The 72,089-nt window shown below is 40.5% G+C and overlaps 1 protein-coding gene across 1 annotated transcript; it reads left to right on the forward strand.

The window, feature by feature from the left end:
• Positions 1-37,735: 37,735 nt before the first annotated feature.
• Positions 37,736-39,130, forward strand: LOC134214754 (uncharacterized). The gene has a single exon (XM_062694082.1). It carries the CDS (start codon positions 37,856-37,858, stop codon positions 38,729-38,731), a length of 876 nt encoding a protein of 291 aa, XP_062550066.1. The 5' UTR covers positions 37,736-37,855; the 3' UTR covers positions 38,732-39,130.
• The last annotated feature ends 32,959 nt before the right edge of the window (positions 39,131-72,089 follow it).

Genomic DNA, 72,089 nt, shown 5'->3' on the forward strand with positions numbered 1-72,089 from the left:
CAGATCCAATTTCCAATCTGTCGCGATCGGAGCATCCTCGCTCCGATTAGCAGAGAGCGGTGTACCCGTTACTCGCCATCGGAGCTGATGCTTTCTCCATCGAACGATAATTCAAGTAAAGAGCACTGCTCTCTACTTGAGTTGTCGTTGATAATCTGCTTCCTCCAGTGACATTTCAACCAGCAGAGGGCGGTGCCACCCGCTTACTCACTGTCTACTACTGTCACTGGGAACTCCTCTTGGGCCTACTCCTGTAGGCCCTGGCTGCGGAAGAAGACGTTGTCCCAGTCGATGCGTTTCTACACATCCGTTGTATAACTGAATCATTCACAGTGTATTCACCCATAACTATGCCTATCATGAACATGTGATGCATGGCTGACGAATCAATCATTCGTACACAATCCAATCCAATTTTGCTTTGCTAAGGCTCGTATGATTTTTTCACGACATTTCTTTTTTATAGGCTGAGTGTCGTGGACCATAATTTATAATGTTCAAGTCGTGAATGGATGTGTTGTATGTAAATAGGTCAATGTTTGTTTGGTCGGCCAACTTGCGAACAATATATACTAGTTGTTTTGAGCATTGAGCGAAAACGATAACTTAATTGTTTTGAGTGAAAAAGTAGAAATAATTTAAAAAAAAAGTTAGACCCCCCTAGAATTTTCCATTAGTTACGCCAATGTTTATCACTTTGCGTTCTCCCACACTAGCTGGCGTGGTCAGCATCAACACGATCGATTGCACACTGGTTTAACAAATTTCTGCTACGCGATCATTCCGCATTCATATTGTGCAAATAGTAAACAAATATCACAAAATTTTAATCATGGAAACACTGAAGACGTTTTATGGAAGAAAACTACTTACGTATTTGTCGACTAAGAATAGGGTGAGTAAGCGTTAATAGAAAAAATTGTATAACCTAAAGTTTTGAAAACAACTTAACCATTTTGTTCAGCGGCGCAGCCAAAATTTTTTTATGATATAAAGTATGGATTAGTTTAAATTCGTTTCGAAATTCCGCGGAATTCCGTTAAATTTCGTTAGAAGCTAGTTTTTTCTAGCGAATTTTTTATAATTTTACGAAACGAAACGAAATCAAGAAATCAGATTTCGCCATGCTCAAATTCCGCGAAATTCCGCGGAATTTCGTTTCGAACCACCTGAAACGAAATTTTTCGAAATACCGCATATGCTTATGTAATGTAGCACAGCTGCAATATTTGTTCTCTTATTTACGGCGTGGGGTGTGTTAGTAATATGGCACAATTCTATAAATGATGATGATGATGATAGTCCCGTCATATATTCCTACAAAGGTGTGAGCTAGACAATTTATTTTTCAGATAATTTATTGAATTTGATATAATAACAATTTAATCAAATTTGCAAAAAAAAAACTATCTGATTACCATCACAGATATGAACTTTCATAACACATAACACATTCATAGACATAACTTTCCATTACTATCCAGTAAAAAAGGTAAATTAAGAAAAAACAAGTGTTATTTTCATATACAGATTCTCATTAGCATCGGTAGTGATACTTCGAGTTTATACTAAAATGAAAAACTTGTGATACCTTTCACACAGATTTTAAAAGTTCCACCAAGAATCCATCCTCCATGTTTATACAAGACCACTTAACGTTTATCACTCGTAAGCACCAATAAAATTAGTCATCTAAGTCGTCAACAAAACTAAAACTTACGTTACCGCTCCGTTGATATTAAAGTTTCGGTATCAACCACGGGAACAAAACTTTACCAGATAGCCCCTTACTTACTTACTTACTGACGAAGAATCATTCAAACGGTTAAAAATGCGCAAGTCTGTACATAAATTTAAAAAATCAGTCATATCTGCTTTGCGTTCGCGAGACTCAGACTTTTGTAGACTACACAAAAAAAGCTCAAATTACAATTACAATTACGTCAATATATATAAAATCCATCATCATCATCGAGGCGAACAAAATAGTTTGGTAGTGTTGATGGCTTATATCCATGGTCAATAATTTGTGTGCGTTTTAAAGTATTTTAGCGTTTCCTGAAGAAGACACTAATTCCGTGTCGATACGTCGCACGAATAAAAAAATCGTTTTAATCGTAAGATATTTTCAATTAAAGCAATTAAAATTGTAATATCATATAAATATTAGGTTGTATACATGACACAATAGTGAATTTCAACCTAAAATTATCATAATCTGTTCTCAGCATTACACATTTTTCATCACCACTGACGATCATCACAGATGTTACTTGGACCGCTACCTCCGCAGACATCGTCTGCGGTTTTGCTTTAAATCATCGTGCGGTTGACGGCATAGGCAGCGTTCAATAGAATTTGTCAAAACATTTTATAATCAGAGCAGGTTTGTCGGCAGCGAGGAAAAATGAGAGAGGAAATTGAACTTGCACAATTCTGCTGTCACTGACGACAGCCACTCAATGATTTACCGCTGATTTGCTACAGGCGTCATCTTTGTGAATAATTTTCTGCAGCAACTATCCGTCGACGGCCGCCACTAGCTAAGATTCCTCTCAATGTCCCTTTCCAGGGTGAAAGCTGTTGAGTATTCCATTTAGCTATGTAGGTTTTCTTTTAACCTGCGCTTAATGGGCGAACGTCATTAACAGTATAATGAAAAAAATAAATTTCCCCATACTAATTTGCATGCAAACTTGAAACGGCTTGTGCTAAATCAGTTTTAATCCAAATGAGCTCAAATTTTCAGAGGACACTCAGAACATGGTAAAGAATCAGATGAGTACTGTGGAGCAAAATCGATTTTTTGAACCACCCTACTAATTATTCATTTTACTGAATTACCTCCGACTTATTATGCTGAACTTCACTTTCATCAATCGACTAAATGTCCTTTCAACTAAATAATGCTGAATGAACTAAAAGATGATTTAAAAAATGGTGCAAATCGATAAGGTTGAAAATTTAAATTTTTCAGTATTAGGAAGCTATGCGAAGATAATAATATCTTCATTTTTCTCATATGAATAAATTGTCTGCGTCACATCTTATTTGCAATCATATATGTGAAAATCTAATCCGCTAGACCCATTGTCATCTACGATGAAACCTACCTTGAAAAGTCTGAAGGAGCTTCACTCATCAAAAATGCTAAGAATCGCTGCTCTACTTAAAAACACCGACAAAAATATTCATCGAAAATTCACTAGTTTAACCACCGTTGCAAAACCAAATATTTCCTGCAAAGCAACTATGGTATAAGCGTTCGGATTGAGTGGAAGTTAAATAGCATTACTGTGGCCGCTAAAAGTGCTTTAGCTTTCCGCCAAAACATGCATGGACAGAACTCGCTATATTATTGGATAGGTGGATTGCAGCAATCATCCATAGTACGCATTTCCGTTAGTTATTGCTCGAAATGTAGTGCTTCCAAAATCAGTTAATTGCCAGAATCCTAGTCGATGTCTTCCAGGGATAGCACCGGAGAAGATCCCTTGATGTATGCGAGAATATTATTCATTACGTAAACAGTCATTTGAAGGCGATAAGCGCGACCAGAAAGGACAAATCACACTCCGGAATCGGACCGGAGAGTAATTTGCACTTGACAAATTATGGCTATATTTTAAGACATTAGTAGGCATGCAAGCGCCCCGGTCCGGTGGTTGTGGTTCCGTGAAAGGGAAGGTACCGGCCGATTAGACGAGTAGTGGGGGCACTTTCAATCGTCGACGACAAACTAATTCGATTATCATTATCGCTTACGTAAGGGTCGACGACTGAATGCGTTCCTGGAAACCATGGATGTTTGTTTGCCTTGGACCATCGGAGGCCCTCGGTTGGTCAGCGCTTCTTCCGGTTTGCTTGCAGTGTGCAAGAAGCTGTAATGGACCATATTTGCACAACAGTTTCCAATAATCATTATCAAACAATATTAATGACATGTGATTAGGTCGGCGAGGAAGTTTATTCCGGTTCGGAGATTGTTTCGCCACAGCCGATTTGCCACATTTGGCTCGAGGCTGTTTGCTGATTCTAATGCATTGCGTGCTGGATGCCGTAGAATGGCCTCGAGGCATCTGTTGGATGACAGTGTTGCATATCTGAAGAGCGTTGCATAACTGACCGGCGGTAGATAAGATGGATTTTGTGGAATAAATGGAACTATGCATTTGAGCGGCTTGCAGTGCTTGTCTTTGCATATGAACGTTCAAGCGTCTACGCAGTTTACAACCTGATTTATGGAATTTGCATGCAGTAATGAGTTGAAATAATTTCCAAATTAAATAATCGAATTTATGTTTACAATTCTTATTTAATAAAGATTGATTCTTATTAACAAAATTAACAAAACAAATGTTTAGCAAAATCAAATACATCAATACTTTTAATCAACAGCCATGACCAAAGGAAATTAATTATAGTTCGCTCCAAGACCCATTTCGTCAACCTTTATCGTACTCAATTAGGGCTTGATTCAAAGACTTACTTTCTTTGAACAAAACGAAATCTTCTTAAAAACCTCAGCTTCTTGAAAAATGCACCCTTCTCACAGCCGAGCGACTATTTGTAATCATCAACACTCTTCACAAAACCAAACGACCGATTGATCCCGTCTTTTGAAGTGACACCGTGACGAAACCGCACCACCATACCATGGCTAGACTGGGGACGGCAGGAACCACTGTTCAAGCATCTTAAATCGGGACGGAGGCCACATCACAGGCGGGAATCTGAATAAATGGAATCTATGTGCCTCTTCCCACCGAGCGGGAAGGATGCCGTTCCGTTGGTTGTTAACAAGTCAACTGTAAATTTTCAATTCCGGAACCGTGCGTCCGTCTCCGACAACATTTGCACCGGGAGCGTCGTTCGCTGTCACTTGGTTCTCAACCTCGGTAGGCTCGGTCAATTATGTCATTCAAAGCGAGATTATTCTTCCACGGACGGGTGAGGCATCACCTTCCCCGGTTGATGTAATACATCATAATAAATTTAAGGCACAATTGACGGATCCGAGGAAAAAATAAATAAATTAATCCCCCTAGTGGAAATGGTGTCTTGCTTGTGAATCAACTATAAACTATCGTGGTGAGTATTCTGCAAATTATGTGGCGAAATATTTGGCGCATGATTTATGTAGATATTGTGTTATAAGAACCCGAGTAGACGGAAATAGCTCAATAATATCAAATGTTGATGTGATAGCAAAATGAGATATGGATATGATTGATATAAGAAATAAAAGATCAGACGACAATATCAATGTTTTCTACTAAAATAACACGAGGAGATCAAGCTATGCTATTTGTAATAAGTGATCAATATCAAGCACCATTAGTTTGTTCTTATGATATTTTACTGATATTTCGGTGCAAGTTTTTGATATGTTGCCTGTTCTTTTATCTCTTATATCAATCAAGTCCATATCATGTTTTGTTATTCTGTTCATGGCTTCTGCCTGAGAACGTCCTCATCCAAATTTATTGAACATATAGCCTTTCGGTCAATCTTCAAGGTTTAAAAAAGGGAAAAATCACCGACAGGAAGATTGACAAATATAATGTTAAAAACTCAACAGTGACAACCAGCGCCGGAACGAATCGCGTCACCCATGCAAAAGAGGCGCCATTCGTTACGCGTGTCACGTACCCGAAAAGTGACACTTTGTGGGAAAGGATTCTTCGATTGCATTATTCGGAGGGTACAATCGCTTCAGCGAGATTCCAAGGATTTGATTAATATGTTTAATTACAAACGCCCCGTTGATTACTCTCACTCGCAGTTTTAGACAAAAGCGCACTGGAACCACCATCTCGTCATCAGCCACCGGATCCCTTCAAGGATCTGAACAATCATTAACCATTTCACTGACACGGGCCGGGTTCCGTAAGTAGTGTAAGCGCCCCTTTGTCGGATTGCGCGGCCACGTACCACAACTCGCAGTATAAGTCAAATTACTGCGAAACACGAGAAGTAATGAGATTTTTATAAATACGCTTCGGTGGCGTTCGGTAGCATATCCTAAATTCATTAATCTCTGCGATGAAACAGTGCCGGCGTTGTGGTGGTCCGAATGACAATAAGTGGAAGGTCGGTCTGACAGTAACAAATATCTGAATGAGGGCGGAAATGGAAACAAAAGCAATTTTTGGCGCGAAAATGCCACGCGTCGGTTAGAGCATAACATGGATATAGGCAAATGTTTGGGATGCTTATTATTCTATTATTTATTTAGATTGTCATTTATTTTTAATGTTTAGAATGAACTTGAACCTGTAATGTAGATTTCTGGATCAAATGACTGAGTATAATATCACGTGTACGCAAAGTAATCAAATAAACAGAGGCAAACAGTGAAGAAAGGATAAGAAAGTGTCTTGTTTAGATGCTATGTTAGGAATAGGTATAGCAAGTACAAGATTTCAATACGATGTTTATCCGAAGAACTTCAAGGGAGGCACACGATTCCTGTCTGACGTTATCGGGACGCTTTGTTCTTCCCCAACGGACGACAATTGACGATGGATGCAAGCCATCGAGTAGCAGTAAAATGATTAACCATGACCATCGAGCAGCTAGGACGTTCAACGTTGAACGTTGTGAGTACAATGAGCTTCCATTAGCACCCGGGTCCTCTTTTCCGGGTGGTAAGTCTCTTCGGTTGCTTTCGGGGTGTCAGAGGGATAGCAACCCGGGTGATAAGTCCTACTACTACCTGCATTTCTCCAAACTTAGTTCAACTCCATTTGTTGACCATGTCTATGATTCAAAAGATCACACAAGCTTGACCATCCATGCTAGCTTCCGACCTTTATTACAGCAATATTTTCCCAATTTAAATCACAGCTGACGACTTTCACCTCAGAAGATGTTTCTATGATGCCACTCACTGGGAGTCCGCTGGCAATAACATCCGAGGTGGATCCGTCACGTCATTCCTATCACGAAAAAACAGCGTTTCCTCCCAGAATGCTTCCGAATACCGGCCTATCTCACTGATGTCTTGCATATCCAAGGTAATCGACAGTCTAGTCAACCGCCGGAATGCTTTCTTAAAGGGTTAAAGACTAGTATCCCTAGATATCTCGAAGGCGATCAATCATGTCGTGGAAGCCGTTATGATGTAGCGGTTAAGCGCAAGGAGTTTTTCCGCACATGTTTCGTGCTTTGTCCGGAGTTTCCTCATGGGACACTCGTTGCAACTTCAATGTGTCGCAAGGGTACGTCCTGGTAATCATACTTTTCTTGGTTGCCATGGACGGAGTGCTCTGATTCCTTGCGCTTCATCTTTATATCCCCCGACTAGAGTTCCTAGTATCGACCCCTTTTGGTGGTACCGGTACTACGGTACTGAGAAAGTCTAGAACTGGTAGTACCGGGAAAATACCTGTACTAGAGTATTTTTTTCATTGATATTGAATTTAATCAGAATTCTACACCATGTTTCTTACGACAACTTGATTTCCATCCTTATCATTGTTTTTATTCTAGATAATTAACAAGTAAATAGATGAAATCGTAAAACTTGGTGCCAACAGCAGCTGTTCTCATAAACCATAAACAACTACTCTTAGTCAACCCTCGAGGGTTGCTTTCCTTACCCCATAGAAGGAAGGTGTCAATCTAAACATCAGGCATAATCGGTCTGACTAATGTAGGCAGACAACCAAAAGAACGCGAAAGCCTTTGTTTCTGGGTTTCCCGAGGCGGAAAATTGTTCTTTTCTAGTTATCCGGATCAGGTACATCTGCCAAGATTTCGAAATTGGGTCGATCACCACACAGTCATACGCTCACAAACCATGGTCGTTTATCACATGATTTAAATATTTACCATCCTTTAAATGAGCAGCGTATAGAACTTTATTTTGTTGACAAAAAAGAACGAGCAGGACAGGAATAACTTCGAGCTGCCCATTGGACAGCACTAATATGTTGATGTATCTTCAGGGGTCGTTTAAAAAGAACCTCACATTTCATGATAAAAGGTTTAGTCGAACGTGACGATGTATTTACACTAAAAGTCAAAAAAATTATCCAAAAATATTGAGATGAGCCTGAATAGGGAGGAAATGTCTACAATGAAAATTATATAAAATACCCTGATTAATCCACCTAGCAGTGATGGTGCCTTTCTCGTGGATTATAAAAATAGTATTTTGGCCATTACTCTTGAGCCCATAGTCCGATCTGGCCAATTTTCAATAGGAAACAATGGGAGAGTATTCTACGTCGAATGCAACTGTGAGTAAATCGGTTAAGGATAAGTGCCTGAAAAATAAGTGACTTTTTTTTTACTCAACTTTTCTTTAAAAAAGTGGTACTTGGCCATAACTTCCGAGTCCATAGTCTGATCTAGTAAATTTTCAATAGGAAACAATGGTAGAGTATTCTGCGTTGAATGCAACTTGTTGCGAGTGAATCGGTTAAGGATAAGTACTCGAAAATGAGTGTTTTTTGGGAGGGTGCGCACAGACACACACACACACACACACACACGCACAGACATCACCTCAATTCGTCAAGCTGAGTCGATCGGTATATAACACTATGGGTCTCCGGATCTTCTATAAAAAGTTTGTTTTTGGAGCGATCATATAGCATTTACGTATACTTAGTATACGAGAAAGGCAAAAATCATTTAGAAAGTGTGACGAAGCAAGAATAGTTGCTGAACTTTCTTAAATTAATTGAACTTTCTATGATTTTTTTAAAGATAAAAGGGAATGATTCTTACGGAACAATGAACAACAATAAAAATCGACTCAGACACATCAACATCGTAGCGAGAACGAGGTTGTGGTCATTGAGAACACATGATTTCAGTAACTCGCTGCCGGGTTGCACATACATATGAGGCTTGAACCAGAAACAACTAAGTCATAGTTTTCTAGAATTTTTATTGATTTCAAGCGTTCAGAAAGAATATACTATTTGGACCGTACTGAACAACCATTAGGAAGCGCCTGAATATTTGCTGAAAGCTTTCATTCTGATCCATAAAACATCGTCTTCGCCCCAAAATAGTAGGACGTGCCAATCACTCACACGACCAGTTTGATTATCGTAGATAATTCGATTGGTTGGGCGCTATATTTCGTCACCCTAAACGTAACTTTATCTCTCAAATTGTCGCAAAATAAAAAAAAAAGATTGTAGAGGTGTCGGGATTATTATGTAAAACTGTTCCTTACCTAGCAAATCTGATTTAATAATGACGATAAATTATTGCTAATTTATATAAATATGCCGTTCAATTAGCAAGTATTCTGTTTCAATTTTCGCCACCTCCGTGATCTAGTTTTCGCCCCCTCTTTCGTGTCCTCTTGAAATGGTGGTTTGAACGGATATTGAATCCATTAACGCCCGGAGCTTAGGCAACACGTATTGCACGCTCACAAAATCTGTTTTAAATAAACGAATCCAAAAAGAAATAAGAGAAATAAGAAGAAGACACCGATGCTCTTGATGGTGGCGAAAATTAACTCAGGTTTAAAATTCAGAACAATGAATGAAATTTCGCCAGTGGCAACAACAGGTCTACTTCACACACACTATTTTTCATAGTTAGGATGATTAATTGTTTTGTATTAAATTAGATTTTTGAAATACCCTAAATAATTACTTCCGACATTTTGTCATATATTTGTGCTTTAAAATTAGTTGAAATATATTTTGACCTTACAAAAAAACCTTACAAATACATTAGGATAGCTCACATCTCTTTATTCTTAATAATATCTCGTCAAAGTTGCCAGTACTGACTCCCTGGAATAGATGTCCGACGAACCAGGCAAGAACAGAGATAGAGAGAGATACCCGACGAAAGAGAGAAGAGAGAGTAAAGCGGAAAATCTGGACTGGTATGGAAGGGAGAAAATATGGAGGAGAACGTGGTAAACAGCCGAATGAAGTGGACGTGATGATCGGGAAAGGAAGACCGGAGTGATCAAGTGTACCGGGATGATCGTCAAATAATTCCCCGGTGATTCGCGGTGGCCTGCAGAAAATATTTTAAGCTGGTAGTTATTCTGTGATTCTAGATGTGCAGTGCCGTTCCTGTAGAGGGATCCCGAACACGATCCACAGTACCGGCGAGTCCCGTGCTGGTGACTTACGAGCGTGTAGTAATTGCCTAGTCACACGCTGCGGGAGAGTCATAGTCACAGCTATGGCGATGAGGATCTTGCAAGGTCCGCGTGGTTCATCCCCGCTTGCAAGATTCCAATATCCTATGTACTATGGCCCCGTATGCGAGCGCGTGGAACGTCGGGAAATTGACCGAATTATGTCCATTTGGATCGAGGAAAAAGGTATGCCGGTGATTCAAGGTACGAAGCTTCTGGATTCTCTCTCTCTCCTGACTATGCTGCATGAGCTCCATCAGTTCCCGAACGGCCGCAACGAACCCCCCTTTACAACCCCCCCCCCCTTTAAATGTATCTTATCTCTTTAAATATACGTATGCCTAAGTAAATCTCTTTCTCATATTCCATTTTATGTTGAGAGATACCCTTAGTAACTACTAAAGGTCCGCCTAAGTTTCCCTAGTTAAAGAGAGATCGTGACTCCTCCGAAGCAAGGTGCGCCGACCCTGACCCTTGAGCTAGTCGCCTCTTAGAAATTGAAATCACCAAATTTGATGTGCTATATTCCGCCACCTCCTTCTTCTTCTTATTGGCATTACATCCCCACACTGGTCTGTCCTAGCTGGCCGCCTCACAGCTTAGTGTTCATTAAGCACTTCCACAGTTATTAACTGCGAGGTTACTAAGCAAGGTTATCATTTTTGCATTCGTATATCATGAGGTATCACGATGATACTTTTATGCCCAGGGAAGTCGAGACAATTTCCAATCCTAAAATTGCCTAGACCTGCACCGGGAATCAAACCCAGCCACCCTCAGCATGGTCTTGCTTTGTCTTACCACACGGCTAAGGAGGCCCCTTTTATTTAACTAAATTAAGACAAAAACATCAACTCTTTTATATAAATTCGTTAGTTATCGCATTTCTGAATAGTTCTTATGATTGTGTACGTATTTTAGTCATATTTTCAATCAGTTTTCAATCAGTTCAATCAGTTTTTCCGGCATTTGTTTATTTTGGCCTGTTCTTCAAACGAACAAAAATTGCCATGGTATCGAGACAGCGTTAAAAAAAACTACTTGTTTTACCAAGGTGGCGAAATTTAGTACTTACATCTACCCTACGACCTGAAACTATATTAGACCCCGGGAGTCCTGCTACGTCCCAGAACGGGACGTGCCTAACCCTCAAGCTGCTGGTTTAGAGCCAACGGCAGCTTCCGGGGTGGGCACACAAGACCTCTTTTCTCGCGGGCCCCAGGGCGTTGCTTGGAAGGGAGAGTTTTCAGTGGAGTGGTCCTAAATAAACAATATTGCGTTACCTTTTAGGTTGTTTATTCGCTGACTACGGGAATGGAAACTTCACTGCTATTGGGCGGCGGTCAGTCTATGGGTCGGCGACAGGGCAACTCCGCGGACCTGTAGACTTGGTGGCATCTGAATGGCGGCTTGACGACGGCCGGATGATGTCTTTACCTGTCATGGATACGGTGATTGAAAATATCGAAGGCCGTAGCGCAAATCGGCAGTGGCGCACCAGAACGGGTTGAACGACGGCCGAATGACGGTCAATTGGTGGCCGATCGAAGAATAAAGACGGCGTGAAGTAGCGTGGGTTGGCAGGACTGAGCTTGATAGCCGCTGAATGGCGACATGTTGACGGTTGACTGGTGGCTTGTCGAAGAATGGCTACCACGATTCCACTTTGTCTCCAGTGTTTGGTAACCACGTCGCCGCAGCCAAACGAACGATTTTTATATTGACCGTTAATAGCTAATAACAATAATTTTTCCCTACGACCCCACATAATTTGCAAAACAGTTACCGTTCGGTAACAGACCTCACGAAGCACATTGAAATACGCTCCATCATCGACGATGGGGAAGAATTGGTCGACGTACTTCCTCCGTTGGGTGAATACCGATTTCTCGCCGGTTCAACTCATACCAGCGCGCTACATGCTCAACGTAGACCAGCATCGAACTTTCAAGCGCGTCTACAGGGAACCGCGAAACAACTCACTTCATGGTTCCTTTCACTCAAATCCGCCCTCGCGTGGAAGAAGCCAAAAGCAAGTAAAATGCGAAATAATCCGGTGAGTACTTTGCCTTCACTCCCGTGCAGTCTTCCCAAACGAACATCAAACACGCTGAGTACAGCTGTTCGTATACTCCATCTGTACCCTTGCTTCGTGTTTGTACGCATACGCACGAAAAGTATACTTGTACCCGAACTTGCGTTCGAGTTTCATTTTGTACATATGTACTGTACATCTGTACAGCACACTTCGGCACCAACATTTTAAAAGGGCGTAACTGATTTTGTAGACAAAAGCTTCTCACGTCGCTGGTGGGTTAATTTGAGCCCACCCACGCAATCTAATACCACTGATGGAAGCACTGAACCCTCTTCTTTCATTTAATGGTGTTGGATTGCGTGGATGAGCACAAATTAGCCCACCAGAGACGTGAAAAGCTCTTGTTTACAAAATCAGTTTCGCCCTTTTGAAATGTTGGTGCCGACTTGTATAATCTGGCTGTGAAATTGGCTGTTGAATAGAATTCCGGAAGCTTCTCGAACAAAACAAATGTAGGCAGTGAACAAAATCATAGATGTGCGGGTACAAGAAAATTTGGGTTCTCAATATTTTCATGAGGATTGCTACTGTAGAACGCTCAGTGAAGTGTTCATGCAAAAATTTAGTTTATATCTATCAAGTGTTATGCCCTCTTCACTTTGGGTAAATTCATGCCTTGAAAATGTCCCCACTCCCTAAATACGGTATTTGTTGCGAACTTATCAAACTGCGATTATTTATATATGTCAAAAGCAAAACAGGCTATTTTTATATCAACATTTTGACCACCAATAAATTCATGACCGAAAACACCGTCAAAAATCGGTCATCATGTTGTCCTATTTTGTTGCACTTTCTACATTTCTTGGTTATGGCATGTTCAGATTACGAATATAGTCATCTTTCTTCTTCTATATTTAAAATGAGTTTGCATTTTGTTTGAGGCAATCTAACTCACGAACGAATGGACCGATTGGCAAAATTTCCTCACTAATAGATTCGTTTTGGGATCATCTGTGTTTGTATATAATAAGAGTTAATTAATTAGAGGGGGAAGATGGAAAATTGACAAAATGCAACGGTTTCATGAGTTCCGAAGAAAACCATCAAACTTGAACTGAAACCGATCTAGAGTGCGGTGCTACAATCAATTAAATGATTGACAGTTATGTAAATAAAAACATCCCGAGCAAGATCGGGCAAGTTCGACTAGTTTCATATAATTTTAAAAGGAAATGAGGTGTGTGATCTTTGATATCAACCTATACTCTTTATTGAGTAATGGAGCTGGTAGTCTGTGCAGGCTATTACGTAATATGTTATGTATGGTAGTTTCTATCACGATGCCGGTATTTGACAATACAATGCGGTGCATCCATGAGGGGTGTTCATGAATTACGTGACGCTCTACAGGGAGGAAGGGCTTAGCGTCAAGCGTTATGACTCAGACAAAAGATTTAAATTATCCATACACAATGTGCTACAAAGGAGGGCCTGCATACGCTCGATTTTTTGTTACGTAATTTGTGAGCGGCACCATAGCGCAACGAGAAATGCTCTCTTCCGATAGACAATACACAATTTAGTTTTATTACGAAAACTTTAACGGAGAATCGAGAAATTGTTCCGCTTATCTATGAGTATACATAGTATTTATAATTATGCGCTTTCTATTCCTTCTCTGTGGAATGTACACGCTCAACAAAAGTTGTATAGTGGGATGTGAATCGAGGTCAAATTTATCAACATCTTCTGTTCTCTTAATTATTCTTACGTAATGTTGAAAACCAATGTCAGTTGGTCATTAACGCCGTGAAAAAGTTTTGCTCCATTAGAAAAATATTCGAATAAAAAACCTTTCAGATCCACCCACCACTGCGCATCTTCATATCAGCGTGTACAGTTTCCGAATTCCATTTTGTCCTTTCTCTTCGTCTCTTACTCGATCGACTCTCGAACCGCTCGGACCTGAAAGCAGTTTGTACATGTGTTTTGTACTTAAGTACAAGTTTGCTTAGGCAGGTACTGGGTATCGCGTTGTACTCGAGTACGGCAATAATTCACGTTCAGTGTTCAACACGAGTTGATGAAAATGTACTTGAGCTGAACTTCACACATGTTCGTGGAAAGACTGCTCCCGTGTTGAATTTTCACCCACTATGAAGTTTCACCAACTCAAATTTATGTTATTTTCACTCACTCGATACTATGGTGAAAACAGCTTCTTCCACGGAACAGCACTCGTTGGGTCAATGCAGCTCTCTTTGTTTATAATATCATTCATGAAAACTACCAACTTTTAAGTTAGAAATTTGAACTTCGTACTCAAAGTTGAGTTCTTTAAAAATTGTTTAGGTTCTTTATTTTTATTGTGTACGTCCGCCATCTCCTCTTTGGTGGAATGACGAGTGTACTTAAGTAGGGGAACGATTCGGCACTTGATTTCATAGCATCCATTTCCATCCCATCAAAAACGAAGCATTGAACAGGAATTTGATTTGTTTTTTAGTTTTGTGATTTTTTCAGCAGTGAGCACGCATGTTAGCAAAAAGAAGCGACAAGATTGATGCTGTATTTCTCTGCTTTGCAATGAGATGAATATATGTTTCATATATGAGATGTAAAATGAAACAGTTCCCCTTTATCGCAAAAAAACCGACGCGTTCAAGGATTATCGGAAGCAAGGATCGCTGGATAATTAAAATCGGTAGATTAGAGTGGGGCAAGAGTACGCACTTAGTTTTCAATCGATCATGTGGCCCTTATGAAGCAAGCTTCTGCATATCAAATCAATGTCGATGATTCATATACTTTTCCTATATGTTACCCAGCGGAAAAAATATTGAGATTCGTTTTAGTAGAACCCTTATTGCAAGACAAGTGAAAAACGCACTCTTACCCCACCGGTGGGGTAAGAGTGCGCATCAGGTGGGGTAAGAGTACGCATTTATCCAATCATCTTTAAGTATATATTAACACAAATATAAGTGAATAACATTTAATTGTTGTTTAATGAGCATATATTAGGGAATGTTTAATGATTACGTAACTGTTAAAGGGGGAGGGGTCCTAGAAATGTGCATTTTCATACGAAAAACCATATATTTTATATACAAAAAAACTAAAAAAGGAGGTTAAAATATATCAGGTTTCGCGTGGCGTAAATAAAGGAACTTTCCTTGAAGAAAGTTCACTAATCACGTAACGTAAACCCTAGCAGTACAATTGTCATAAAAGAATTACTGTGACCTAACTACGTACCAAATTTAGTCATATGTATATAAGTTGCTGCAACCAAATCGATCGAAATTGTGCTACTCGGGAAATTTGGCTATTTCATCGGCCCTCCCCCCTATCTTACACTTTTTTTGTGCATCCCATTAAAATTATATGGATCATCATACATCTCGCAACCCCTCCTAGCTAAGCGTTGCGTGATTTATGCATGTTTCTTTTGATTAAATGAAATTATCATTAAGATGAAATTGTGTTTCGTACTATGTTTAGGTGTACAACAAGTCCTAACACAATTTCATGATTTCGCTTCAATGCTTTGTTCGCTAAGTCCTTTCTAACACCAAATTACTTCAACTTATCCTTAATACTTGTGATAATTTTCGATTTCTGTCCCTTGTAGATCTTTACGCTTTGGAAGTAGTCTTATTTCGGCCGGAGATACGGGTTTGACATCACAACTTGAAAATTCACATGCGTACGCTTGCCCCACGCCTTCCTGCGTACTTTTACCCCACTGCCCCAAATTTTTTTTTTTTTTCAATTAATGACCTCTTGTAAAAACAACCGGTTTATTGAACTGCACCATAAAGTACTCCATACAATAGGTTATCGAAATGGTATAATGTTCATCTGATTGAACGTATATATGGTAATGAAATACTAGTTGCGAAAACACAATTATTTTTAACAAAATGCCCAAAAAATTATCTAACTCCATATCTTCCTTGCACTGAGATCCGAAACTATCCAAAATCAAGTGTGAAACTACTCAAATTTGAGAAACCTGCCAACACTCCCATTTTGGATATATTTTTATTTTGGTTGTTGGGTGATTTATACTTAATGTCGAAGTTTACCCCCAACACTTTCCACTGAGTTATTTTGTTTATATGGAAGTATCCAAATTAAGTTTTGGCACTTAACACGGTTTTGGCTGAAAATTTACTTACAACAATTTTAACCGACGCTCAATTCGTTTCATGAAGTTACGAACTTAAATTTCAACTTAAATTGATAATTGTGTTAAAATTTACATAAAATGGAACGAAATGCAAGGTTCCGAGGAAGGTACTTCACTACGGGTGAGTTACAATTAGTTTCTTATCAATATATGAAATACTAATTTATTCTGCGTACAGTTTTAGGAAGGAATAATGATTTTACCGGCAATCACCAAGAAATCACCTCGAAAACCGCCTCTTTGATTTTATCACATATGCAAGGTAAGTACGACGTTTTTATTTATCATCAGACTAAGGCCGGAGTGGCCTGTGCTGCACATAAAAGAGGCAAAACATACTTTTGCATATAAACGATAAAGACGGATCCATAAAAAACTGGAAAACGATCCATAAATAACACCTGAATGTTCCTTAAAATGCTACCATAAATCCATAAAATAATTAATAAGATTCCATAAAGAATGATTTTTCGATCCATAACTAAGCTAAAATTTAGCAATTAATTGGGAAATATGTTCCATTAACATGGTCAAGAAAAACAATACAATTCTTGCTATTTTCCCATGAAAATATGACAAATGATCCATAAATCTTTGGAAAATGATCCATAAAAACTATATTTTGATCCATAAAACTTCAAATTTGCTCATTTTTTGAAATTTGAAATTTTTTTTGAAATTTTTTGAAATGATCCATAAAAACTATAAATTGATCCATAAAATTTCAAATTTGCGCAATTTATATCCTGATGATGATCCATAATTTCAGTAATATGATCCATAATTTTAGTCATATGATCCATAACCATTTGGTCCATAACTTTGTTCAAATGATCCATAGTTTTGGTGATATGATCCATAAATTTTGATAAATGATCCATAGATTTTATAAAATGTGTGGATCAATTAATATAGTTTCATTGGCCTTCTTTCCAAGCATTATGGATCACATTATCAAAATAATGGATCATATGACCAAAATTATGGATCATATGGCTGAAATTATGGATCATCATCAGGATATAAATTGCGCAAATTTGAAATTTTATGGATCAATTTATAGTTTTTATGGATCATTTTTCAAAGTTTTATGGATCATAAAAATATTCTTTATGGAATCTCTCGAACTATTTTACGGATTTATGGTAGCGTTTTATGGAACATTCAGATGTTATTTATGGATCGTTTTTCATTCTTTTATGGATCGCTTTTCCACATTGAACGGTGCAAAGTAAGGGCTGCCCATAAAAGACTTCTCCATTCAGCTCGGTTCATGGCTGCACTTCGCCAACCACGCAGTCTGCGGAGGGTCTGCAAGTCGTCCTCCACCTGATCGATCCACCTTGCCCGCTGTGCACCTCGCCTTATTGTTCCCGTTGGATCGTTGTCGAGAACCATTTTCACCGGATTACTGTCCGACATTCTGGCTACGTGCCCGGCCCACCGCAGTCTTCCGATTTTCGCGGTGTGAACGATGGATGGTTCTCCCTACAGCTGATGCAACTCATGGTTCATTCGCCTCCTCCACGTACCGTCCGCCATCTGCACCCCACCATAGATGGTACGCAACACTTTCCTTTCGAAAACTCCCAGTGCGCGTTGGTCCTCCACGAGCATCGTCCAGGTCTCATGTCCGTAGAGAACTACCGGTCTTATAAGCGTTTTGTAGATAGTCAGTTTGGTACGGCGGCGAACTCTATTCGATCGGAGCGTCTTGCGGAGTCCAAAGTACGTACGATTTCTAGCCACTATGCGTCTCCGAATTTCTCTGCTGGTAACGTTATCGGCGGTCACCAGTGAGCCCAAGTACACGAATTCTTCAACCACCTCGATTTCGTCACCACCGATAGAAACTCGTGGTGGGTGGCTCACATTGACCTCTCTTGAGCCTCTTCCTATCATGTACTTCGTCTTCGACGTGTTGATGACTAGTCCAATCCGTTTAGCTTCGCTTTTCAGTCTGATGTAGGCTTCCTCCATCCTCTCAAAGTTACGTGCCATGATATCAATGTCGTCGGCGAAACCAAATAACTGGACGGACTTCGTGAAAATCGTACCACTCGTGTCAATCCCTGCCCTTCGTATTACTCCCTCCAAAGCGATGTTGAATAGCAGACACGAAAGACCATCACCTTGCCGTAACCCTCTACGGGTTTCGAAGGGACTCGAGAATGCCCCTGAAACTCGAACTACGCACATCACCCGATCCATCGTCGCCTTGATCAACCGTATCAGTTTATCCGGAAATCCGTTTTCGTGCATTAGCTGCCATAGCTGGTCCCGATCGATTGTATCATATGCGGCTTTGAAGTCGATAAATAGATGATGTGTGGGCATTTATAGTTAAGTGTACGATATACACCAGCGTGATGAAAACACATACTTCGGCAGGCGCGCTGGACTTGAACAACTTTGAATTTCGTCTGTATCTGTACATTTTGTCGTTTGTGTATTGGAGGATCAGAAATGTAAGTAAATATTTCCTCTTGTTAATGTTTTCTATCATGTTGTTTTCCTTTAAAATCATAATTTATAGTTTACAGAACGACAGCTCATCGATAACTATACTATTCAGCATTTATCACCAACAGATGAAAATATCAACGATGGGACGACTCTCAAGTCTCATAATATTTTCTGGTGCGATTTGTTACTACCAGTGACGCCCATGCGTCTGTAGCATGGATGTCCGCACGTCCCGAACCAGCTCACCTCTATTGATCTCAGGGCCGGCACAATACCGCACTAAGGAACACTTACCTCTTTCTATAATTAGCTCTCAACCTGTAAAAGAATTGTGCATGCAAAGAAAGTACGCGAACTCAAATCAAATTAGGATGTTTAGGAACGACTTTTATTCACGGAATTCTATCTTAAATCACTCGACTCACGATTTTGATGATTGGAGGCCCGGCGGACTGCCGGAAGGACTGGTGACTTGCCACGATGCGGATCCAGCACGTGCTTGCCGGATGGGGAGTTTTCCTGCTGATAGGCCAGCATCTTGGAGCGACTTCGGGCTCCGTAACAAAACAATACTGGGGTTTCTGTTGGGTATGCACACCACAACTTTCTTAGGTTCAACCACTTATAATACTCAGGGCAAAAGACCATTCATAGTAGGCGATCACAGAGCACTAGAACCGTATGGTGATGGACGGTTCGTTTCGGCCTTCTGGAAGGCAAGTAACGCGTTTCGAACTCTTCTTCACAACCAGATGGTTCACAAACGCGATTGAAGGATACTAGAGGTTAGCGAGCAACGGCTCCTTAACGATTAGCCCTTTACACTCTAGTCCACGTGTGCGAGATATCACTCCTATACTTTTAACACTTTTTTGAAATTATACTTGATTGCCGAACTATATAAGTTGCCTTCACAGGATCAAAGAGAGCGCACCCCCTTAGTGCAGAAGCTTTTATAGCTCAGCGGGCGCGCCTTCGGTGACTCCACACGATCGGACCATCCACCCAATGTGCACTTCATCTCGTTCGGGTTTTACGCGCTACGTTCGAAGAGACGTTGGTAGCAAACATCTCTCAGGGCAGGGCTGGTTGAGTCGTTTGAATGGTAGCTATCGTTTCAAAGTTTGTCGGAATTCAGGGGCAGATCAAATTTAAACTAATCGTTTTTTTATATAATTGAAACTTTTCTTGGCATGATATTTACATTTAACGACAATGTTCGAATAATTCAGCAAAACTATTCCACCAATCGAAAATATGATTGGAAACTCTGTAAGAGGTTACAGATCCTCCCGAATAAAAAATACAGTAGAATAACAATACAATTTATTGTAACACTACTATTAATAACATTAAATTGGCAATAGATTATATTGTAAATGAAACTACAGAAATACATTAGAATGCATTGTTATGAACCATTTACTCAAATGTAAATGAAGTTTTCGCAATAGAATGTACGGGTTGTTAAGTATCGTAACTATACAAAATCTGAGATTTTTCCATACATTTTTTTCGTCACACAATAGAGTGTATGGTTAATATATTGTTGAAATATCCGAACAAAACTGTTCAAAATACAATAGATTGTATTGTATTTGTATAGTAAAACAATACGATTTTTAATTTCTCAGTTGTGACAGCTTTACTGTTCAACAATGCAATTTAAAGTGAAAAATGCATATTTGTGCTATGAGGCAAATATTGTTATATAGTTTATATGCAATGTAAAGAAACGTTTCAAAAGTTATCAATGTATGAAACTTATGTACGAAAACGTTTAAAAAACAATTGCAAGTATAGTTACATTAGAGAAATATGTTGATGTATTGTATCCTCAGTGTTGATACAATCTGTGCAACCATCAAGAAACAATGTATCCTATTGTATACCGTACATTTTATGGTAATTCAATTGTTCACACTATTGAACCAATAGTACATTTTTATCCGGGCTACCATCTCGACGGAAGATAAATTATGCGAATCCGGGATATGAAATATTAAACAGAGAAAAATTCAAATATATTTAATATGTAGCGAAAAATAAAATAATATGTTGTATAAAATTTTGTGATTATTTTTGTATTTTCTTTTCTTTTGATCTTGTGAGAGACAACAACATATATGAAAATCGTGTTGAAAATATGATGATTCTCATATTCAAGAATTATTGATTTTTATAAGATTCCCTTATGAATTCCTCTATGGGCTCCTGAAAAAAGTTTCATAAGACAAACTTATGAATATCATTCTCAGTCTAAAAGCACACAGTTCATAAGAAAATCGGATGAAGTTTATAAGTAATTCTTATAGCTTGAGCTTGAGCTTGAGCTTGATTGACTGCTCGTAGTTGCTACTCCATTATGACCAGATCAGCTGTTCTTGCACAGGGAACCAACAGATGTTTGCTTGGGACGAGCTCACATCTTAAATGTACAAGTACCGGTGATCTCATTTGTTAGGTCATACTGGCGCCTGCCACGTCAGAATGCAAGTCAATGTAGGGAAGGGGGAGGAAATGATGATGCAATCACTCGCCCACTGCAAGCCGAATATACCTCTGCACTTGCCACGAGTTCATGCGGAATTTGTTGGAATTTCTGGGTTAGGTTGGAGAGGCAGAGGTCCATCTTGGTTAACGAGCTGCCAATGTGATAGATAGGAGAAGGTAACTGATGGAATTTCTAATTGGATGTAGGAAACGAGCTCTATAGTTCATTTCCAATTCTAGCAGATTACTGTTAGAATACTCAAATTGAAAGGAATAGTAATGGAAACGGTATGGAAGTCCATTTCCAGTTCTAGCGATTGCTAGAACATGAGAAATAAAGAGAAAGACACAAAGTAGGAGAATGGAACGGACCTGGGATTGAATTCACGACCTCCTGCGTATGAGGCAGAAGCAGTAGCCATATGACTACCAAGCCCGCTTTGAAACAAGAGAGACCACGCACTGAACTGATTAATTTTATTACCGGCCGCGCAATGCAGAACACAATATTTCGTCCGACCACGCGATCGTTCTGCTGTCCGAAACAAGAGAGATCATGCACTGACTTGATTATTTTTATTACCGGCCGCGCAATGCAGAACAAAATAATTCGGCCGACCGCGCGATCGTTCTGCTGTCCGAAACATGAGAGATCACGCACTGAACTCAAAGTTTATAAGTAATTCTTATAGCAAAAAAACATAAGATATTCGCATGATTATCACTAGTTTTCTTAGTTGAGTGTACTCTACATCTCTCTTGAACCAAGAAACGAGAATACTGGCGCCATTTCGTGGATGGCCTATCGCGAGGAACGTCGATGACAACTTTCTGGACCGTCGGGAGCAGAATTGGAAACAAGAGTTTTTCCGTGACGTAACCCCCGGTCGAAGCGAAATAGATAGTGGGTTTTTGATGGTCGAGTTCTTGCTTACCCTATTTTCTTGTAACAATTTTGCCCCAGAAATGGTATCAAGTTCAACCTGCTTAAAAACTCTCAGATGTCAAGAAGAGGCGCTTGTTGAATTATACAATCAATTCCTCAAAAGCAACATCGTTCCAGATAAATGGAGACAGGTAAGAGTGATCGCCATTAAAAAAAAAAACGGAGAAACCTGTGTCGGATCACAATTCTTACCGGCCAATCGCAATATTGTCGAAAGCTGTTTGAGGAGATGATTCATAATCGACGTGAGAAATGGGTTGGATCGAACGGCTTTCTATCTATCAGATACTTAATTTGCATTCCGCTGAGGCAAGGGAACCAATGACTGTCTTTTGCTGCTTATTACAGAAATTCAACTGGCAACTCAAAAAGAACAAATGGGTTCGGTTCTGTTGGACATTAACGGGGCTTTTGACTCAGTTTGCATTGACGCCCTTTCAGAAAAACTCCCCGAGGGTGGGCTTTCACCAATATTAAACAACTAGGTATTTGTACAACTTTTGAACACGTATGGAAAAGGATCGCAGTAAGCGATGTGTTCGGTCGCATTTTTTCCCGGTTGACGGTTGTTTGAATCATTAGTTTTCACATGGTTTTCCGCTGGTGCTACGCCACTCAAGCGAGTAATGTTTCGAATTAGTTGAAAAGAAATCAAAGGTCGCCGCGTGTGATCGTCTGAATTAAAATTTGGAATATAGTGCAGAATTGGAGTTTGTTAGATGTAGCTGCTAACAAGTTTTCGGAGTTTCCCGATTTTCCCCTAATTTTCAAACTTTGGAGTCTTGAGTGAACGCAAAAATGTTAGTCCAGTGTTTTAAATGCCAAATTTTTGAGAAAATAGTTTAATTAATAAGCTACCCATCTCAAGAGTATCTGAGCTAAAACGGAATATACAAGAGCTCTGACTTGGATCAAAAATGAAAATGTGCAAATATGCAGCTGATATCGTTGTACTGAAGTGGGTGAAGCGTGCTACCGTGCAATTTTAGCAAAACTGAAGACCCTACTCCAACGGACTTCTCTCCAGCTACCTCTTGAGAGTCAAGGAATGGAATCTGGTACTAAACAGAATTCATAAGATAAGTAACAAATTTCATTAATCTATTATCGTACGTCACACACAATTTGCTCTTTTTAAACTCAGCCTTAGTGTGGTAAATTCGGTGAGATTTATGTTTATTGTTGTTCATATTAAAACGTTACCAGCGCTCATACTATTCGTCACACTATATACAATTTTCAATGCATTTCTTTTCATGTAAATTGTTTTTGACTCCGGCTTCTCGTTAGTTTTAACATGTTTTATTTTCACAATTTGCAAAATTTCATTTGATATTTGCATTATTATAAGTCTAAGTAAGAATTGATATGTGGTAAAATTGAATGAATATTTTTTTTTCTATATTTATGTAATTCACCCTATCAATTCTTAATTAAACTTGTTTTCCAAATGGTAACAATGTAAGAGTAATTCATAATAATTGACAATCATTTAGAGCATGCTGGGTTGTGAGAACAGAATTTGACATCTTCGGATCAACGCCGTTTCTTATGAGCGAATACAATAAATAAATATAATATATTATATCTATTACAGCAATTATGTTTATAAGGATATTTATGTTGTTATACTTATTAAATGCATTCTAATAATATCAATCTTATTTACCGATACCGCTGCTGGACCCGATTAGATGATGACATACTGATTCTATTCATTCATTATCTTAGAACTGACCATTGTATAGAAATGATATTCATCATATTAATTGTTTTCATTATATCATATATTATTGTTATCAAGGATGATTTTCATACAAAATAGCCAACTTTGGCATGCTGTAACCTTGTTCTCTAATGACTGATTGAGCTGAAATTTTAGCAGTGAACTACAAGTATGTTGAAATTGACATACACGAAATATCAAATTTATTGAAAAGCTTGTTTGAAAATTACATGCCAGGTCAAATTATTCGAAATAATAGTAGTGCTTAATTTCGATATATTAGGCAATTTAAATATTCCACAGTTCATATTATTAATATAATCTTGCAGGATCCTTTATCACCTGCAATCAAGTTATTAATTATCCATTCAATTGTTTCCCACATATTGACAAAACAAAAACTGTTGTTTTGCTGCTATTATTCCGAACACCACTGTATATAATATTTTCCTTATATTGCCTACATTTGATTAGAGCATCACACTCATTTTTGTATTCGTTACATACATTTATTTTATTCATTATACCTAAGTAACTTATAATATTGATCACAAATCATCCAGGTCCGGAACAAAAACCTCGTCAGGGCTATCATTGTTTATATGTACTCATCAATTGATTCTAATTATGTTTATAATAATCAAACTCATTACGATAGATTCTCCATAGGTCAAGGTTTCGTGTCTCCATATCGACTCACACAGCAAATTATGTTTTTTGTCGCCTTTTTTCATAAGTCGACGGTCCTTTGAAGTTTGACCTCATTTTGATCTAAAGAAAATTGGTGCTCTTAATTTAGGTGAACTATATATCCTGGACTGGACACGGAATAAAATCATCATCATCATCACCTGATTAAAGATACCAAGCTTATGTCCACATGGCTTTTGGAGACATTGTAATAGTTGTTTTCATTCATTGATCCAGAATTGGAGCAGGCCATGAAATGCAGCAGACGTATTATTGGTTCAGTTGTCAACTTTTGTCCCTAATTTACATTCGGCCATTTCTATCAAGTTTTCAAAACCTAACAATTCAGTTTTCAAGAATGGATCGGAGACAGGTCTGGAACAAGTCAGGCACATACGGAGGTTTTGATGAAGTGAGTTCAAAGTGCTGTTAAAACCAATAGTGATGTATGTATGTATGATGTATGATGAGCCCTTTCTGGACATCGTGCGGACCGTGCCCGGGAAAGCCTTCGAAATCACATTGGTGTGCGGACTTTTCCCAAAACATCTGTAACAAGTTCCAATTCCCTGGCCCTTGCTGTTTGTCCTTGGAGATCATTAAGTATAATTTCATTTCCTTTACTTTTTATATATATTCTTATTATCGATGTATTTCTTTGTTGTCGTCTATGTATCTATAATCATATTACTGATTTCTATCTAGCCTTTTTTGTGTAGTTCCATAATGTTTTGCCTGTGATTGTGTAAAAAACATTTCACAAAATGACATATCTCTCATTTTTCACTATCACTATATGTTATTGACACTATCTCGCTTTTATAATTGTTTGATTTGTGTTCCAATCGATTCATGTTCATGTTCATAATTCGTTGATGAGATTGAGTGCATATACTTGATAGTGACTATGCGGATACGTGTTCCGACCTCAACAGTGGAACCGTCTTCATTGTGCCGTACTTGATTCGTTTAAATTCAAGTCAGATATAAGGCACTAAGAACAGCATGTTTGTGTTAAGGTCGAGATACGTCATCGGAGAATAGAATTTGGTGGAGCAGTGTTATAACTCTTCTAACGATAGGAGAAAAATACAGCGTATTCTCGGAGTTAGTTTCGATTTATGCTGCCTTCCAGAGATATATTTCCTGAAAAATTTATCTGTAGCAATCGTCGGGCTCTGTAAATACATTTTTAAACATTTTTCAAACGGGAATCAAATGAGGTCAATTCAAAAAGCAGGTGGCCAGAAATTACAACAAAGATTTGACTACTGTCTTTTTGATGCTACATATTTTTACGATACAGGAAAGCATCACTTATCAAAAATTCTTGTTTTTTATACATACCGGTAGTGAATTCCATAGGCAATTCTATAAATCCATTCATTAACTGATATACAAGAAAAAAACAGAGCAGTTGTTCCCTAGATAGAAATGCTAGTTTTCTTCAATAATATTCTTTAAAAAATTTCACTTTTAAACCAATATATCAAATCGTTTTTTGAAAAACAGAGTAGAACATGAAATGACAGATATACGGTAGGATAATAGTTCTGAACATACTGGCGTTTTACTACTTTTCTATGCTGCATAAAAATCGAGTGTACGTTTTCATACCGTGATTTATATGTTGAAAATATTGCAGACCAGTCTTTCTTTTCAGTGATTATATTTAAACATATTGAACTATCAATATAATAGTAGGAATTTCTGGTGCGCACATTGATCCCAAGATCACCTAAATGTTTTGTTCTACGTTGTGCGAATCAATAATTTAATTAACAAATACAGAACGATCATGAGATCTTCGAATAATTTTGTTGTGTTTTGTGTGGGTGAATAAATTAATTAGCAAATGATACATTAGTGCGCGTCCGATCGGGTTTCCTCTAATAAGCAGAACGATCGCGCGATCATTGATATATTTGGCTCTACGTTGTGCGGGTTATAAAATTATTTAACAAATAAATAATAGTTCGTGTTCTATCGTGTTTCTAATAGAACGCAGAGTGATTGCGCGATCATCGAAATATTTTGTTCTGCTAAGTGCGGTCAATAAATCTATTAACTAGTGCTCGTTCGATTGTGTTCATCAAACTACACGTTACACACGGACAACCGTTTACCAAAACGAACCCTGCTACACTTCCTACCCCATATATCCAACATCCCAGTGATTTCTCGTGGAAGTGCAGATGACTCGTCGGCTTCCATTAAAGCGAGTATCACGTCATCATTTTCCTACCTATTCCCCAATTGACCTGCATTCGGACACGGCCGGCGCTGGTATTGCTTGATTTTGGGTCACCAGATTTTACGCATTGAGGAAGATGTTAGTCCCAAACATCATCTGTTGGTTCTCTGTGTAATTTCAGCTGACCTGGCAATAACGGAGTAGCAACCGTGGGCGGTCAATCATGCTCATGCTCATGCTCAACTTTTGAACACGTATGAACTTTTCACACGGAAACTTAGCAACTTCAAGAATTAGTTACATGGATCTTCCCCAGGGCTCATGCCCCCTTCTTTGTAATTTGTCTCCTTAACAGGAACAGGGGCGGGCGATCTGCAGGGACGATTGCAAGATGCTTTAGATAATTTGTCTACTAGGGCTATTCGACTAGATATCGAATTATCTCCGGAGAAAACTGAGCTGACTGTCTTTACTAGACAGCATAAGCCAGCAGAATTAAAGCTTCATATTGGGGGTAAGGAAATCACTCAAAGTCTTTCTCATAAATATTTGGGGGTCTGGTTCGATTCCAAAGACACCTGGGGAATGCGCATTAGACATCTGTTTCAGAAATGTTAACAACGTATCAACTTCATGCGTACAGTAACTGAAACACGGTGGGGAGCTCACCCGGAAGATCTGATAAAGCTTTATCGTACAACGATTCTGTCGGTCATCGAATACATTACTTTTTGTTTCCAACTCGCCGCGAAAACTCACATTTTGATGCTCGAACGTATTCAATATCGTTGTCTCCGTATCGCTTTAGGCTGTATGAACTCGACGCATACAATGAGTTTGGAGGTACTTGCGGGAATACTTCCTTTATCAGATCGTTTCACGGAATTGTTCAGGCTCCTCATTCGGTGTGAAGTCTTAAACCCATTAGTAATTCGGAATTTTTAGAAGCTAATCATGCGAAACTTAAAATAATTTCCAATTCTAGACAAAAATCGTTGCAATTTTCTATTGCAATGATTAGCTCCTTGTATTCTTAGCATAAATCAGGAAAAGGTTTAGTTTAATTTAAAAATATTGTAATTTCTACATGGTTCAATTCAACCAGGAAAACACTTGGAAAAATGCGCGAGCAAAAAGCACGTCCGTAGGCGCTGCTGTGCCGCAAAGACAATTTTTTTATATATGAAGATTTTCATTTCGAAATTTAGGTATGGTATAATTCAAGTTATATCTGAGCTCTGGCAAAGTTTTCAGCTAAATCGGTTCATGAGCAACCGAGATCTAGGGCTCCAAAGTTGACCATTTTGTATGATAAACGGCAAGTAGACACTTTATTATGACAGTCATTGTAGTTTACATGATATTGTACGTCACACATACTCAAATTTGACGGGGAAGCTTTAACAAATCGGTAAAAACAATCTTCTTCTTATTGGCATTATATCCCCTACTGGGACATTGCCGCCTCGCTGGCTCGCGTTCATTCTGCTCTTCCACAGTTATGACCCGGGAGCTTTCTAAGCCAAGTTACCATTTTTTCATTCGTATATCATGAGGCTAACACGATAATATTTGTATGCGCAGGGAAGTAGAGACAATTTCCTATCCGAAAATTGCTTAGACCGGCACCAGACTAATTTTTTAAAATTTCCTAATACACTTGATTTTGATTTTACATCATATGCAAGATACGAGTAGAAGCTACTTGTAGATTTTTCTTAAGACATTTTAGTAGTTTTGTTATGAAATTTACTAAATTTTAAAAAGATTAACATAAAATATTTATATGGTCACCCCTATCCACCAGTAACCAATCACTTCAAGTAAAGTGAGTTGTTGCCCAGATCATCAATCTCAGCCTCATCGCGGTTCGCACAAAAAGTAACTCAACCATTTACTGCAACTGGAAGAAGCTGTAATCCTTCCCTCGGTTCTTTGACCGCGTCAAGCAATCAAAATATGCTCCTTCAAGGATTGAATAACATCAACGACAACAATGCTGACAACCGACGGTTATTGTCGCGCGTTGTATTCTGTAAAGAAATTGGAACAACAATCCGAGCGACATAACAAATGACATGTGGACCATCACTGGCTTCGGAACCGTAACTTTCCCGAAAAAAAGGTTCATAGGTTAGGAGTAAAAAGAACACGACCGCAATAAATCATTCGGATGGTTTTCATTCAGATGGATACCCGATACCAATGACCTAACGTAGAATGTTAAAAAGATTGGTGTACTGCATTCGTTACTTCATGACAATCAATTTGTAAAGGATGGTGGTAATTAATTGTGGTTGTAAAAACAACGCAGCCAGCCATCAATCCAGACAAGAATAGTTGACCTAATTTGAATTTATGAATGCATATCGCGCCGCTGCTGGTACACACACCCATCAATAACGCGAATCACATTGATTAAAAGTGCTTCGGTTTTTTTTCACGGCCGGACATTCGATCTGGCCAATAGAGGAAATTGAAGAGATTTTTTTATGATCGAAGCTGTAAAAATAACACTCAATACGATCGACTGACTGTGTCATAAACGGCCGAATAATGCTGCGCATCATGTTTCATAATGCGGGCTCATTATGAGGGGTATTTGTTTCGCTGCTCGTTCAGACCCAGACTCCCTTCGTTTGTTTCGATGTTGCTACACATAAGAAGGTATCGAATAATGAGGGATGGGATATCGACAAAGGACAACACACGTGGTAGATGGTATCTCCAGCTATTTAACATCTCCGGAGCGAAGAAAGAGTCACGTTCCGTGGAATCAAGACGAAAGTCGGTGGAATAGATTCCTTTACTGGGCTTTGGCCCATTCACCGTGAAGTTGAACTGTCAACTGTGTGACAGAAAATTAATTAATCCACGTCAAACACGAAACGAGTGCTGTGCATTCGTATTCTGGTGCGAACATACCAAGTGTCGGAAGATTTCCGAAAACATGAGATGGGCTTGGCCCGATGGGTTGGACGGTTGAATGGAAAGAGCTGCTGGAGTGTCAACCAATTTTCGCTAGAAGCCCAAGGTTCTTCACCTCAAATACTTATAGAGTTAAAGGTTAGAATGATTATTTAAGACACAGAGAGCTCTAATTTATATTCATTTTTCATTTAGTAAACGGTTTATGTCCCACATATTGGGTGTACAAGTATTTGAATATTTGATTGATACATTTTATCACTTTAACAAATGGTGAATATAAGACGGTTTAAATAAATCTTCGAAACGGATTATCGATCAATGCACGCGCGTGCTTTAGAGTGAGGTGAGGGATTGTGAAAAGGCAAATAGTTTCAGCTTCAAGGTATAACAATGTAATTTGCAGTAACATGTTAAGTGTTTTATAACAATATATTATACAATATTGGATAAAATAGAATAAAAAAGTCATTTTGGATAACTAAGAATTTAACATCTTCCATTAAAACGTAGGATAAAACGTTGATTACCGTAAAACAATTTGCTTCCCCCGTATGAACATTGTACCGAACAATTTGTACGACGATATGAATAGAGCAATACTCATTTGATGGAGAGCCGTGAAATTTAACTACCGTAATTACTTGGCCTGGAGTGTCCCTCCCGAAAATCCGTTAAATCCCAGTCACCCCACAACGACGGAATGGGGCGTCGCAAATAACAATAATCGTAAATGGTATAAAATTCCTCATTCACCACCAGGGAGTCATCAAGCTTGTGTGTACTTTTTCCGAAGTGGATGCTCAACAGACTTCCCCACCAGGATCATAATATGTAGACACAATGTTGAATGTTAATCACCTTCCTGCGTCGTAGTCTTCGCCGTTGTCAAGTTGATTGTTACGAGCCAGTCTTCCACCACCAATCGTTTTAATTATTATTCAAATAGTCGACGTCATAATCGTAAGTAATTGATATTCGTCGTGTAATTAAAACGCTGAAAATCGATCCCAGCTCTGCTGGGCGGTAATAAAGTTTCGCCTTTGTAATAATCCTCGGCGGACTATTTTTACGAGAATCCCTGAAAAGACTTCCGCTGCTTCGGTCATCACGTGGCAGGAAATTCATCATAATCGAAGGAAAAACTACGGCGCTTACTGGATGCTTGCTCGGAGCACTCCTTAATCGTCATCATCCAGGATTTAACGATCCGGCCCGAGATTCGGCCAACGACGACGTCGTTGGCAAACGTCTTCCACACTGCGACGTCGGTCGTAAACTCGATTCGTCTCATATGAATAGACGAACGTTCGTCCATCGTCATCGGTCCGAATATATTGGTCATTAAACCAATAAAGGTGGCTGCACCCAACAAAAGGAATTGACGAATGCCAATTCGAAACCGGGGGATAGGGGTTCCGCCCGAAGGCAATTTTTATTGGCCACCGTTTTTCCTCTAATTTCTGGAATAAAAGCGAGATTTTATTAGCCACCCGGGTTGATGTGCTGTTGCTGGGCTTCGGTCTGTGCGGTGAACCAGCATCTTCTCGCCCGGTTGACCACAGAACGAACGGGGCAAACTCCCACCGGAGCTAAGCGCACACAAGGAGATAAAAAATAAATATCGGTGGCAGTGGCAGTGGCAAAAAGGGATAATAAAGTTTAGAGATTATGGTTTCGATTTCGATGCGCTTACAATACTCTGCTCACTCAATTGTTGACTCAATTTATATGGTTTTTAATGGGAGTTTTATCGTGGATCGTTGTTGCTTGTCATTCAACGAAACGAAGCGCACGAGCTGTAAAATTCTGCTCCCGGTCAACGTCTTCCGGTCATCCCCAATCCTAGAAGTCGACAATAGGTTGCAGGGCATTAGCTTAAAGGGGTGATGCAGTCCAGCAGGTTTGATTGTTGATTGAAACAGTTGTTTAAATATTCAACAGGGGTTAGACGATCTCAAGGAAAACATTTTAAGTGACTTCCCGTTGAGTTTTAAAAAAGTGTAGAGTATTCCCGTAGATTTTTAAAAATGTCGATGTTTTATTTCATTTAATTGATTAAGATTGCATCTAAACAGGTAGAACACTGAATCAACAATTTGACCTCATAAAGCACGGTTCGGGCCATATCACTCCACGCTAGTCAAATCGTTATGAACCTGTTCCTTCCACCTCGCTCGCTGCACTCCACGCCTTCTAGTTCCGACCGGCTGTGAAACGAACACCATTATTGCAGGTATGCTGTCCGGAGTTTTGGCAAAATGTCCTGCCCATCGTATCCTTCCAGGTTTTAACACCTTATAATGGCGGGTAGAGGTGTGCGCCACCGCGCCACGCCGCCGCCGCCGCCGGCATTTTTGCATCGGCGCGCCGCTGTTTCAAATTTGTCACGCCGGTGGTCTATAATATTCCACGCCGATTCAAAATTAAAAGTCTGCAGGATGTTCCGTGGAAATTTCGATAATTTATTGGAATTTCCGAAGATTCTTCCCCATTGGGGTAACTAGCCTCGATGCCCAGGGGGCGCTATAACCCATTTATCTATTTCTCTAGTTTGAGCTTCTTTTCAAAACTTCTCGAACATTTTAGCACCTTATTAAGAGCTACCTTAGTGGTAATGTGATAAAGACGATTCAATCATCTAAGGCAATTGCGGATCAATCACACTCATCCATATTCTTTTTTGGGCATGTGCATGTGCTTTTGGCTGTAGTCCATAGTATCGAAGTATGATTGTTTACTAGCCGATGAATGATTGCTACAACGACTCAAATTGATGGCGTATGGCTATGCGTCTAAGTGTAGTAGCGCTCGACTTTGTCTCGCACACTGAAAGGATAATATGTGACGGATCGCCGTCAGGTTCCCACCGGTAGGCAGTGAAAATGTTTACAGATTTCATAAATATTCGATCTATCCCAAATAAAAAAAGGCAACATTCCTCCAGGGATTCCGACGGGAATATTCCAAGCATAGAGAACCTCCAGAGATTCTGAAGGTAATTTGAACGGGAATGTTCCAGTGAATCTGACGGAAATGTTTCAGGGATTCCAATGAGAATCTTTTAGAGATTCCGAATGGAATCCTCCAGGAATTACGACGAGAATATTTTTGGAGTTCCAACGGGAATGTTCCAGAGATTTCGTCAGAAATCCTCCAGGAATTCCAACGTGGATGTTCAGGGATTTCGTAGGAAATTTTCTAGGGATGTGAAAGCAAATCGTCGAAGGATACCGAATTTATCGTCGAGGGACTCCGTATCAATCCTCCAGAGATTCCGTAAAGAATTCTCCAGCGATTCCAAAGGGAATCATTCAGGCATATTCAGACCATCGTCCCTAACCCCTAATCCCAAGGCGTCAAGCGACCCGTGCCGAGGGGATGCATGGCCAGGGGGGTGAAATAATGAGCTAGGCATTTAACGGAGCCTGTGGGGTACCTGGGCACCCACCTAATTGTCCCTTACCGCGTCATGCTGGGCTCTGGCGTGGTGGACCTCTTTTCCCGAGCAACTCGTGGGACCAAAATGGAAAACCAAGTCAATTCTTCAATTAGTGGTAGTAGTGTAGGCGACAACCCCTTCGCAAGAGGTGGGTTGTTCAGGTCTTCGCCTAGGAGGCCAGAGGCAATAGTCGGCAGCTCAGTGCGCAGCGCCAGCGTGGGTCACTCTACCTTCCTCTCGGCTAGAAAAACGCCGGTAGGGGTTATTGACGGCCCATGGCTTGTGGAGGCGATGAACCGCAAACGCGATGGGCTTTCGGCCTTCGAGGTGGCGACGGAACAGCTGGACGCCATCATCGACTTTGCGTCATCGAAGCATAATATCAGCAAGGACCTCAAGAGGAGCTTGCAGAAACTTCGAAAGTCGATGCTGGACGCCAAGCTGGAAAGGGCGGTCGGGACGGCCAAGTGTAAACCCGTGAAATCGGTGGAGTCGAGGTCTACCCAGACTGAGGCCCAAGGATTCGCGGACTCGGGCAAGGTCGAATCGACCGAAGGCGTGTCAGCGAAGACGGTGGTGCCAAAGTCTACCCAGACTGAGGCTCAAGTATTTGCGGGTACGTCGGGGGTGACTGTTCCAACGGAGCAGACACAAAAACGGGGGAGACAGTCTCCAGGGGATGAGCTTCTGGGGGCCGCGGAGGGTTACTACCCCGAACAAGGGTAGTGGGGCTGGGAAGCTGAACCCCGGCCAGGTACCTCCAAAACCGGGGGAGGAAGGACCTGGAAAGGTCCGTCCACTCAGGAAAGACGGTGGCAAGGGGTTACGGCAGGCTGAAAGTTCTCAGCCGCACCAGACCAGGGAAATAGAGGGGTATGACGCCTCCTGGACCCTGGCCAAGAACAAGAGGAAACCGAAGACGTCAAGGGCCGAAAAGAAGGCCCAGGCGAATGAGGGTAGCAAGAAGTCTAGGGTAGGCGCCAATCACTCCAGGGGCGATGCCCTAGTCATCACGGCGGATGAGGCTAAGTACTCGGACGTCTTGAAGGCGATGAGGAGTGACGTCAAGCTCGGTGAACTCGGCGCCGACGTACGTCGAATAAGACGTACCCGGATGGGCGAGATGATCCTCGAGCTGAAGCGGGGCGTCTCGCAAAAGGGCGCCGCCTACAAGAAGTTGGCGGAGGAAGTCCTAGGCGAGACGGTCAAGGTGAGGGCACTCACGACGGAGGTGAATCTAAGGGTTAAAGACCTGGACGAGATCACCGAAGTCGAAGAGCTCGTCACGGCACTGCGGCGACAGTATGAAGTGGAGACGCCCACCGCAGCCGTTCGGCTACGGAAAGGTCCGGCAGGGACGCAGGTAGCATTGGTTCGGCTATCTGCAGCGGACGCCTCCAAAGTAGTCAAGTTAGGGAGCGTCAAAGTGGGATGGTCGGTATGCCCTGTGCGCATATACGAGCAACCCGAAGTTTGCTTCAAGTGCCTGGAACCGGGGCACGAGCAATAGGACTGCAAAGGCCCTGACAGAAGCAATCTCTGCCGACGCTGCGGATTAGAGGGACATAAGGCACAATGCTGCACGAACCCTCCCAATTGTTTGATTTGTTCCAGCAAAGCTGTGAACAGCAAGCACCCCATGGGGGGTTCGATGTGCCCGGCGTTTAAGCGTGCTGCAAAATCAAAATGCAGGTAACGCAGCTGGCTTGCTCGGCCTCGCCCGAGTGTTTGGTGTGCGCAGGTTTAGAGGAAACGGCGGAACACGTGTTGTTCGTGTGCTCACGTTTTCGCGCAATGCGTGATCACATGCTTGCCACATGTGGTCTGGACCAGAGCTGTTATTTCCACTCACACTGTGCACCATGTGATAATTTCATCGCACATCACCGTGAGCAGCGAAAAAACTCATTGTGTAAATAAACCAACACTGCGTGTGAAGACGACAACGATGTGTGAGTAGACCATTCCTCAATGAGGAGTTCTTTCAGAGAGAGCCCAATCAAAAACAAAAATTTGGTACTCACTGTGTTGATGAACGATGTTGTTGATATCATTCCACCTAGTACAACATTGATAAAGAACCACAATTTTTTTTCTGTTTTTTCGCTCATAGAGATCTTTTATTTCCCGAATGAAATTCAAATCAAACTTAAAATCAGCAATTCAATAATTGACGGATAACCCTGCCCACAGAGCAAGATTACTTCTGTCAAACATCGAATAGTTTGTGATAGATGCCGTTTTGTTCTTATTGGAAAGCGAGAGCGATGCTTATAATCGGTTGTTTTTCAATTTGAGTTTTATTTAGCAAATAGGACATTAGCAATAGGACATCGATGGAAAATAATTCGATATCTGTCAAAAGTAATCTTGCTCTGCGAGCAGGGTTATTGGATAATTATTGAAATGTCACTTTTTCTAATTTCAGTTTAATTATCCAATTCAGACAGACCTTTAATTAATTTTTTTTATCACATAAGTGTTTACCGGAAGTAATTTGGTTGAAACAATTTTCAACATTTATTGACATTAATTATTCAAAATGTGGCTGGTAAAATGGAAAGGAAAATGCAAAAAAACATATTTGTGTGGAAAAATTGCCTGCGGTAATAATTTTTTTTATAGGACAAGCTTTATGTACCCGGCCTTGCTCGGAATTGCCAGTTTGATTCGCAGTTTTTTTTTCACAATCGGAAAATGAATAAACCAATTGGTCAACAGGATAATTGCGTTTTCTTATCGATACTTCATCATTTGATCAGAAGAAGGCAGATTTCATTTGAAAACATTGACTGGTTTTGAAGAAGGGAGCAAACCCATAATCGCCATATTCCGGGCAAACGTTTATTTCTAAAGAAGGAAAAACATCCACCGATGCCTTATTCCGGGCAAACGTCTATTTTAAAGAAGGGATCACATTCACCATCCAGAAGGAAACACATTAATCATTGCTTGTCACTGGGCAACCATAATTTCGATAAATGGTTAAATTGATCGATAACTAAACAATACAATAATGGGTTCAGAAGTTAGGCTGGAGCATACACACAAACATACAAACATTGAGTTTTATATATCTCGGGTACTTATTCAAAAGGACGTATGTGATTTTGTAAACAAAGATGCATACGTCGATTTGTCAAATATGATGGCACTCCTACGCAAACCAACACAACGAACATGTAGCCGAAACCTCCCCTACCTGTATGTGGCGATGGTTTGCGTGGAGTGCTATCAGATTGCAGAAATCAACGTTTAAATTTTTGTTTACAAAATCACATACGTCACATACGTTGAATAAGTATCCGAGATATATAGATAGCTAATAGCTATATGTATTCGGCTTTGCTAGGGACTGAAAAGTAAATTATTCAATTAAAATGTCCAATGCTGTAGCACAAAACCCACAGAGGTAGATCTACCGCTCATAGAATTGTTCCTTTGTATCAATCTATTTTTATATATTTGTTTGGCCCTTCTACCTTTTCAATAAACATCTTCCAAAAATAGAGAATAAGTGTACCAAATCTGGTTGTAATTTATCCTGGGAGTTACACTGAATTGCTCATTTTTTTAAAGACAACCCTTCCCCATAACTTCCCTTTTTCCCCAATGACCCTCCCACCTCCTTTGTTATCTTCTCCTTGGGATAGAAAATGTGTACACCAATTTTGGTTGAAATCGGTCCTGGGAGTTAGGTGTTACACTGAATTGCTCTTTTTCTAAATACAACCCTTCCCCCTTACCATCCCTTTTTCCCAATGATCATACCACCCTTTGTTATTTTCTCCTTAGGATAGAGAATGTGTACCAAATTTGGATGAAATCGGTCCAGGGGTTCAAAAGATACACTGAATTGCTTGTTTTCTGAACAATACCCTCCCCCAGCCCCTCCCTCTTTACCAAATTACACTTCCATATGATCGACTACTCTTAGTGAATATGTGTACAAAATTTGGTTGATATGGGTACTGGGGTTGGGAGTTACACTGAATTGCTCGTTTTATAAAGACAACCTCCCCCATACCCTCCTTTTTTACAATGACCGCCCCACCCGCTTTGTTATCTTTTGTTTAGGGTAGAGAATGTTTGTATCAAATTTGGTTGAAATCGGTGCAGGGGTTCAGAATTTACTCTGATTTACCCGTTTTCTGAACCATACCCTCCCTCCAGACCCCTCCCCCCTTTCAAAGATTACACTCTCATATGGTTGTCTCCTTATATTGAATATGTGTACAAAATTTGATTGAAATCGGCCCTAGGAGATGCAAGTTACACATAATTGTTCGTTTTCTAAACAAAACCCCCCCCCCCTTTCTAAATGACCCTCCCACCCCCTTTGTCAACTTCCCCTGAGGATAGAGAACGTGTGTACCAAATTTGGTTGAATTCGGCCAAGTGGTTCAGAAGTAGTTAGCGAACATACATACATAGATTGATTTTTATATATATAGATAGAAGAGAAGATAGATAGATTTCGACATATTGAGCTAGTTCTCTGCCTTTCTTCACACTTTTTCTCCTTCGAGGATTTTATCTAATGAACTGTCAGTGGTTATGTGACAAGTGCCTTCGATTAAGCAAATTCATCAAAGACGTCGAATAATGGCTTCTAAAAACCGATCAAATGTGGAATTGTTTGATTATTTCAAAAATAAAAAGTGGATTTCGGAAGATGGAAAAGAGATGAGTGCAGTAACATGTAATCTGTGCAACGATCCTGAAAGAACAATTAAATGTTCCGCCAAATGGAATTTGAAACGGCACATTATTCTCAAGCACAAGGACAAGGCAATAGAACTTGGTTTTCAGGAGGAAGCTGTGTGCTCCGATTCTTCAATATCGTTAACAACTGCTCCAGGAACTAAGAAGAGAGTTTCTTTTACAGTAGATCCGAATCGCTACATAATGAATTTGGTGCAATGGGTAACAGTTGGCAACGTACCTCTTCAGTTTTTCAATCTGGAATGCGTTCAGGAAGTTCTCCATCCGATTCACGATTCATTGAAAATTGGTCATATGAATCGTCATAACGTTATCCAGTACATTCACGAGGTTACTACAAAACTAGTAAAATTCATTTCCTTGGAGTTGAATGGAAAGCAAATTTCGATTAAAGCAGATATTGCCTCACGAAAGGGTAGAACAATACTCGGAATCAATGCACAATTTATTAAGCAAGGTCAAATTGTCGTTCGTACATTGGTTATGTGCGAAAGATTCGACAGGAACACGGCTGAGAACATCATGGAAGAAGTTTTGAAAGCGCTGTCGACATTCGGCGTCGAATTGGCCCAAGTGTATAGTATCACTACTGACAATGGCAGCAACATGCTGAAAGCCTCAAAACTTCTCCGGAACTGCCAGGAGCTTAACGATAACATCATGGATGAATGTGAGGATATCGATGCCAATAAAAGTTACTTGGATACTGTACAAGATGACATAACGGACATTGATGACGAACTCTCAGAAAGGTAAGTGAATATTTGTAGCGGTGGTCTAATATATTTGACTTATTGCTTATACTTGAAAATTTAGCGAAAACTCTTCAACTGATACATCCGATTCCGAGATGCACTGGGACGATGAATTTCAACTGCAAGAGATCCAAGATGAACTTCCAGTAATAGAAAAGGCAAGTCTCATAGGAATAAGGTGCGCGGCACATACAGTACAACTTTCAGTGTTAGACGTTTTGAGAAAGGATTCGCTTGCCAAATTCCTGAAGAAAATCCGGAAGCTTGTGAAAATTTTGAGAGCCCAGCCGTATGGCAACTCATTCAAGCTTGACAAATCGAGGAAACTTCCGTTTCTTGATGGTGACACGCGCTGGGGCTCATCTTACTTGATGGTTGATTGTCTTCTACAGCAGCAAGATTTCATCAACAGCTTACTCTCAGCCGATTTGAAAAAAAATATGGTACCTGTTTTTGGAAACGTGTGGACCAATTTGTCGATGCAACCAGACCTCTGTATATTTTGACTAAACGCATTCAGGAAGAAACGCTCACATGTGGGTCATTCTATTTATATTGGAAAGAATGTTGTCTGGAACTAGAAGAATCCACAGAAATCCTTGCGAAACAATTACTGGAAGCACTAATCCAACGTAAACCAATGTGGTTCAACAATGCTGCTTTCTACGCTGCATTATATGTAGATCTCAGGTTGAATGAGTTTGGTCCACCACCAGCAGAGCAAAAAGAAGAGGCGATTGTAAGTATTGATTGTTGCATTATTGTTCATAGATTTTTAAATATCTAAATACTTTGCAGAAGCATCTGTTGGCTACATGGCAATCACTACAGGCTATTGGCGGGAAGAAAACAATGTCCGAAGACCTTGATCCATCCAGTCCTTCAACCTCAAAAAGCGCACCTCTGAAACGTGTCCAACAACTTCTTTTAGTGAGCCGTCAGTCGAAGCCATCTGACATAACTGAAATGGAAAAAAAGATTAGACGTATCTCGCTAGAACCGGCTTTGCCTCTGGATTGTGATGTCATTGAGTGGTGGGAGAAGCAATATAACAAAGATGTGGGCCTTGTTCAGCTTGTTCTCACTGTACTGCAGCTCCCGTGTACTCAAGTTTCTGTTGAGAGATCTTTCAACGGTTTGGGGCAAATTTTGTCAAAGTTCCGATTATCTCTTGGATCGTTGTCATTGCAGAAGATTTTGTTCCTGAAAGCTAACAAGGATATGATTAAAACAGTTTACTTTGATTTTAAATAATCGTGACATGCAAACTGTAGCAGTCGAATGCGATGAATAAAGATTGATTTCAATAAATGAATTTGAAAGCCTGATTATTTGGTGTTGCGAGTTTTTACTAATTGGGAAAAAAACAGCTGTTGAAATTATATAATATAATACGTTGATGTAAGAGCCCAGCAGAATTGATACGTTTGCGTACCTTTTGGCAGTTTTCCCATGGGACGTACGCAAACGTAATTATCTATTTCACTGAGCTCTGCACTCGGATTTCAATCAGTAAAATACAACGCCAACTGCGTCTAGCGCGTCTTCGCAAAAAAAATCATTTCAGTTTGTTTGAACTGGGTTTGAACAAAATCAGTTGTTTGTAGTATCTTGATAGAACTTTATTCTGGATGGGATCTTTGTAAACTGAGGAAGCTTTTAACGCATTTTGGTTTTGTTTAACGATAGCCTTTGGATTGAATGAAATATTGAGTTAACCTTACAAGAATTCGATGAAAAATCGTATTTTAAAAAGGACGACATGTATCCGTGTAAAAAGCGACCCCACTTCAAGATTATATTGTGATATTCGGTTGTCCTTGCTGGAGACTGTATTGAAAGTTATACGACCAAAAGACCGGCAAAGTTTTTACCTTTGTCTGTTGAGCACATCATACTCACTAGTTGATGAATCTACGGCAACTGACGGATGTTTAAGAAACCGTTTGATAAGATCGTATACTGAGGTCACTTTTTACGCGGGTTTATACGCGGATTTTAGGATTCACGTGGTTTTCGGGAGCCGCGCGTTTCTTAAAAGATGTTTGCAATTTACGTCGGTTTTTGTACGGTTTTGATTCACGCGGGACAAATCCCCCGCGACAAAAACCAACTTCAGTGTACAATATTGCGTACGGGAGAATCGGCTCACACGATCTTCCGATTTACAAAAGTATGGAACATAACGGTACAATATCGGTAACACGTACAATATCACTTATTTTTCACATTTTCGACGCAAATTTCAGGTTTAAGGTGATCAATCAAAGCCGAGAGTTTATCAATAAAAGCCGAGAAAGAATAAACGGGTGATGCTAGAATAAATTTCGTCTTATCGCTACCTTATTATGATTTTCACGTTTCGATTCTTGATTGAATTCCCAGTTCCGGCAAGATTTTCTTGAACTTTGAACATTTTCAATGACAGAAGTACCTATACCAATTTGCATAGGCTGCTGCGGTTTTACATGATCATCAAAACAAGACAACGCAAGTTTCCTTTTAGTTCATTTTTCTTTCACACTTGGTTCTTAGTTCTCAAAACTCATTGAGGACCACAATGAGTATATGCCACTATTTTTCCTCAACTCTTTGTGCCAGCAACACGCATTTCTTGAAGAGTAAAAACACAGTGAGGACACATTGTGGAATAGAATGGAAGAAATGAGTGATAACCACAACACACTCTCTCAGGTCAATTATGAGGAGTGCGAGAGAGACACACATTTCATCTACACTGAGGAGTATTCCAGCCCTGCGTGGACACTACCCCGGACAACCTAGTTCAGAGGATGTGTAAAGATGAAGTTGGCTGGAACGCCGTTTTATCGGCTATCGCCCAAATCGTCTCGGAGCTACATAGAAGGTGGCGCGTGAACCCAAGGATGGCTAGTTCAGGCGCAAATAAGAGGTGGTCCAAGGGATCGGAGTCGGCTTCATGGGTCATACCGGTGGTCATGCTCTGTGGTCGAACTCGATCCTTTTACCGAACAAGTGGCCGCGCGAAGAACAACATGGTATCGTTGCTTTCGCGGCGTTGGTCAACCGGGCGGGTTCCGAGCCCGAGGACGGAAAGGGGTCCTCGTCAAGGCTGGGGCAGGCGTAGGCACCGCGTCGGCAAGTCCCTCTGTGTGCTGGCGAATAGGCCCTATCGCAGAAAGGTTAATTTGGGGTGCACGCGGCATCATCATTCTTGATACCAGTCGTGCAGAGGGAAGCAGACGCGAAGTCGACCCTTCCCACCTTCCGAGGACATAGGGCGTGGTAAGGCCACCTGGAAAGCCGACAACGCGCTGGCACGATACCATGGTGTTCTTCTAAAAAAGCGAGTTACGATGTTCGGTGCTGAAAGGGCACGCAGCTAACCTCGAGGGTGCGTTGTGCACTGGCCCCCCTTTGAAGCATTACTTTCTGGTTGTACCGAAGGGACTATGGGCTTGGCGGCAATGGAAACGGTTTAGCGGGTCGGGAATGTAGTCCTGTCTCCCTCGGTGATCCCTAACCCCGCACTTCCTGGTCAACCCAGGATGTCTGTTGAGCAGATTCCCCCTCCATTGTTTAGGAAGAAAAAAAAAAGACCAATCGTTTAATAATTACGAAGCAAATCGTCGAATGATTCCAAAGCAATTCATGGAGGGATTCCAAAGTAAATCATCGAGGGAGCCCGGAATTAATCTTCTAGAAATTTCGAAGCCAACCGTCGATGTATTCCGAAGCAATTCATCGAGAGATTCCGAAGCAAATCGTCAGAGGGATTCCTATCCCAGATGGATTCCGAAGCAAATCATTCAGGGATTGCGAGGCAAAACGTCGAGATACTTCGAAACAAATATTCAAGATATTCTTAAAAAAATCATCGAAGTATTCTGAAACAATTTGTCAAGGAATTCTGAAGCGAATCTCCGAACGATTTCGAAACAAATCTTTGAACGACTCCAGAGGGATTCCAAAGCAAATTAACGAGAGATTCTGAAGCAAATGCTCCATGGATTATGAAGGGTATCCCCCACAGATTCCCAAGGGTATTTCTTAACGATACCAAAAGGATCCAGTGTGAATTCTTCTGGATTCCGGTTGGAATATTTCGATTATTCTGAAAGGAATTGTTTAGAGATTCCAATGAGAATTCTTCTCAGATGCTGATAGGATCTGTGTTATCATGCTGCGAGGCAAGCGGAAGTCTGATGGAAAACTGTCACTCCACTCCGTGATGGTTGACCACAGTTCATTTAATCATCGTACAATGTTCTGTGGAATTGTTCTGTAACATACCAACAGCCTTTTTGGCAAATCTGAGTTTAATCGAGCAATCAGAACCAATTTTCAGATCGAATGAGTGTCAAAGGTATATTTTCCTATATATTTTGACTGAAATCCCCATACAAACTTCAAATCAAATGCGCCAGCTTATGCAACAAGCGATTGAGCTGAAATTTTCAGAGATTGATTTTCTCATCAAAAGACACAATCCTAGGGGATGCCCCGTGGAATTCGCCAACTTTTTGTTTACTGGGCCAGTCTATTCATTATGCTATATGTTGAAAATTTATATCACTGCTAAGTGCTAACGAACTTTTCAAATCCTAGGAGGCTAATTTTTTTCCTAGGAAGGGCTCCCCATTGCCATTTGGCAATTTGTTCATTTGACAAGTGTCGTTCGGTTGAAATGATCATTTTGCTAAAAAAAGTCGTTTAGCTGAATAGGTAATTTGGTAGAAAATGCCGTTTGGCTCATATTATTTGTTTGCAGAAGGGGCATTTTCGGACCAAATGACTCTCTCTGTCAAACGACCATTTCTACCAAACGGCGTTTTCGGCCAAGTGATCTAGTCCATCAAATGATTTAACTTTTTCAGTTTAATTACTAATTCGGTCTAATGAGCCTTTCAGCTGTTTGTCGCTTTCCGCCAAATGTTATTTTCAGTCAAACCATTTTCACCTAATACCGTTTCGGACAAACGTTTAATTCGGCCTAATGGAATTTGGCTTTAAGTCATCTAACTTTTAGTCTTACCTGTTATTCTTGACTTTCGGTCAAACGACCCATCTGATCGACAAATTAAATTTAGCTGAAATGGCCACACAAGTTTGATCAAAAAGATGTTTGGCCGCAATGGTCGTTTGTCAGAGAGGTCATTTGGCCGAAAATGTTATTTGGCCAAACGAGTGGATATTTTTGACCATATTACCCGTCCAGTAATCAACATTTGGCCGTAAAATCAAATGAACTTTTTCGACCAAATTGCCCTTTCTGTTAAACAACCATTACGGTCGAACGACATTTTCGGCCTTATAACCTATTCGGCCAAACGATCATTTCAACCAAACGACGTGTTAGAGAAAAATGGGCCAATTTACCAATTCGGCCTTATGTCGCTTTGGCCAATTGCGATTTTTGGCCAAACTGTTTTCCATTGTATAAGCGTTTTGCCCAACTTTCATTTCGGTAAAATACAATTCGGCTTGATAATTTTCACCTTAACGTATTATTCGGCCAAACGGCTTTTGCCTAATGATTTTCGGACAAACGACCCTTCCGCTTTTTAAATAATTTCCCATTGAATTTCCTAAGATTTTTTTATGGATTCAAAGAATTCCCTGTAGAAATACAAAAAAAAATCCTTCAAAAAACTGATTTATTTTGTTGAATTACCGAACGGTTTCCCGTATATTTTTTTAAATCTCTCTGAATAATTTTGGTTGAAATCTCGCAAAAAAAAGGGGAAAATTTAAAAAAAAAATTCATGCAAATTCCAATGAATTTCCTATGAAAATTTCGAACAATTTGCCGTTGAAATTCAATTTTTATGTTGTCAAATAATCCTCAACAGAAACTTTCCGTGGACTTTCCGATCATTTTCCTGTAGAAACTTGAAACAATTTTCCTTAGAAATTCTTAAGTACTTCTTTGAAATTTCCAAATAGTTCTCATAACTTCATAGTAGTTGTCTTGGAAAATCCGAAAATAATTTTCAAATTAATATTTTGGAGAAGCTCAGAGAATTTTCGGGAAAAGTTTATCAAATTTTCCGTAGAAATTCAAAAGAATCTTCCGTTGAAGTCTTGAAAACATCCTGAAAAAATGCAGAAAAATATCTTCAAGAAATGATCGTAAAAAATCTCCACGCCGATTCACGCCGCCGCCGCCGGCTAAAATGTCTTTCGGCGTGACGCCGAAAACGCCGCCGCTGCCGACCAAAATTCTGACAAACGCCGCCGCCGCCAATTCTCAGACCGGCGCACACCTCTAATGGCGGGAATCGCCGTAGAGTTGAGCGAGTCCCTTTATTCATCCTTATTCGCAGCATGCCATTCTCTTGAACACCGCCAACAGACGGGTGCTTTGGACCATGTCTGTCAAATAATGTCTGACAAATAATACCCCGAGTACTTGTGTTTGGGCTGCATCCTGTTTAACACAAAGAGTTTTTTTAACTTTCATCCGCTTTGATTCGTTTGATGACTGACAAACCATCTGGCCAAATAGGTCTTTTTGCCGAATTGATCATTTGGCCGAAAGGGTCATTTGGCCAAAAGGGTCATTAGGCTGAAAGGGCTATTAGGCCGAAAGGGTCATTCGGTCGAAAGGATCATTTTTCCGAAAAGGTCACTTGGCCGAATAGGAATTTGGTCAAATAGGACATTTGGCCAAATAGGAAATTTGACTGAATAGGACATTTGGTCGAATAGGACATTTGACTAAATAGGACACTTAGCCGAATAGGACATTTGGCCGAATAGCACTTTTGTCCGAATAGGACATTTGGCCGAATTGGACATTTGACATTAGGCCGAAAAGGATATTTGACCGAATAGTACTTTTGACCGAATAGGATATTTGGCCGAATAGGACATTCGGCCGAACAAGACATTTTGCTGAATAGGACATTTGGCCGAATAGGGCATTTGGCCAAAAAGCACTTTTGCCCGAATAGGACATTTGGCCGAATTAGACATTTAACATTAGGCCGAATAGGACATTTGGCCGAATAGGACATTTGGCCGAATAGGACATTTGACTGAATAGGCCATTCGACTGAATAGAACACACTGAATAGAGTAGTGAGACGTCTCGCTTTTCACACCTTATTACTCACTTTTCAAATGACCGGCCAAATGATCCTTTCGGCCAAATAACCCTTTCGGCCAAATAACCCTCTCGGCCAAACAGCCCTTCCACTTTGCAATGGTTGGTTTGAAGATGACGAAATCGGATGCTATAAAACTGAGACGAGACCTGCAAAGACGCTGTTTCCATTTTCTTGTTTTGGCCCTTGTTCTTCTTTTCATCACAGTTGATCATGGATTTTCAACTGTTTCAGCTAAGTGCCGTGTAGATTCTTCTTAGAAAAACAACATAGTTTTTAATTTGCTATTTTAAACTCATTTCCACAATGATTTTCATATCGGGAAACAAACACAAATTCATAACTGCTTAATAATAAGTTGCCCGGCTAGTTTGGAATGCTCTTTCAAGCGTCTTCGTTAAACAAAAATCATTTGGAATACTTCATATGGGATAACAATACTTTCACACAAAAAGCTGTTGGCAGCATCTGACAGTTCGTGACACCGGCTGACTGGCAACAGATGAAGTTACATTTTTTCCTCTTTGCAAGTCCCGTTCCAGCTATGAAATTCTCGCTTAGAGTTGCTGTTTAGACTCATATACACTTTCTGATGTGGTGTGGTGTTGAACATTTTTTCTGCGAAAGGAATTGGCTTTAAAGGTGCATAAACTATATATAGACCCTCCACATTGCTACGGTAGTTTACTATATTGGGTGAGATTTGAATATGACACATTTCTAATATTGATCAAGCTGTTTCTCGAAAAGCATGATCTATTAGTTGTGTGTTGTCTAGATTGAACATGTGCTGATTGTTGATCATATGTTGGATGAGGACTGTTTTGGCGTGCATAGTATTTTGTGGGGTATTGCTAATCTTGTTTATGGCGAATTTGTGTCAACGCTTTTTTATAATGTTGGTTATTATACCAATTTGAACTTGATGGCAATTGTTACATGGAATATTGAATACAACGTTGTGCTGGTCATATGGAAGCACTGGAAGGTATTTGAACGGGAATGTTCCAGTGAATCCGACGGAAAGGTTCCAGGGATTCCAATGCAAATCTTTCAGAGATTCCGAATGGAATCCTCTAGGAATTTTGACGAGAATATTCCAGGAATTCCGACGGGAAAGTTTCAGGAGTTCCAACGAGAATGTTCCAGAGATTCTGTCATAAATACTCCAGGAATTCTAACGTGAATGTTCAGAGATTTCGTAGGCAATGTTTCAGGGATGTAGAAGCAAATCGTCGAAGGATTCTGAAGCAATCTGTCGAGGAATCCCGAAGTAATTCGTCCAGGGATTCCGAAGCAAATCATTCAGAGATTCCGAAGCAAAACGTCGAGAGACTCCGAAATAAATATTCCAGGGATTCTGAAGCAAATCGTCGAAGTATTCTGAAACAAATCGTCAAGGAATTCCTAAGCAAATCTCCCAAAGTTTCCGAAACAAATCTTCGAGCGACTCCGGAAGAAATCCGAAGCAAATTAACGAGAGATTTTGAAGAAAATCCTCCATGAATTATGAAGAGTATCCCCCACAGATTTCCAAGGGTATCCCTTAACGATTCCGAAAGGATTTAGTGTGAATTCTTCTGGATTCCGATTGGAATACTTCGATGATTTTGAAAAGAATTCTTTAGAGATTCCAATGAGAAATCGAATGCTAATTGGATCAGTGAAAACTATCATGCTGCTAGTCAAGCGGAAGTCTGCTGGAAAACTGTCACTCTAGTCCGTGATGGTTGACCACATGTCTTTGACTGCTGGCAAAGTATCACGTTTGCTTTGATTAAGATTTTGGTGGCTCTACTTTGCTGTTCGTATCAAGCTTACTTTGATGCTTTCAAATCAATTAGAAATTGGCTTTTCATAATTAAGAACAAGTGCAATTCACTGCCACGCAGGAATCTTTTTCGGAAAGGAAAAGCTCATTTGTCTTCCACTCATTTCATTATGATAGGCAAATATAGAAGATAAATATTTTGTCTTCAAGCTTTTTCACTAATTAATTATGTTATGTGTTGAAAATTGATATCACTGCCAACTAACTTTTCAAATCCTTGCTAACCCCCTCCCCTCATTTGGCAATTTGGTCATTTGAACCAAAAACGTCGTTTAGCTGAATAGGTTATTCGGCAGAAAGTGGCTGAAATGTTTGTTTTGCAGAAAGGGCATTTTAGACTCTTTCTGCCAAACGACCATTTCTACAAAACGGCATTTTCTGCCAAATGATCTGGTCGGTCTAATGACTTTTTTTTTCGACCAAACGACCATTTCGTCCAAATGACATTTTGAGCCAAATAAACTGTTAGGGCAAGGGCCCTCCTTAGCCGTGCGGTAAGATGCGCGGTTACAAAGCAAGACCATGCTGAGGGTGGCTGGGTTCGATTCCCGGTGCCAGTCTAAACAATTTTTGGATTGGAAATTGTCTCGACTTCCTTGGGCATAAAAGTATCATCGTGTTAGCCTCATGATATACGAATGCAGAAATGGTAACTTGGCTTAGAAACCTCGCAGTTGATAACTGTGGAAGTGCTAAATGAACACTAAGCTGCGAGGCGGCAATGTCCCAGTAGGGGATGTAATGCCAATGAAGAAGAAGAAGAAGAAGAAGAAGAAGAAACTGTTAGGGCAAACAACTTCTTCGGTCAAATTACCAATTCGGCTGAATGACCCTTTCGGCTGTTTGTCGCTTTCCGCCAAATGTTATTGTCGGTCAAATCATTTTCGACCTAATACCGTTTCGGTCAAACGTTTAATTCAGCCTAATGAAATTTGGCTAGATGACATTCGGCCAAACGACAGGTAGGGCCATTTGGCCAATTAACACATTAATAAAGTTAAAACAAGAAATTTGGCCGATAGCCACAAGACCGTCATTCGGCCGAACAAACCATTGGTCCAAGACCCATCTGGTCGACAATTTTATTTAGCTGAAATGGACATACTCCTTAGCCGTGCGGTAAGACGCGCGGCTACAAAGCAAGACCACGCTGAGGGTGGCTGGGTTCGATTCCCGGTGCCGGTCTAGGTAATTTTCGGATTTGGAAATTGTCTCGACTTCCCTGGGCATAGAAGTATCATCGTGCTAGCCTCATGATATACGAATGCAAAAATGGTAACCTGGCTTAGAAACCTCGCAGTTAATAACTGTGGAAGTGCTTAATGAACACTAAGCTGCGAGGCGGCTCTGTCCCAGTGTGGGGATGTAATGTCAATAAGAAGAAGAAGAAGAAGGACATACGCCGAAAATTTTCGTTTGGTCAAAAAGTTGTTTGGTCGAAATGGCCGTTTGTCGGCCAAATGAAAATGTTATTTGGCCAAACAGGTGGATATTTTTGACCATATTAACCGTTCAGTAATCAACATTGGGCCGTTGTACCAAATGACATTTTAAACTAAATGGCCCTTTCTGTCAAACAACCACTTCGGCTGAACGACATTTCCGACCTTATAACCTATTCGGCCAAACGACGTGTTAGAGAAAAGTGCTTTTTCGGCCAAATTACCAATTCGGCTGTATGTCGCTTTAGCCAAACTGTTTTCCGTTGTATAACCGTTTTGCCCAAACGTTCATTTCGGTCAAATACAATTCGGCTTGATGATTTTCAACTTAACGTATTATTCGGCCAAACGGCTTTCGTCAAATGATTTTCGGATAAATTACCCTTCCTCTTTAATAATTTTCCATTGAATTTCCGAAGAATTTCTTATGGGCAAAGAATTCCCTGTAGATATCGAAAAAAAAATTTCAAATTTTGATAAGAAAATTATTTTGAGCTTTTTAGTGGAATGTTTTCACCTGTCATAAGACGAGTTTATACAATCCCATTGAATTCCACCACTTAATTGTATATTGACAGATACGTATTTCGACCTCAACAGTAAGGCCGTCTTCAGTGTCTCGTACTTGACTCGACTTACGACTCGACGCCGAAAACGCCGCCGCCGCCGACCAAAATAACGCCGCCGCCGCCGATTTTCGGACCGGCACACACCTCTATCCGTGGCACCTATGAGAGGTCGTAGAGTTTTCTGCAGCTTTCTTAAGTAGGTGCACAACTAACCTTCGTTTAAGACCTTCAGCATCAATGAAACAATGAGCTAACCCCAAAAAAAAAAAAAAACAAAGGAGATTCAAAGGGTATCTAAAAATCTGTGAAAGTTCAGATTAACCGAGAAATTAATGAATTCCAACTACATAAAAAAATCTGGGTGTAAAGTAGTTTCCTAGAGTTTTGATCAGCTATCGCTATGTAGGACTGCTTTAATAACGACTAATGTTGCGTAAATTAGGGTAAACAACTGTCTCGTGGTTTTGATGCATGGTCGTGTATCAATTCAAACGTTGCGATGAGTTCAGGTCAACCATGAGGATACTTGAAAACCGCCCTCCAATCTCGTTGATCTGCAGATACAAATCCAGGATGGTGGCAAATATTCTCAACATACAAGAGTGTCAATGATTTTAATAACCGTTAAACTGCGCTGTTGGTTCTACAAATGCAACCAAATGGGTTTCAATCCAGGTGCAGCCCAAAGATATCGATCTCCATGACACCCATAGCCATAATGACGCACCAAATTGATACTAAAATGTCAAACAAATCACGCATCAATCGCTTTGAAAACTATCAATATTTACACATTTATGACAGGAGATAATTGCGAGCAAATTTGTTGCCTTTTGTACCACTTCCATCCATCAGTATTTTCTCATACAACTCCCTGTCCAGATGCCAGGCGCCTCCGTTCGACTTCTGCCTGTGCGCAACAAGATGTCACTCCAATAAAACCTTCCCCGGTGCCGCACTGCCTGGTGTAACCTTGGCAACTGATCTGTGAAATCATGCGGGCATCATTACGATTTCCCTCGTCACTTTAATCCATTCAAGAACAATCCCAGAGACACTTTCAATTTCTTCGATTGTGAACAATGCGCAAATTTTACGACCCGGACCCGGTCGTCGTCGTCGTCTCTGGAGAAGCGTGTGGTTCAATATTACTTAAAAAATTTTCCACGCTTGTTTATCCCTTGTTCCGATCGAGGGGCACGTCTCCTGGGAAACGTGGTCTCCGTCTTCGTTCGATGTCTGACGGGGGTTGTAAAAATTAAAAAGAATAAAATAAAAGCGATCACCGCCAAAAGGATTATCCATAAATATTTACACAACAGAGGAAACAGACAACGGCATCGGGAATGGGATGAGCATTCCCGATTCCAGGGATTGGAAGAAAAAGTGAAGTGTCATCATCGAAAGTGGAATGTAGTTTTTTTTTATTGTCGCTTCCGAGCGCAATGAACGCGCGCACACCGTACAATGACAGACAGAATGCGGCAATAATGATTATAATAAAACCTCATCTTACGTGTGTTATGATTTATCGGCTGCTGTTTCAGCCACCGGAACCACCGGGGATAGACGATCCCGAGTTCACATGTGAGATTTTTTTAGGGGTTTATCGACTTTAGAGCAATAATCTTCGTCTTTGCAGCAGAAGTGTCTGTGTCTATGGACAATAAATAATAAAAGATGTGTTATTGCTTCTCGCTCAATAGTCAGCATCTAAGTGCCTTGTCATTTTCGATCTACTGCACGATGATGCACTCGGAATGGAATGCGCTTTTTATCAAGTTTGCTGTAGATGCCCCTCGCTGGGTTTCTCGTGCGAAAAAAGTAACATAGGAGATACGATTTACGCCGATTACGACTGACGCACACCCCTACGTGGCACGTTTTTCTTGAAAGGTAGAAAGAAACAACTGGCTAAGACGAGTTTAGTACTTTTCATTTAATTCCACTACGTTTTGTTATCTATTCAGATACGTATTTCGACCTCAACGGCGAGGTCGTCTTCAGTGTCTCATACCTGACTCGACTTCCGTCGTCGAGTCGAGTCAAGTACGAGACACTGAAGATGGCCTCACAGTTGAGGTCGAAATACGTATCTGAAAAGATAACAAAACGTAGTGGAATTAATGGAAAGTACTAAACTCGTCTTAGACAGTTAAAGATGTTCCACTAAAAGAGCTTAAATATTTTTTTCTGAGAAAGGAACAGTTAACCACTGATAAAACGGGGAAGGGCCATGTTGCCGAATGCCACTAGGCCGAATTCCCATTTGGCTGAACAGAAAATCTGGCCGAAAGTCATTTAGCCGAAAGGGTCATTTGGTCGAAAGGGTCATTTGACCGAAAGGGTCATTTGGTCGAACGGTTCGTTTGGCCGAAGGGGTCATTATGCCGAAAGGGTCAATTGGCCGAAACTTTCACCGTCTGTAGTTTATTACTTGTTTATTTGTGTATTTTAATTCAGCTGACAGAAATAGTCTCAATGAATAAAACTTAATTTGAAATTAAACTAATTAGTCACGATTAACAATACGGAAAATGTCAAGTAATCGCTGTCGTAGTACGTCAGTTGATAAATGGAAATCGAACACATGATAGTACTCGTTGAAGCGTCGGCAGATAAATCGAATTGGTTCATACAGGGCATAGTTTCTGTGTCGTTGTTCCAAGAACAGGAAGTCGCGTTGACGAAGCATTCTCTCATGTTCAGCTATGCCAGGAATGCCGGACAGTCGATGTAACCCGTAAGCAGCTTTCCGGCGAATACAACTTGTGCAACTTTTCGTCTCTCTTCGAGCAGGTCAATGTTCAAGAGACGACAACGGTGTTCATACGGTGGAAGGTTTGATGCGTCACGCCATCTGAGAAAACAAAGAGCGTATTTAACGAACTTTTTTTGTGAACGGCTTCAAGTCTGGCAATCCAATTAGTTTGGAAAGGGCACGCCAGATTCTAGTAGAGAATGCACAAGAGAACAGTATAGAAATCTGAGGTAAAGTGGGTCTCGAAACTCATCTGCAATTTTGAAGATAAAGCCTAGCTTTGGCGATCATATCGTTATAGTGAATCCTGAAAGTAAGACCGCTCTCCAAGAGCACACCAAGATCCTTGATGTGCTGAACACGAGCGAGGCTATGTTCAAAGAGAACATAGTCGAATAGGATTGGTTGATGTTTGCGTTGATACGAGATTGTGTTGCATTTTTCGATACTTAGGCTCATCATGTTCATAGTGCACCAGTCAGCAAAAATGTTCAGTAAATTCTGCAAATCCCAACAGGCCGACATAGTTTTCACTATTTTGAAGATTTTCGTATCGTCGGCGTAGAAGAAACGGCAACCGCAGGGAAACATCGTTCAAAAAAATCGAAGGAAGCAGCGGGCCCAGATTTCTGCCTTGTGGAACACCAGAGTTATTCGAAAAAACTTCTGATTCAGTAGTGCCAATTTTAGTGCCAATTCAGTAGTGCTTGAACAGAACGGTTCGTCAGATACGATCTAAACCAAACAACACTAGTTGTAGAGACACCTTTTAATCAAGTAATATTTCGTGGTCCACTGTGTCGAAAGATCCATGTATACAGCGTCAACCTGCCACCCAGAATCCATGGATCGAAGAAAGTTAGAGGTGAATTGCACCAAGTTCGTAGACACCGATCGCTTTGGATAGAAGCCTGCTGTTCAGGATCGATATAATTTTTGCAACTCGCAAACAGAGCATCGTTGATAAAAAACTTCCAGTGGGCAGGAAACTAGCACTGTTGTAGAGGCTGAATAACTTTGAAAGCGGAATGCAGAGGCTTCTGGCACAGTGCTTTGAAACATACGACGAGATGCCATCCGGACCAGCAGCATTTGAAAGCTTTAGCTATGAATGATTCTGTAAGCAATTTCGACAAAAAATAACGGGTACCGTTCACGCATTTTGCCCGCAATGCATAAAATTCATATTTGTGGAATGGATTAAAAAATTGGAAATAAATTTTTTTCTGATTTTGTCACATACCCTATTTTATCATTCCAAAATTTTCCAGGGGGTGATAAAATCGAGATATTACTGTACTCACTTTTCACAGTGAGAAGTAAGAAATGAGAAGTGAGACGTCTCACTCTCACTCTTCAGTTCTCACTTCTCATTGCAAAAAACGAGCAATGGGTAATGTTTTAACCATAACCGCGAGTAGACGTAGGACTTGTACAAACGTAACGTATTTACATTTAACTTCTAACTTTTGGATCTATGGAGTTTGATCATAGGCTTAGGTATTGATATTGGAAACGACAACTTCCATGCTGTGTAGAATTATTAGCAATTTGTTTATTCAAAACTTTTGGAAATGAAACTAATAATTAAGTACATAATTGCTTTGTTTCTAACTATTTAGCCCTTAGTTACTCAAGCGAATGTAGGGCATTTTTTATTTTCTTAATAATGATAGTAGGGTTAAGGCAGGCATTTTCGTCTCTTCGTCATAGTTCACAAAACGAATAAAAGAGACACTTTTTTGCCAAACTCATCGGTATCAAATCGTATGCTCAGGTGAAACGTTCGGTTATAGTGGAGTTCTAGCAAATGGACGTTGCTGTAGTTGGTTTTAGCCTCTACGACGATGGACGGAAATACCTGCCGTGTTCCTATTTGAAGTTTAAAAAGTCTGTTAATAAAATTTTCAGACTTGGGCAAAATGTGCTATTTTAGGGGAACTGTCCCGTTTTCCAAACATATACAGCAAACATAATACAGCATCAATTTTGTTGCTTCTTTTTGCTAATATGCGTGCTTACTGCTGACAAAAATCACAACAACAGGAAACAAGTCAAGGAGCAGTAACCCTACTAAAATAGAGGAGGTACTGCTAATACGTCAACCAAAAAATTATTTAATGTTTTGATTCCAAACTCCGAGTCTACGTCAAGTTTAATAATATAATTTCTCAGAAAATGAAAAACAAAGAATAAGATATTGTTTATTTAAATATTTTTCTGGAAATTATTTTTTGCGGACTTTTTTAAAACATTCACATGTCAAAATCGGCCTCTAGCCGTAAACTGCATAAAAGCGATCCGATGGGCGATTGCATCCATAGCAACCGGCACCACTGCACCCGACCATCATCAAGCACAGAATGACAAAAAATGCGCCAACTTCTTTCATGCATATTCGCTTCGCAGACCCACCGGCAGTTCTACCGCTGGCGACTGCATGCTGTGTAGGTTAACACAGCGAACGAACGAACGAAACGAAAAATGCGTGAGCAAAAAGCACGTTAGTACGCGCTGCTGTCATCAATTGTAATACTCGCACACGGCAGGCACTGCTTCTTTTATACACAAAGAAAATCTTGCGGTGGTCCCGAAGGCTCGTGACATACCGCATTTTGATGTCCGTGTTAGGAATGGACGGGATTGATTACATATGAAATTTTTGCTGGCTTTGCAAAAATTGTAATTTTTAATAGCTTATCATTAATATTTTTATGTTTCAATGAAATTGGCAAATTGCTGGAGAGTTTCCGAGTCGATTGTGATATAAATCCATCGAAAGATAAAGGCGCTAATAACGTTTGAAATCTTCCCTTTCAGCGCAACGCTCTCGATTTCCAAAAATCTAAATGACACCCAGTATAGTAAAGAAAGACGTAAGTCCTACGTCAAAAGTCGTTTGGCCAAATGTCCTAGTCCGCCAAATGACCCTTTTGACCAAACGACCCTTTCGGCTAAACGGCCCTTTCGGCCAAACGACCATTTTGGCCAAATGATCCTTTTGACCAAATGACCCTTTCGGCATAATGACCCTTCAGGCATAATGACCCTTTCGGCATAATGACCCTTTCGGCCAAATGACCCTTTCGACCAAATGACCCTTTTGGTCAAACGACCCGTTGGCCAAATGACCCTTTCAGCTAAATGACTTTCGGCCAGATGGCATGGGCCTAATGGTTTGGCCATAATTTGGGCCTAATGGCCCAAATTACTTTCGGCCGAGTGGATTTCGGCTAAACTACCCTTCCCCGATAAAACTTTAAATATGATATTGCGTGTGCAAACTAATCCCCACTGGCTAGCAGTCACCTTATGGAAGAAAGCTGTCTGTTTTACTTAGTTTTATAGTCAGATTTAGTCCGGGAATAAGTCCACTGCAGCTGCAGTGAATCATTTCAGATTGCCTGGTATTGTATGACGAGTCCAAGGTCAATTTCGTTAACAATAAGCCCCACCTGTTCATGTCACCATTATCATTTGATCTTTCCCGTAGAAAATATTCGCAAAATCGATTCTTTATTTTATTTAAGGTCAACATTCCCAAAGAACCCACATTTTTTGACGCCTCTAAGTATTAAAACAAAAATTAAAACACAATATCGAAAAAAGTGCTGTTTTTCAAGATTGGCCCAACATTTGTTCGACTTTGAACGAACATCGGGTACATTTTCGAAGCCAGTTCACAACGTGCAGCACTTTTTCGGTTTTTGTTTTCGATAAAAAATAGAGGCTTCAAAAAATATGAGTTCTTCGGGAATGTTGACTTTAAATAAGCCTAATAATCGACTGAGACAATCAAACGAGATATAATTAACCTTCTTCGGATATTAGAAAAAACTTACTAATAAGATGTTGGGGTCATATTGACCCAGAAATGAAAATGCTTATAAAACAGTAAAATTTTAACCGAATTACAAAGTTTATATACCGTTCGAAAGATATACTCGTCAATTTTGTGGCTATGTGGTGATATGCTGGTTCTGAAGACAATGGCCACCGGGAAACGACTTCCATGGGGACCTTGTCGGTCATATAAGGGGAGCATAAAAATCGCTCCATATATGCCATTCGATCGCTAATTCTTCATATATTCTCTTAAAACTGTAATGTACAGTCCATGAAAGGGCTTCCGATGAAAGTGGCCACTCCTGGTATATGCAAGGTGCCCCCGGGGAACCCGCAGGAGGGGACATTTCCGTTTTAGCATCAAAATATGCCGTACGGCGGCTCTTTTGCCATGATTTTCCACCAAACAGATGGTTATGCGCTTGAGATCGATAAGTGACCACATTGGCCACTCCGGGTATATGCAAGGTGCCCCCGGGGAACCCGCAGGAGGGGACATTTCCGTTTTAGCATCAAAATATGCCGTGCGGCGGCTCTTTTGCCATGATTTTCCACCAAACAGATGGTTATGCGCTTGAGATCGATAAGTGACCACATTGGCCACTCCTGGTACATGCAAGGTGCCCCCGGTTAACCCGCAGGAAGGGACATTTCCGTTTTAGCACCAAAATATACCGTGCGGCGGTTCTGTCGTCATGATTTTCCACAAAATAGATGATAATGCGCTCTAAATCGCTAAGTGACCACATTGGCCACTCTTGGAGCCTATGAGGTGCCCCCGGGGAACCCGTAAAAGGGGACATTTCCGTTTTAACACCAAAATATGTCGTGCGACAGCTCTTTCGTCATGATTTTCCACAAAATAGATGATTATGTGCTCGAAATCGATAATTGACCACATTGGCCACTCTTGGAACCTCTGAGGTGCCCTCGGGGAACCCGTAAAAGGGGACATTTCCGTTTTAACACCAAAATATGCCGTGTGGCGGCTCTTTTATCATGATTTTCCACCAAACAGATGGTGATGCGCTTGAAATCGATAAATGATCACATTGGCCACTCCTTGTATATGCAAGGTACCCCAAGGAACCCGTAGGAGAGGACATTTGCGTTCTGGCACCAAAATGTGCGGTGCTGCGGCTCTTTCGTCATGATTTTCCACAAAATAGATGATTATGCGCTCGTAATCGATAAGTGACCACATTGGCTACTCTTGGAGCCAATGAGATGCCCCCGGGGAATCCGTAAAAAAGGACATTTATGTTTTAACACCAAAATATGCCATGCGGCAGCTTTTTTTTTAAACTTTATTATCGTGATTTTCTATTCTCAAGATAATTACCGTGCGGCAGCTCTTTCGTCATGATTTTCCACAAAATAGATGACTATGCGCTTGAAATCGACAACTGACCATATTGGCCGTTCTTGGAGTCTACCAGGGGCCCCCAGGGAACCCATAGAATGAGATATTTCCGTTTAATACCGAAATATGCCGAGCGGCGACTCTTTCAGTGTGTTTTCCCACCAAAGAGATGGTTATTCTCTCGAAATCAATTAGTGACCACATTGGCCACTCTTGAACCTATGAGGTGCCCTTGGGGAACCCGTAGAAAGGGACATTTCCGTTTAACACCGAAATATGCCGTGCGGCGGCTCTTTCGTCATGATTTTCCACAAAATAGATGATTATGCACTTGAAATCGATAAGTGACCACATTGGCCACTCTTGGAACCAATGAGATGCCCACGGGGAACCCGTAGATGGTGACATTTCCGTTTTTATACCGAAATGAATAAGTGACCACATTTTCCATTTTGGAACCTATGAAGTACCGCCGTGGAGCTCATAGGAGAGGACATTTCCGTGCTTACTCTTACTCTTACTTAGGGCCGATGCCCACGTAGCGTGTTTTCAAGCTGCGTGCACGCCGCGTCCACGCAAGGTTCCCGGCATCAAATGTAGTCGTGCACACGTTTACGTGTGCATTACTCCATTTGATGCTGGGTACCTTGCGTAAACGCGGCGTGCAAGCAGCGTGAAAAAATTTTACGTGGACATCGGCCCTAAAAGGCATGCCGTGCAGCGGCTCTTTCACTATAATTTTCCATGAAATAGTTGGTTATGCTCTTGAAATCTAATATCAACCCGGGGGAACCCCAGGCCCAGTTTCGGTAATTATGGAGTGCCGTGAAGAATTCATTGAATGTGCCTGTGCACACAAAATCTCACTCACTTTTTAGGAACTTGTCCTCAACCGAATTGCTCGCAGTAAATAGCATTCGACGAAAATCCTGCCCTATTGTTTCCTATTGAAAATTGGCCAGATCGGACTATGGGCTTCGAAGTTATGGCCAAAATACTAATTTGAGCAGCTCCATGGGAAAATCACTTTTCTGGCACTTATGCTCATCCGATTGGCTTGCAATAAGTTGCGTTCAGCAGAAAATTTTAGAATGCAAATAAACAAATATGAAAAATGAGAGCTATCTACCTATTAGTGTTATATTAGACATTTCTTATATATTTCTCATCCCTTTTGAACGAACGATAAAGGCACCATCACCACTATGGTTTTTTTTTTCTATAAAAAAGGTCATTCATTCTGAACTTAATATCTACAAGGTACCCGCAGGAGTCTCATAGAAGGAGAGATTTTTTTTATATCGAAATGTTGCGTTTTCATATAATTGTCCACGGCGATCGGTGAAAACCTCAAACTTCTATGAGTCGATATTGAAGGGACCATCGACTAATGGTAATATCGAGATGCGGAATAGAAAATCCTTGGAGAGCTGTTCGAAGGAATCATCACAGTAGCCCACAAACTATTTTTTAATTTGACGCAGAAAAAAAAAACTTAATTTCAAATGAAGAACAATTTCAAGCGCATAAAAAACTTTTTGAAGACTTGTGGCCAGGGTAGACAATGATAGACGAAGATAGAGCTGCCGCAAGCGGCACAGTACATTTGATATAACCATGAAATTGTCCTCTCCTACGGGTTCGCAGGGCATCTCAAAGGTTCCAAGAGTAGACAATATCACTAATCAACTCCAAGCACATGACCATCTGTTTGGTAGAAAATAACAAAGAAAGAGCCACCGCACGGCATATTTTGGTGTTAAAATGGAAATGTACTCTTCTACGGGCTCCCGGGGGCACCTCATAGGTTCTAAGGGTGGACAATATGTCAATAATCGATTTCGAGAGCACCTATTTGGAAGAAAATCACGACGAAAGAGCCGCCGCATGACATATGTTGGTGTAAAAATGAAAAAGTCATCTTCTACGTGTTCTCCAAGGGAGCCTCATAGGTTTCAAATGTAGCCAATGTGGTCACTTATCGATTTCGAGCGCATGACCATCTGCTTGATGGGAAAACACCAAAAGAGCCACCACACGGCTTATATTGATGTAACAATGGAAATGTCTTCTTCTACGGGTTTCCTGGAGCCCCTCCATAGGTTCCAGGCGTTGCCAATGTGGTCACTTATCGATTTCAAGCGCAAATTATCTATTTTGTGGAAAATCATGACGAAAGAGACGCCGCACGGCATATTTTTGGTGCTAAATCTGAAATGTCCTCTCATTCGGGTTCCCCGGGGGCACCTTGCATGTATCAGGAGTGGCCAATGTCGTCTTTTATCGATTTCAAGCGCATTATCATCTATTTTGTGGAAAATCATGACGACAGAGCCGCCGCACGGTATATTTTGGTGCTAAAACGAAAATGTCCCCTCTTGCGGATTCCCCGGGGGCACCTTGCATGTACCAGGAGTGGCCAATGTGGTCACTTATCGATTTCAAGCGCATAACCAAGATTTTTTATGTATAGGAGGTTGAGGAGGTCGACTGCTCAGTTATTCCGAAAATTCGTATGTTTGTTCGACTCTCCACATTGAATAAATGTTCAAGAAGTATCTAGAGGCATTTTGTGATATCGTGTTCGTCCGTTAGTAGCAGTTTGCTTCGAAGAAGAGGAATAATTTGTGCCCGAAAACTCTAGATCAAATCATCATCTGGTGCGAATGCTACTCCTCGTCAATCTATTCTACACCCATCGTTCTTCACGATTCCAAGCCGGAATCACCGCTAATGTAAAGGAGTAGCCCCGACCCGTGTAATTGCCTGATGAGCCAGTCATTACCCATCAAACATAGTGAACAACATTTTGGAACAAGCTCACCACATTAATCCATATTTGGAGACCAGAAAGATCAGTTTGACTTACAATATTTACTCACTAGTCACAATTGCTATGCAAGATATAATATTCATCCAAATCCATTTGCATTGACTTCAAACCGTAGTGTTTGTGTGTGTGTCATCCTCTGCCCCTCACCCAGCTGGGGGTGTTGGTCAAGTAGTACTACGAATAATTTGATCATATCTCATGCTCCGTAATGATGCCCTTTTTGTTATGAAGACAAGTACTACAAAAAGGAGTCACTCCTGAAGCAAGAAAAGTTCCTTCAGGAAGTGTAGGGAACGGGATATACTAGATTATCTTAACAGCTACAGCAATACTTCACAAGGACGCCCTCATTCGTACTAACTACTTAGGGAATGGAAGGTCGAGAAGAGCCACCGTTGCCAACCAAAGCGTGAACCGGATACCTGGGACTCCCACAATATCCGCGGCAATAGAAGTAGACGATGCCCTGTACGTATTTAGTGTTCAATTTGAAAAAATTATATTCATATATCAATGAAAGGAAGAGGGAATGAATTGGAACGTTTCACCAGTTGAGTTCATCCACTATCAAAATAGTTCCAGTTTTGTTCGAACCGCATCAGGAATACCCGAGAAAACGACATATTTTCAATGGTTCTTCTTTTCCTGTGTGAACATTTTTGGAGCTGCTAAGGTTCTCGTGGGGTTCGTAGCTGTTTCGATAGCTATTGATGAAGACTGCTGGTGTCGCTTCCGTAGTTTAATAGGTCCAGGTCAGCAAAATTGATAGTGCATTCACATTGAGTAATGCGTTACTGTTTTACCGTTTGGTAAAAATTCATCCTCCCGAATAACGCTTTCTACAAGTAAAACAATGAAGCTTAAGAGATATATACTGCCGCGAATCGCATATCTGTCCCATCTTTGCTGGGTTTCCTATGCATATGGGACAAATATGCGATTCACGGCAGTATACTAATCAGAAATCGAATCTCTTAACGATGATTTAAACGGACGTGAATATTTTTTAAAGTTTTATCGAACTGTTCAGATGCATGACATCTATTCCATTTGTAACAATTTAAAAATAATTTCTATTGGAAACAAAAATTGCCTCCTCTCTATGCCAGATTTATATTAGTGGAATACTTATTGTTCATGGTTTATGCAAATCCACATCCTTCTTCCGTTCTTCAGAGCCTTCCTTAGCCGTGCGGTAAGATGCTCGGCTACAAAGCAAGACCATGCAGAGGGTGGCTGGGTTCGATTCCCGGTGCCGGTCTAGACAATTTTCGGATTGGAAATTGTCTCGACTTCCCTGGGCATAAATAATATCATCGTGTTAGCCTCATGATATACGAATGCAGAAATGGTAACTTGGCTTAGAAACCTCGCAGTTAATAACTGTGGAAGTGCCTTATAAACACTAAGCTGCGAGGCGGCTCTGTCCCAGCGAGGGATGTAATGCCAACGAAGAAGAAGAAGAAGATCTTCAAAACATTTATTTAGTTTTTATAATTTCATATTAGGCCGATACAAATATTTAACATCCATTTTGTCTCCCCCCCCCCTCGGAATTTTTTCGCCAAAAAATAAGATTTTGAGGGGGCAATAAAATAAAATTCGGAAAATTTTGAGGATTTTCATAACATTCTTTTACAAATCCGAGGAGTTTTTTGATTTTTTTCATTTAAATATTTATTTTTTATTATCCCCCCCCTCGACCTTTCGGAGACCAGTAGGGTTAATTAAATATTTGTAACGGCCTTATAGTAAAAATTCCGAGAATGTATGATTAGTTTTTCTTGATTGATGACTTGTGAGGGAAGTCAGATTTTTTCTTTTTTTGGAAAAGATGTTTAATTTTGATACACATAGTTAAGTTTGCCATGGCAACACGTCGCCAGCCACGCAGTCTACGGAGGGTCCGCAAGTCATCTTCCACCTGATCAATCCACCTTGCCCGCTGCGTACCTCGCCTTCTTGTGCCCGTCGGATCATTGTCGAGAACCATTTTCACCGGGTTATTGTCCGACATTCTGGCTACGTGCCCGGCCCACCGCAGTCGTCCGATTTTCGCGGTGTGAACGATGGATGGTTCTCCCAACAGCTGATGCAACTCGTGGTTCATTCGCCTCCTCCATGTACCGTCCGCCATCTGCACCCCACCATAGATGGTACGCAGCACTTTCCTTCCGAAAACTCCGAGTGCGCGTTGGTCCTCCACGAGCATCGTCCAGGTCTCGTGTCCGTAGAGGACTACCGGTCTAACGATCGTTTTGTAGATGGTCAGTTTGGTACGGCGGCGAACTCTATTCGATCGAAGCGTCTTGCGGAGTCCAAAGTATGCACGATTTCCAGCCACTATACGCCTCCGAATTTCTCTGCTGGTATCATTTTCGGCAGTCACCAGTGAGCCCAAGTACACAAATTCTTCTACCACCTCGATTTCATCACCACCGATGCCAACTCGCGATGGGTGGCTCACATTGTCTTCTCTTGAACCTCTTCCTATCATGTACTTCGTCTTCGACGTGTTGATGACTAGTCCGATCCGCTTGGCTTCCCTCTTCAGTCTGATGTAGGCTTCCTCCATCTTCTCAAAGTTACGTGTCATAATATCTATGTCGTCGGCGAAGCCAAATAGCTGGACGGACTTATTGAAAATTGTGCCACTCGTGTTAATCCCTGCTCTTCGTATTACCCCTTCCAAAGCGATGTTGAATAGCAGACACGAAAGACCATCACCTTGCCGTAACCCTCTGCGGGTTTCGAAGGGACTCGAGAATGCCCCTGAAACTCGAACTACGCACATCACCCGATCCATCGTCGCTTTGATCAACCGTGTCAGTTTATCTGGAAATCCGTTTTCGTGCATTAGCTGCCATAGCTGGTCCCGATCGATTGTATCATATGCGGCTTTGAAGTCGATGAATAGATGATGTGTGGGCACGTTGTATTCGTGGCACTTCTGCAGTACTTGGCCGTGTTGCCATGGACCGAGCCGAATGGAGAAGACTCTTACATACCGCACAGGCCACTTCGGCCTTAGTCTGAATAAATAAATAATAAGTTAAGTTTGCCATCTTAGGGTGTTTTTAAGAGATATTGCGAAAAAAGATTCGGCTGCCGGTGGGACTTGAACCCACACTATTCCATTTAGTACACGGACGTATTACCAATTATACAACAGCTGCCCTTGCAAGAAGTTGGTCCATAACCAGCTAATAACGATTTTGTGATTCAAACGCAACCGACTGTTGTTCAATTCTGATACACATAGTTGGGTAGAGAGAACAGGGTGTGAAATGTTGCCAAAGCAGATTCGATAGATACGGGGAATTGACTGATATCCCATCGTTATTAGCTTATCATTTCATTACTTACTTATAAGCTTAGGGCCCTCCTTAGCCGTGCAGTAAGACGCGCGGCTACAAAGCAAGACCATGCTGAGGGTGGCTGGGTTCGATTCCCGGTGCCGGTCTAGACAATTTTCGGATTAGAAATTGTCTCGACTTCCCTGGGCATAAAAGTATCATCATGTTAGCGTCATGATATACGAATGCAAAAATGGTAACTTAGCTTAGAAACCTCGCAGTTAATAACTGTGGAAGTGCTTAATGAACACTAAGCTCCGAGGCGGCTCTGTAATGCCAATAAGAAGAAGAAGAAGACTTATAAGCTTATAAATTCTGCGACCTTTATGTAAACTTTGTAAATATACCTATAAATATTACAAAAGTTATAATAGTCTTTGTCTCGAGCTTAGAATCTCAAACATAAAATGCATTCACACTAGCCGGTTGATAACTCCAACGCATTTAAGACCTTATACACACTTAACTTTGAGCTGTGCGCTGGTGAAAAAAATCCCGATGGTAGCATTCGTTTGTATTTTTCTTGGCGGCGTCTTTAAAATGGTATTTCGATCATTTCGGAATGCAATGACCTATCTAATTTGCAGCAAACATAGACTAAATTCTTCTATGACTAGATTTAATCTATTCAACCGTTGAGCTAGAACCAGTTTTTTTTTTCTAAATTCATTCTGAATGGCATATGCATACCATCATTCCACATTCCTCTAAATATCCGCCGGGAAACTCTTTGAATTTCCCGTGGATTTTTCCGATGAGGAATTTCTTTTTTTAAATTTAAGAGAATTGAAATTGAAAATTCATTTACAATGTTATGGAAACTCATATGTGAATATGTACGTTATGTGGAAGATATTGATTTGAAAAATGTATTGGAGGTAACCACTTTCCCTTCGATGGGACTCGAACCCATGACCCTACAGTACGCTAGACTGGTGCTTTAACCAACTAAGCTACGAAGGACCTCCGTCGGCCTTCGCAACCTAGCGGCTACTGAACGAGCTCGAGATTCCCAAATTGGACGCATAGTCAAATCACTCGCAATCCATTTCTCAAGCCAACACTACCACATGTGTATAGTACATGTTCACATTAGAGGAGCGTGAGTATTTAGAATGTCTGGCGGCTGTACACATTCTTCATCAGCAACTGTACTGATCAAGTGAGGTTGTGTAAGCATTTGCCAGTCGGTCGTCAAGCTCAGACCCGACCGCATTGCGTAGGCAAGAAGGGAAAGTGGTTACCTCCAATACATTTTTCAAATCAATATCTTCCACATAACGTACATATTCACATATGAGTTTCCATAACATTGTAAATTAACGTCCAAGTCGGGTGGTTTAATCCCCGGAAATAGGCAATTACCTTTGAATGAATTGAAAATTCAGTTAAAATCATCTTGGAAATTTATAATAATTTCCGTTAAAAAAGAAATAAAGGAAAAACTCCAAATATTAAACGGGAAATTCTTCTTAATTTCCACAAGTTTTACTGAGCTCCCACAAAAAAAAATCCCTTTTGATTTCCAGAAGAAATTTGCCTCAATTAATTCTCATAGAAAATTCTTACGAATGTCGACAAGATTGAAATTGAAATTGTTTTGGTGTTAAATAGATATTTCTCTCTCTTCCATGGTAAATTACTACAGGAAAATGTTCTTAAAAGAAATCCGGAGGAAACTTATTACACACCTTCGCTAAATTCTTCCTTGAATTCCTTTGGTAATTCTTCAAGAAATATCTTTGAACATTCTTCCAGTATTTTATCTGAGAATTCCTCTATGAATTTCTCCAAAAAATCGTTTTATTGTTGTTTCTGAAATTCCTCCCAAATTTCCTACACGAATTTGTCTGGAAGTTTCAGGAATTTCTCCGAAAAATCCTCCAGTAATACCTTTGGAATTTCTTCTAGGAGCTCCTCCGTAAGGTCGTCCGAGAATTCCAGCGTAAGAACATCCAAGAATTCCTTCGGAAGATCCTCCTTAACTACTACGGTAGTTCCTCCACGAATTCCTCCAGCAGTCCTTTCAGGAATTCCTCTGGAAGTTCTTCCGAAAGTTCCCCCAGAATTTTCAAAAATTCTCGCTTAAGCTCCTCCACTGATCCCTCCGGAAGTTTCCCCAGAAATTCCTTTGGAAGTTTCTTCAGGAATTCGTCTGGAAGATTCTCCAAGAATGCCTCCAGAAGTATACTACGGAATTTCTCTGGTATTCCCTCCAGGGTTTTTTTTTTCGGAAGTTTCAAGAAGCTCCTCCAAGAATTCATCCAGAACTACTTCCAAGAATTTCTCCGGAAGCTTTTCTAGAAATTTCTTCAGGAATTCCATCGGATATTCCTTCAGTAATTCCTCAGGAATTCCATCGGATATTCCTTCAGTAATTCCTCAGGAATATCGTTCAGAAATTTCTCCAAAAAATCCCTCCGGAATTCATCCCGAAGTTCCTACAGGAATTCCTTCTTAAGTTTCTCCAAAAATTCCTTCCGAAAATCCTCCAGCGATTCCTCCGGAAGTTCCTTCAAAAATTTCTCCAGAAGTTTCTTCAGTAAATCCTCTGGGTGTTCCAACAGGAATTTTTCGGGAAATTTCGATTTGGATGTTTCGTGGATGTTTTTTTAAATATTTTACGGTAAATTTTGAAACCTTACAGGGTATTCTTTAAAAATAAATTTGGAAGAATTCCACATGGAGATTCAGTTAAAAAATCCGGTGGAATTTTAACCAGACCCAGTATAAAATCCAGGAGAAACTCGTTATACACTATCTCGTGAAAATTTTTATAGAATATTCTCTTGAATTCTATCAATTTGAATGTTTAAAAAAATAAGCATTATTCCACATCTATAAAACAAGGACATGATTGAATTTACAAACCTATTGGATTTTGAAATTTCTCGCTAATAATCATAATTTTTATACTGAAGACATTTGAAGACATATTTAAACGACTGTGAAGACATTTGAAAATATTCTCTGGCATCCCTGTCAGTAAGTAAGTAGCAACATCACAGTTCAGTGCACATCACTACTCTATTTATGGTGTAATCTATTTAGTAAGTTTAAAACCCAATATCTAATTTGATTTAACAACACAGACAGCGTATTAGTTTCAGTACGATAAAAGAAGCGTACAGCTTCCCAACGACCGAGATCGTAAAAAAATCTAATTCTACATCGCCCGAAGGCGTGATATGCAAGCAAAATTTCCATATCATAATTTGATGGTTGGATACATTTAATTTCTATAATTTTATTGTTTTTTCATCTGCCGTTCGTTTACCGAGCTTCTCCGGTAGCGAGAACTTCGAATCCGAACAATATCAAATTTTGCACGGTGAAACCACATATCGCGCCAGGCCCTAAGAAATTTGATGTTTTAATTACGGTTGAGTGCAGCCGATGTAGCATCATTTTTATGGCCAACTCGCGCGCTTCGACTTGCACGAAGTAAAAATTGTAATTTTTATGGGATGATGCGGCATTTCGATAGCTGTCGCAGCCTCCAGGCGCTCCTCCAGCGAGGGGTGTCTCCAGAAAACGCATCATTCAAGGGTTGTTTCACTCTCTAAGCGAATCGGTGGACCCCGCGTGCACGAGCGATATCGGGCAACGATTGGGTGTGAGATTCCTCGCTAAAATCTGGCAAGTCGTAAAATATCGCTATCCAATTTCCAATTGCCTCCCTATGGATGGGCTCCGATGAGGCGCATCGATACATTGCTTCCATGCCGGAGCTTTCAACCGCGAAATGATTTGAATATGGTGGATGAACCTTTCCGCGATTTAAATACAAGGTTGATGTCGAGATTGTAAACCGGGGAGAACATTTTACTACAGTTACTCTTGTTTATTGTAATCTAATCTGGAAAGTGGGACGGGTGGGGCGAAGTTTTCGTTACCATTCCAAGGGAAATGCGCAGCCTTCCTCAATGGCGGGGAAATGGTATTAATTTTTTCCCCGGTATCCAATGCCTACAGCCGCAACAAGACTGGCGAACGGTAACCTATTGAGTGTGCTCGTTACTTTTATTTTGAACAGATATTGCGACTGCCATCAGAACAAACCGAAGGTAAATTTTACTTGACTGAATTCGCTTGGGGTGGGTAATTGAAATGCGAATAATAAAAGGCGATTTCAATCTCGTTTTACTTTGTAACGGTGAGTTTATTGCAAGAGTTTTATTATTCATCAATAATATTTCCTTGGATTATATTCTCGGTACACGTAGATGAACGGATTCACTGATGCACCGGCGGGTAGGAAACCAACCACTGTATCTGATTCATTGTGCAATATTTCGAAATAACATATTTCTTTGGATCTAGTATTGTTGGAAAATCCAACGAAGATTTATTCTTAAGAATCGAAGTGTGCCACGCTCGCGAGTTGATGTTTTTTTGTCTTGTCGATTTTTTTACTGAATAAATGATGCCCTCATATTTTCAACGAACTTTTGTATTACGCAATAATTTAGCTCTAGCCGCAGTAATTTACATCGTGGATTCATATTCCTGATAGGCCCGATTTGGATGGCTTTAGAGATAAAAATTACTGTGCTGGAAATGTGAAGAGATGAACGAAATAGTCCGTCTTCGTCGAGAGGTGACCTTCCGGAGATCAACTAAACAGTTGTACCGGCCACACAATACCTACACGAATGGCAAAGAAGGATTAAGGTCACTCCTCACGGAATCCAAGTTTCAAAGTGCTCGCGTTTTCGGGGGCACACCACTCGATACGGAAGCAACGCACAACTGTCATTTTTAATATTTCACTGGAATCTATGACAAAAGGTCGAAGGACAAAAGGTCGAAAGACAAAAGGTCGAAGGACAAAATGTCGAATGGACAAAATGTCGAAGGGACAAAAGGTCGACGGGACAAAAGGTCGAATGTACAAAAGGTCGACGGGTCAAAATGTCGAAAGGACAAAAGGTCGAAGGGACAAAAGGTCGAAATTACAAAATTGGTTAAAACTGAAAAGCCATAGTGTTGAGAACAGTAGTTTATTTCAAAGGAAAACTATGATGTAAGTACCGTCATCGGGGGTGACACTTGGTCAAATAAGGGTCAGGTTGGCCCATGTTTTCAACAAATTCAGCACAAGAAAAATGTAATATAAGATACCTTTTTGAGCGATTCAGATAGCCGACCTACAGACTGTTCGTGAGAACGATGGCCCAATCTTGACTTGAACCCACAACCTCAAATTTCTACACAAAACTCTACCACCAATATGCAATATGCATAAGCACATTCATTCAGTTATTTAGTTTACATCTAAACAGAAACCACTGAATCAACAATTTGACGCCACAATACACGAGTTAATAATTCGAGAAGACGGAGTTCTTTTAAAAAAAAACTTAAACGTCTAACTACATTCACTGTTCACACCCAACTGATTTATTATCATCAACTTAACTACATTACAAGTATGCTGAGTCTGCATTGCATCGGTAGGTACAGGTTCGAAGATCGCCCTCGATATCGTTCGCCTGCTTCTGCTGATGCGCCTTGATGTTGCCAACTCCAAAATGTTGACACCGATGGAAACGTCGATGGAATTCCACAAAGTCCGGTCGGCAACGACGTTAACTCACAGTTCGAGGCCGCATCTCTCCATCCTCGAATGCGCCCCACGCTCGCCAAGTCGTTTTACACTTGGTCTGCTCACCTCGCTCGCTGTGCTCCACGCCGTCTCGTACCTGCCGGATCGGAAGCGAACACCATCTTTGCAGGGTAGTTGTCTGAAATTCTTGCAACATGCCCTGCCCATCGTACCCTTCCGGCTTTAGCTACCTTATGGATACTGGGTTCGCCGTAGAGCTGTGTTAGCTCGTGGTTCATTCTTCGCCGCCATACACCGTCTTTTTGGACACCGCTAAAGGTGGTCCTAAGAACCTGTCTCTCGAATACTCCGAGTGCTTGCATATGCACAATCATGATTATTTCCTGGAACACTAATGCAGGATCGTTCATGCTGAGTACCATGAGAGAGATTTTTTCGTTAATGTTGTACAAAATACAACATCACGCATGTTTGAGTGTTAATTAACATGATTCGTACGGTTGAATCACCGAATAATGTGCATAATGTAATCTGTTATGTACGGCTTAAGGCCAGTCTTTGTGTACATGCTTCAGTGTTTATTTCTTATTTAAAACCAATAACAACGTCACGTTGAATTATAACCAATAACATCCCCATCTAATACATGATGACACATTTATACAAGAGACTGACAATCTTCTGATTCTCCATGATCAACATCGGAATGTAATGTATAGGAATGTATAGGAAGTCGCGTTGGCGAGATAATTAATTATACGACACTGAATCAAAGATAACAAAACCAACGTATTTCACTCAAACATGCACTCGGAGCGACACGTGTTACAAGAGCACGATCTAACAAGTATTAATTTTTCAGTTCTCTTCCCGAGAACTAATCAAAATCATACAATGCTCACCCTGACTGCTGAATATTCTCTGTAAATTGGTTAAAGAACAGCCCATGAAATAAAGAAGGAGAAATCTCTGGGAAATGTAATAAGCTAGATTTTATTTTCAGAAAAATGTTTTCAAACTTGTCGTATATTTAGTATTTTTCATGTATACAGAATTATAGATTTTTAAATTTTGTCCATTCGACTTTTTGTCCCTTCGACCTTTTGTCTCGTCGACGTTTTGTCCCCTCGACCTTTTGTCCTTTCGACCTTTTGTCCGTCGACCTTTTGTCCTTCGACCTTTTGTCTTTCGACATTCTGTCCCAAAGCCCGGAATCCAAGTTTCAAAGTGCTCGCGTTTTCGGGGGCATACCACACGATACGGAAGCAACGCACAACTGTCATTTTTAATATTTCACTGTTTCAATGTGGTTTCATTTTAATTCCAGTTTATAAAACTAAACACGCGCTTGATTGTAAGATCCAGAAGTTTGCTTATGGATCCATTATCCAATTGATAATTGTAGTATACTGCCGTGAATCGCATATTTGTCCCATATGAATAAGAAAATGACTGACTGTAGAAATATGTAAATCAGACAAGATCTTCCATAATATCACAATACAATCCGATGGAGATTTGAATAATTAAACTACATTTTAGCGATAGGTCAAAAATGAGAATTTCGGAAGAAAAAAAATATCGCATTTAAGTACAGAATAGGAGGATAACGAAGAATTGGAGATTTGGGTTGGATTTGCATTGAATTTGCATTGAATTTGGATTGGATTTGGATTGGAATTGGATTAGAATTGGATTAGATTTAGATTGGATTTGGATTGGATTTGGATTGGATTTGGATTGGATTTGGATTGGATTTGGATTGGATTTGGATTGGATTTGGGTTGGTTTGGATTGGTTTGGATTGGTTTGGATTGGTTTGGATTGGTTTGGATTGGTTTGGATTGGTTTGGATTGGTTTGGATTGGTTTGGATTGGTTTGGTTTGATTTGGATTGGTTGGATTGGTTGGATTGGTTTGGATTGGTTTGGATTGGTTTGGATTGGTTTGGATTGGTTTGGATTGGTTTGGATTGGTTTGGATTGGTTTGGTTGGTTTGGATTGGTTTGGTTGGTTTGGTTTGGTTTGGATTGGTTTGGATTGGTTTGGTTGGTTTGGTTGGTTTGGATTGGTTTGGATTGGTTTGGTTGGTTTAGATGGTGTTTGGATTAGATTGAGTTTGGTTGGATTGGTTTGGATTGGTTTGGATTGGTTTGGATTGCGTTTGGATTGGTTTGGATTGGTTTGGTTGGTTTGGTTGGTTTGGATTGGTTTGGATTGGTTTGGATTGGTTTGGATTGGTTTGGATTGGTTTGGATTGGTTTGGATTGGTTTGGTTGGTTTGGATTGGTTTGGATTGGTTTGGATTGGTTTGGATTGGTTTGGATTGGTTTGGATTGGTTTGGATTGGTTTGGATTGGTTTGGATTGGTTTGGATTGGTTTGGGTTGGTTTGGATTGGTTTGGATTGGTTTGGATTGGTTTGGATTGGTTTGGATTGGTTTGGATTGGTTTGGGTTGGTTTGGATTGGTTTGGATTGGTTTGGGTTGGGTTTGGATTGGTTTGGATTGGTTTGGATTGGTTTGGATTGGGTTTGGATTGGTTTGGATTGGTTTGGATTGGTTTGGATTGGTTTGGATTGGTTTGGATTGGTTTGGATTGGTTGGGATTGGTTTGGATTAGATTTGGATTGGTTTGGATTGGTTTGGATTGGTTTGGGTTGGTTGGATTGGTTTGGATTGGTTTGGATTGGGTTTGGATT

The sequence above is a fragment of the Armigeres subalbatus genome, chromosome 1 (assembly GCF_024139115.2).
Source record: "Armigeres subalbatus isolate Guangzhou_Male chromosome 1, GZ_Asu_2, whole genome shotgun sequence".
Classification (NCBI taxonomy): domain Eukaryota; kingdom Metazoa; phylum Arthropoda; class Insecta; order Diptera; family Culicidae; genus Armigeres; species Armigeres subalbatus.

Bases quoted from the DNA above. Each gene is read 5' to 3' on its own strand.
- LOC134214754 (XM_062694082.1), top strand. From the start codon at position 37,856: ATGGCTTCTAAAAACCGATCAAATGTGGAATTGTTTGATTATTTCAAA.